At 38.9% G+C, this 72089-nt stretch overlaps 2 protein-coding genes across 2 annotated transcripts in view; one reads left to right on the forward strand and one right to left on the reverse strand.

Annotated features, from left to right (window-relative positions):
• Positions 1-2270: 2270 nt before the first annotated feature.
• On the forward strand, positions 2271-33410 carry dsg2l (desmoglein 2 like). Its single transcript, XM_081374118.1, has 14 exons — positions 2271-2357; positions 4441-4563; positions 6918-7073; positions 8091-8232; positions 19643-19803; positions 20150-20284; positions 20669-20854; positions 21119-21384; positions 21491-21633; positions 22370-22591; positions 24938-25159; positions 26043-26170; positions 27729-28028; positions 29324-33410. Exons 1-14 carry the CDS (start codon positions 2307-2309, stop codon positions 30206-30208), a joined length of 3120 nt encoding a protein of 1039 aa, XP_081230244.1. The 5' UTR covers positions 2271-2306; the 3' UTR covers positions 30209-33410.
• A 16004-nt stretch (positions 33411-49414) lies between these two features.
• LOC308695647 (GTPase IMAP family member 8-like) overlaps positions 49415-72089 on the reverse strand; it is a 29901-nt gene continuing 7226 nt past the window's right edge. The window contains exons 3-5 of the mRNA XM_081373829.1: positions 53128-53885; positions 52490-52493; positions 49415-52038 (exon numbers count right to left, since the gene is read on the reverse strand). Coding sequence (XP_081229955.1) covers positions 51185-52038; positions 52490-52493; positions 53128-53885 — 1616 coding nt within the window. The 3' untranslated portion in view covers positions 49415-51184. The remainder of the gene's footprint in view (positions 52039-52489; positions 52494-53127; positions 53886-72089) is intronic.

Genomic DNA, 72089 nt, shown 5'->3' on the forward strand with positions numbered 1-72089 from the left:
AATGCTAACCTTGAGACAGATAGTACCAAAGATCAGATCAGAGGACTGGTTTGTCACGATAGATCTCAAGGATGCATACTTCCACGTATCCATCCTTCCGTAACACAGGGATTTCCTCAGGTTCGTTTTCAGGGGCAAAGCTTAGCCTACACCCTGCCCTCCCCACACCCTAGTTCTGTTGAATGCCATTTATTCGCATTGAAGCAGTGACTCCTGTCCTCCCACATACTTGCAAATCCTTCATTTCCAATCATTTTGGCCAAAAAGAGCACGTAATGAGTCCATTAACTTCCTTTTGTGTGTGCTAAAATGTAAAAGAAACAATAAAGTGCTATTTCTTGCCGTTTTTGTATTATGGAGTGGTTAACACTTGTGTTAATTTATAGTTGACAACAGAACATATTGTGAATTTATTCAACATGTTAATGGGTTATTCTGATATAATCATACACTGAGAAAACTTTCATTTTAATTCTGTGGGTATTAAATTGTCATTTTTAATTTGCAGCGTAGCTACTTAAAAATACTAAGAATACAAACTAGAAATCAGGGGCCAGTTGCATAAACTCAGCCATTATGTTAAGACAGTGTTTTAAGTTCTAGTATGATGACCCACTAGCAGGTGTAGTCAAGGGGCGATTAGTCTTACTTTTCAGGCCAATGTACGTTTTTAGGTAACTGACTTAAAAAAGTTATTTACAGTCTGCTTGAAAGAAAAAAATTGGATGACTAACTTGTAAGACTAGTCAGTCTTGTAAGACAGAGGTCTTCAACCCTGCTCCTGGAGGCCCACTGCCCTGCAAAGTTTATATTCAACCTGCTCCCGCTTCTGATTTCCAAGCAGTTATCCTGAAGACCTTGATTAGCTGGTTGAGCCTGGTCCAGGTGTTTGATTAGGGTTGGAGCGAAACTCTACAGGACAGTGGGCCTGCAGGACCTCCAGCAGACCTTTAAAGACCTATGGTCTAGTAGTGCATAAGGTTATGCAACCGCTATTAGGACATTAGGAAGTTTACGCACCTTAAGTGGGAAGAAAATAATGTTTAAGGGCGCGTATGTAGGGGAGAGCGGGGCACAAAGTGACGCTTTTGACTTTCTCGGTTTGTGTAAATCTACTTATGGTTCAGAGTATTTATTTTTTCCCACATTAATTTCACACATGCCTAGTACAATTATGTGGTTTTGTTTTATTAATACAGTATATACTTTTTTCTTGATATACCCCGAAAGAATGAAAGTGAAATGTGACAACATGCCCCATAGGTGGGGTACATTGTAACATGTGTGGAGCACATTGTAACATAATATGGCAGCTAAAATGTTATCTGATCTAATAAAAAATATATATACAAGACAAACTAAAATATTTTCTAAATAAAATACAATTATTAACTTTTTCATATAAAATAATAGAATTTTTTAATAATTAAATAAAAACTCTTTTTTGAGTTTTGACTACGAACACATGAAAACACAGCCATACAACATAGTTCAAAACAAATAAATAATTAGTAATTTCTGAACATTGACTCTCAGTCTTTATTCACCTTTTTCTCATGTTTTTTTTCAATAAAATTAATAAAAGTATAGAATATAACAGCATATTTCTAATCGGGGCACATTGTAACGCAGTGTTACAACATGCCCCTCCTGCACAACTGGGATTTAAACCCGGCTAGTGTCTTCTGCTAGTTAGCGAAGCATTAAAGAACTATCTCAACTGTTAAATAACATCTTGGAGATTGAAATAATATCAGATTTGTCTAATTTTAAATAAACACAAAAAAATGAGATGAAAAATTAACTTAAGCAAGAAATTTACTTTTGCTATAGTTTAATAAATGTCTATGGATATCTTCCAAAAAAAAAAATTAATTTTGGTGCAATTTTTTCTCTATATAGTGTTGATATGACAACTAGTAAATACACCAAGTTTCGTCATGCTAGCATAACCCGTTTTATTAGAACTGTCTGTTTCCAAGGAATAAGAAATTCTGAACACACGATTTACTGTAAACTTATCAGGGCACCGACATGAACCTCCGTAGAGTTATTACACAGCATTCTCACATTAATGAAGATTATCTGAGTGTCCAGTGAGAAGATTGTTTTAAATTGTTTTGTAAGCCTTTATATTGGGTGTGACGATGGACTGACTGACTGTCTCCCTCTCGCGCATACCCCGCATTCTCCAGCGCGCGCCCGAAGCCCCGCCCCCGCCCTGCCCCGCCCCCGCTGACCGTTAGTTAGTCCCTGACCGTGTGTGTCAGAGTTCCGCGAGTAACGGCAGGAGAAGCGGCCGGAGAATGGCGAAGCTCTGCGGGATCTCAATCTTCTTGGTGCTGCTGAGTCTGGCGGTGAGCAAAAAGATTAAAAAGTTGTTTCCAATGTTCATGCTGACACGAATATAGTCTTAATACTGTTGTGTGTATCCTTAAAGTTTCGTTTGTTTCATTTGTATTGTTTTCTAAACACTCTATCAACACTCTTTCATCAAGAATCTGTGCTAATAAGAAAATTGTTTTATATGTGATTTAAGAGCGTAACGTTACATTGTTGTTTTCTGTTTAACTTGTGTGTGTGTGTGTGTGTGTGTGGGTGGGTGTTTGTTCTTTCTGCTGGTCATTCTTACACAGATGTGTGATAAGAGAGGGGATATGAGAGTGTTATTAATCAACTTTAGGAAAGAAATATACAGAAGAACTGTAGGCTATAGACTTTGTCACACTCATACTCTGTTTATATGGAGACAGACATTATTGGTAGGTTAAACTATTGTATTACCAGATTTCCAGAGGAAGAGAGCATAGGCCTAATCTTACTGACTCAGGGTGGGAATTACAGAGTTGTTTGAAGAAGTCAAAACAAAAGGTTGGTAGTCTTAAAATTTGGCTATTATTATTTTTTCTTATGGCGAATCTTCAACTTTGGCACTTCATGTAGCAACCAGGTAACTTAGTGCTGGGCGGTATGACCAAAAAATGATACCGGTTTCACATGACGGTTTTTATTTTTCAAGCATGACTGGGTGTAAAAAATATTTGTTAGTTTGACTCAAAAAAGTAAGTTACCCGGTTGCCTTAAAATTGAGTTAATTGAAACTAAAATGTGTGGATTTTGTTGTTTCAACTATTATTTTGTTATTTGAATCAAAGATTATTTTTTAACTTAACGTTGTTTTGTTGTATAACTTAAGATTAAATATTGTATCAACTTATTCAAGCAATCAAAGGGATTAAGTTCATTTACAAATTTAAGTTCACTCAATTTAATTTAATATATGAACAAACAATTTTAAGTTCACTCAAATGAATCTTAACGACATATAGCCTAGTTTGTTGTAACAATTAGGCCTAACTAAAAAAGTTTACATGGTTGCCTTAAAATTATGAGTCAAATCAACTTAACATGACAAAAGCTTTTTTGTTAAAACAAATTATTCTGGAATAACACAAATAAACCATAACTTTTAACATTTATTATAACATTCACAAAAATATGAATTTATCGAATTGTCTGACAAGTATATCTTAGTATAAATGAGTATGATAGAATTAACTGCTGCTTGAATAAAAACATTAATACACATTAAAGCAACAGGATACAAGCTGTTGCTATAAATGTCAAGCATGTGTGAGAATAAACAAATGTCAGTGTGATGACTTTAACATCAGCTTGAATTAAGTGCAATAGAATTAAAAACAAAAAGCCATTTAATGAACATGACACATGAAAATCATTTGCTCAAAACAATATTTTGTCTGTTCAATAAAACAAAACAAGTATGGAGTACTACTGGGGTCCTAAGCTGGGACTCATCACTTCAGCACTTCACCACAGTGCAATTTATCTTTGCTTCTTTTGCATTCCAGTCGTCCCATAGTTGTGAATTTGTTTCCATCATCCCAAACGATGTAGCCTCAACGTAGCTGTCATGATCCCTGTCTGGTGTTCCCCTTGACTTGTGTGGACTTTTATGTTATTTCCTGTTCGGTGCCAAGTTTTGCAGTCCTTTGCAGTTTTTCTTGTTTATTAGTCCTTGTTTGTTCCCAGGGTTGTTTGCCAATCTCCCCTTGAGTGTATTTATACCCAAGTGTTTCTCATGTTGGATGTGTCTGGTGTTGTCCTTTGCTGGATGTGTTTGGTGATGCTCATTCGGTTCCCTGATGTTTATTTTGTTATTAAACTATTTCTGCATTTGGATCCAACTCTTCTTTTGTTTTTTTGAGTTCACCTAGCGTTAACAGTAGCTTGAGCAGAATATTTTTTATTGCGCATCATGTCCAGCTGTAATTCTGTCAAATTATGAAAAAAAAAGGTGTAAACTTATTATTTAATTGCATATATTTTGTATTCTTAAATCTGTTGTACTCCTAAAAGCTTATCCAGTGTAGTTTATCACATTATTTGGGACACTGATGTGCTTTTGTGTTTGTGTAGATACTGAACACTTCAGCTTCCGGAGGACAACAGAAGAAAATCAGACAGAAGAGAGAATGGATAATCCCACCCCATAAACTGAGGGAAAATAAGGATTATACGGGTCAGAAATACATAGCCAAAGTAAGATCTTCATTGTTTTTGTTTTCTGCAGTGTTTTTTTGGGGGGGAAAACCCTAGTGAAAAATAAATATACTTAAATGTATCTGAAATACATTTATTTTATGATAAGTATACTACAGATACATTATGTACTTAATATAAATACCCTGCAATTGTACTATTGGTATACTTAAAGTCTGCTAAATTGAAACTAGTAATTTTGTGCTTAATGTACTTTAGTTATCTGTAAATTGTACTGAGGTCCAACTAAAGATATAAGTGTATTTGATTGTGCTAAAATGGAGCTATTGATCGTATACTTTAGGCACACTTTAAATATCTTGCATTTAAATTATACAGTGAGCATACTTTCCCTACTAGTAGTGATATTAAACACTTATAAAGTTTTTTCCAAATTGCTTACATACAATTTCTGAAACTATGGCTCTATTTATCTAAACTATTTCTTGAAACTAAACACACACACACACACAACATGCAAACCATCAGACATCTCTTGCAAAAGCAAACACTTCATTCAAAACTATTTTAACTCATTCAAAAATGGTGTTTTTGCATAGTAACTCTACACACAAACATCAAATGATTAGCCACATAAACACAACAAACACAGATGTGAAAAATGTAAAACACTTCTATCGTGTGTCTTTTGCTTGTTCAGTGTGCAGTGAGTGTACAGGAGTGTGTCACACGCACATGTATGTGCCTAAAATACACCGTATATATACAGTATGTGTGCACAACAGAAACATTTTACACTTATGGAACTGAGCTCAATCAATACTGAACTGACTTGAGCTGAATATTGACATATGTGCTGATGTTCATGTGCATTTTATCTCATAAATACATTCTTTCCGACATGACTTGAAAACACTGTAACTGCCGAAGCTAAACCTTGACCTCCATTGGTTGAACCAGAAGTTGACACGTCAGACTGTTGTATGCTTATAGACCATAAAGCCAATGCATCACACTCACCAACAATTGCTTTTGCTTTACTTTAGCTAGAGTGCACACTATTGGGGATCTGTGTTGCAGATTTGACACATTTGTCAGAAGGAAACCTTTATAGTCGTTGCAGCAAAAGACTCATCATGTACTTCAAATCTGAGAATAATTTCTTTAGATGATGGCGCTATGTATTGTTTTTTCTTTATGTAAGACTTTCTTTTTGTGCAAACCAAAGAAACTGTGAGGAATGAACTGAAATAGTTTATTTCTGCTGACTGGTGCTGTAAGGACAGATTTTCCAAACACAACTTTTACCCACAGCGCAAATGTAACAATGAGCAATTTGCAAATAAAATGATTTAATTTGTTAAATATTTAAGCATAAAATATTTAAATAATATTTAACCTTTTCAAAAATGTATCCACACTTTGAATATCAGGTAGGCTATTGCTTAATTCAATTCAGATTTATTTCTATAGCACGTTTCACAATTTTGCATGGTTGCAAAGCAGCTTTACATAGGCTACATATAGAAAGTAGATACAGAAGTAAAGATATGTAATTATGACAAATAAAGAAAAAACAACATAGCCTATAGTCAGTTTGAAATAGTGAAAAAAAAATCATGTATGCCTACCTGATCAGAGGTTTGTTACTTTAGTGTATTCCTAATACACTCCAATGCACCTACTGTAGTGCATCTTTTCTCATTAAAGGAACTTTAATGTCAAATAAAATGTCAAATACTCTCTGTGGTCATTAAAAAAATCCCAAAAAAGAGTAGGGGTATAACCCCAGCATCCTGGCCAAATTTGCCCCTTGGCCTCTGTCCATCATGGCCCCCTAATCATCCCCATATACACTGAATGGCAGTAAGCTGGTGTGTGGTGGGCGTTCTGGCGCAATAAAAGTGTGTTATCAGTATAATAGTAATGTATGTTAAACACTCTTACAGTGTAATTGAATTGCAATTGTAATGTCACCAAAAAACATTTGAAGTTTATGCTGAGTGAATTCTACTTTTCAAAACTAAAAAACAAGGGTATATTTAAAGTGTACTTGAGTATACTTGGAATAGTTCCACTTTAGCACAAACAAGTATATTAAATACAGCTTTAATTGAACTTCAGCACTGCTTTTGTACAACTAAAATGCATTTAATACAAAATTAGTTTTTCCAGTTAGGCAGACTTTAAGTATACCAATGTATAGCATGCCACAAATACATTTAGATATACTAATTAGTACATGCAAATAAATTGTGCTTAAGTATACTATCTTTTCACTAGGGAACACTTCAGGTTTTTTTTTTTTTTTTATTAAATAGAGCACTTTTCACACTTTTCCAAATGCTTCTTTTTTAAACCCATATTAAAGAATGACATTTATTTGATTTCAGATCCGTTCAGACGAGGAGACCAGGACAAGTATCCGGTATTCACTGAGTGGATCAGGGGCGGACCAGCCCCCCGTCCACCTGTTCGTTGTTAACGAGGAGAATGGCTTGGTCAGGATCACTGGAGTGTTGGACAGAGAGAAAACTCCCATTTATTACGTGAGCAGCCCTTTCATCTTTCATGCACGCCTATAAACGTTTATTGTATGGGTGTCTGTCCTTCGCTGAGTAATCTATGAAAGTGTACTGATGACTCAGTATGAAAGATAACAGCTCGCAGCAACATTTCACAGGAGAGCTTCATTGTCATGAAGTGGCGAATGTCATGCATTCTGCCTGAATGACAAGATTACTAAATGAGGTGCGGCTCATACTTAGCCTTAGCACATGTTAAAGAGAGGTAAAGTAAAGTCTGTGCGAGAGAAATAATGATACGTTAATAAGTTCAAATTTAAGTTGAAATGAAACAAGAATAAATGTGGGGCTTGATTTTGTCCATGGGGAATTGATTGAACGGTTGTGGTTTGCTGTTGGTGGATCTCATTTGGGTGACAGGTTGCCTGCAAGAGGGAGGGAAAGATATTCTTATTAAATATTACGTGGTATAAAAAAAACCTAGTATACTTTGGACTCAAGCCGTGAGTTAAATATGTTGATTTAGGCAGCTTACATGAACATGATCATCACTAGGCGACAAATGAGTTGCTTATCAAAGTGAAGCTAGCTAATGTGAAGGGATAGAGAGAGTTTGTGCTTGTGGATCAGAGTTCACACACTTCAACCGAGCAGATAAACAGCATTTACTGAGAGGAGTTCTGATTGGGGAGCTTTTATGATATTCTGATACTTTTAGCACACCCTGGTTTATCCTCTCTATCAGGACTGCCTATCATATTTTAGTTCATTTGACGGGGTGTTTCATGTCATTTGTGTTGCATTGTTCTCATTGAATGCCGTTTTGGAAAACATATTTGTTATGGGAGGATGATGTGTAAGAGTAAGGGTGGGGAAATATGAATGCCTGCCAATAAATACGAATTTATACTGAAAAATGACTGGCTGATGATAAACATTAAGTTGCCAAATGGTTAGTGAGAATATATCCAATTTCACTGCTTAACTTTCATGTCACCAAAAACCAGTTTGAACATGTTGAAATGATTTCCTGTATTCCAGCTTCGAGGGATGGCAAAGTTTCTGGATGGGAGTAAAGCTGAGAAGGATATTGAGTTAAGAATCGTGGTGGAGGATGAGAACGATTGTACTCCTGTGTTCAACTTGACTTCAACTGAATCTGTTCCTGAGCTGAGCGCCATAGGTACTGGGATAATTCATGAAACTCATGAAATTGCTTCGATCATTTGAAGTGTTCAAATTGTTTGTACAGCTGACTAAATGAAGGGTTGCATTATGAATTAGATTCATGATTTGTCAGGCTAGTGGTCTAAGTTTCATTTAAAGGTGACGTGGGTTTAAAAAAAACAACCTAAATGTGCATGCAACATTACCATAACTCATAAACATGGCAGAAAAAGTGACGGGTAACAGAACATTCTCATTTTCCACTAGATATTTTCCTCTAGTCTACATCTCATCAGCAATTTCGCTTTTGGCCCACTCTGCAGCAGCCGACCACTAATGAGCGAATGTACAGTGACTCAAACTGTGCTTTCGCGCTATGGCTGGCGCTGAGCCAAAGTCAGATGTGCTCAGCGCTTGTCATATATCACAACTATTCAGTGTTTTTAACCACATAATGTTTATTTTAGGTTTCAGACATTTAAATACAAATAATTTGCAGCAAAACAATACCTTTATAGTTTGTAAAATACACAATGGTGTCTATGGAAGCAGCAATAACAATCCATTCAAATATATTTGCCGACGTGTTTTATTCATATCAGATACACTGTGTTAGTAACTATAAAGTTTACTCTATTCTTCTCCCAGTTCACCGGCCACTTACTTTCATGTATTTCGGGAGAAACTGATGAATTCACGTGCTGTAATAAATCCAACAGTGATGCCGGCTCAACAACGTAAATGTCTGTCAGCCATCGCAATGGACTGTAAGACGCTTTGGATAAAAGTATGTAAATAGGGTCTATCGGCCCAACCCTATTTACATACTTTTATCCAAAGTGTCTTACAGTTAAGCAATATAACAAGCGTTTAATCTTAAAAAGGCAATACATACGCAAGTGCCAGTAATACAAAGTTTCAGTCATCGTTCAAGATATTATAAGCTAGAACAAGGAATAATGAGAGCATAGAGATTATTTTTTTTAACAGGATGCAGTTAAGTGCCGTGAGTCCTTTCAAGCTACAACTGGAGGAGAATTTGCACCACTCCTAATGATTGATGTGGATGTTGAAGCTATGACAAATACCTTCAACACAGTCATGAGAGAAACTGCCAAAGACATCATTGGCCCCTATCGCTCAAAGAACAAACCTTGGCTTACAGATGAGATTCTTGAAATGTGTGATACCCGGAGAAATCTCAAAACTAGGCACACAACTGTGGCAGCAGAATACCATGAAATCAATAAAAAGATCAGAAAAAGCATGAAAAAGGTGAAATAAGATTGGACAGGACAGCAGTGCTTAGAAATAGAGAATAGTTTGAAGAAAAGCATTCCAAACTGTGAAAGACCTAACTAAACAAAACAAAAAACAATCAAAAATCAGTACCATACCAGGTAAAGACAGGAAATGCCTCACTGAGGAAAGCAACCAAGCAAGTGGGATTTCTGTACACAGAAGCGCGAGCCGAGCATGAATCCCAATGCGATGCTTCATGAGATAGGATGCAAGTGGCTAAACTAAACAGCTGTTTTGGAAGGGGAGATTTACAGGTAAAGGTAAAGAGTCAAGTCAAGTCATCTTCATTTATATAGTGCTTTTAGCGATTGTTTCAAAGCAGCTTTACAGTGATAATAGGAAAGAGACCGAGAGAAGAAGAAAGAGAGAAGGACATGGAGATGAGAGAGGAGAGCAGGTAGCCCATTGCATACTGTGCCCAGAATGAGAATAACTTTATTACAATGGATTTCTATTTAACACAGATATACTACAGATATATATATGTTCTTTGCCAATGACAGTGGAAACTATAAGCTCAATTTAACAACACAAGCACACACACACACACACACACACATATATATATAATATTGCCATTATTATTGTATAAATATATATATATATTTGCAGTGTTTCCCCTAGAAATTTTTCCAGCAGCGGTGCTGTTACGTTTCCAAGCCGGTCGCGGGGGTCCGGGGGTGCAAGATTTTTTTTTTTTTAATGACTTCTGGCAAGTTTTGTGGATAGAAATGGACATTTTGAGACATACAAATTTGACATACCATCAACAGAAGGCATGATTATTGCAGCACGTACCTTGAACTGGTCACAAACAGGATTAGGACAGGATTATTCATGTTTTTCTTTTGTGTTAATTTTCAGCTGTAAGGTAGAAATTGATAGTGGAAAAATGAAACTCTTTCCTCCCTCACCTGCACTACTGATCTTTTTTTCTGTAACACACTTTAGCACTTAGATACATCATCATGTAACCAGTACTTTAATTTATGTTGACGTGCAAAGAGTTCATCAGGGGCAGGGGCTCAAGTGTAATGCTGTGATTAATCGCATTTCCCCCAAACTTGTAATCATCAATATTTAAATGTAGAATCACTAATTAAATTAAACACACAAAAAAGGGAAAAAAGAGAAAAATGTCCACACAAATTGGACAGAAAATAGCCCTATATTAAAATATAAAACATCAATATATTATTCTTCATTCAGTTCTATGCAACATACTCAGATTTAACAGATTTATTTTTTGACTAATTATCAAAATAAAGTATAGTCATACAAAGCTCTTATTACCAGAGCATGTGACCAGAGCAGGTAATTTTACCATTGTTGCCCAGCATGGCTATACCAGCTCAGCAAACAGAAGTCTACTACTGAGAAATGTAACGTTATTTGAGCGGACTTTGCTTTTCCAGTGCATGATCGGCGTTTGGGCCGTTAAGGAGCAGAACGCGCAGCGCAAACACGGAGCGGAACATTGAGCAGAGAGCGCAATGCGCCGCACACACTCACACACACACAGAACGGAGAGCGCGGCGCAAACACCGAGCGGAAAAGACCCGCACCTGAAGTTACGAAACAAGCTGCGCGAGAATGAAACCTGATCGCCGAACACGGAGGGGCGGGACGGCATATTTTCCATAGACAGTAAAAAAAATGGACACAGTGACCCCATAGACTTCAACGGAGAAAAGCTCGTACCGCGAACTCCTTTCCGCAAGCGCTATTGCTCGCTCTCCCGTGGCGTCTGTCGTTGTGTCTGTCGTTGCGTCGCTTCTATTATGAGTGCGCTTTCCGTGCGCCCACATTTGAAATATTTGCATGTGAACGACTCCTTATGACAACGTGTGTAAGTGAATGTCGTGATATTACTGATGATGTGAAGATTTTGCAGCGGCGCTGAAAATCCAGCCGCGGCGCTGCGCCGCTGCTTAATACATTGTAGGGGAAACACTGATTTGTATACCTCGAATGTGTTTGAATATTTCCCTGGGACTTTTCACAGTTTGCATTACTTCACTTGTCTGTGTTTGTGTAACTTGCATCATTAAGCCAGTAGGTGGCGACAAGTGACTGTCTTTATGAGGGAGCAATTGAACCAGTAACAGATTAGTCCAAAAACATTGATTAATTTTGGAAAGAAAAAGTAGCTGAAACTGATCTTTGATGCTCATACTAATTGCTTATATATGCCCCTAGACACAGAAGGATTGCATTGGCGTTTGATTGAAATGCAAATAATCTTTGAATCATTTATTATTTAAGGCCATTCCCGTTTTGAATATGTGATTGTGTATAGTCAACAATAAGTAGAAACATTCTGCATTTTCATTTTGTAGTGTGGATCATCGAATGCAACATTTAAACCGATTCTCATGTTTAAGGATCTGTTATATGTTTGACAAAATAATTTATGCTACTGCCACGGACATGTTTCTTGGAGGGAGAAACAATAAATTACAAGGCTGTATAGAAGAGTGCACTATTGCAGACTTATACACTGAGGTTTTAATTACATTATTTTAATATAGTCAGTTGAGAACTAAAGTGGGCCGGACTAAGGCATGAAACTCCAGGGCTGAAAACGAGTCCCACTCTGGCCGTGAATAGTGACAAGCAGATAAGTCAGAGGATAAGAACTGGAAACTGTGAGTACCATACCATACCTGTATGGAGAGACAAAAATATCTCTCTAAAAACAAAAATCTGACTTCTACGTGCACATGTTCTCTCAATATTCATATATGCCTGTGAGTCCTGGACCCTCACAGTAGAGTTGCAACAAAGTATCCAGGCACTTGAAATGAGATGCTATAGAACCATCCTTGCCATCTCTTACAAGGACCATATCACAAACAAAACGGTGAGAAACATTATTAGGCGCGAAGCTGGCCAGTATGAAGATCTCCTCACTGTAGTTATAAAGAAAAAGCTGGAGTGGTATTAGGGCTGGGCGATATGGCTGAAAACTGTATCACGATATAAGTGTTTCATATCGGTCGATATCGATAATTATTGAATTTTTTTATAACATATTTAAAATAAGGACCAGTCCAGGAGACAAATATATTACATTTAAAGATTTTTTTATTTTAAACTTAACCTACCTTTGATTATAATCCCATCAGTTATAAAGGCAGAAATGTCAACACGACCATGGAAAACTCAAAAGTCTAAAATCACAATGAACACTTAACAATTATCTCTTAACATTAAGGTGCAAAATTAAAGAATACGTAAGAAATGATTTATAAAGGGGTGGGCGATATGGCAAAAATATAATATTACGATTTCTTTCTATAAATTCTATAAATCTATTTCTTTCTATTTTCTATAAATTATACATTGATACTTATTAAAGCTATTAATAAAGTTATTAGTCAAGAGCAGTGAGTGATTTTCTCTTTACATTTTGTTGTTTTATTAACATTAAAGGGATAGTTCTCCTAAAAATTCTAATTTTCATAATTTACTCTCTCACGTTGTTTTAAACTCGAATAAGTTTCTTTCTTCTGTTGAAAATAAAAGTTATTTGGAAGAATGACCAACAGTTGATGTACCCCAGTGACTTCCATAGTATATTTTTATGGAAGTCAATGGGGACCAGCTACTGTTTGGATACCCACATTCTTCAAAATATTAATATTAGAAAATATTAGATAATTTTTATTTTTGGGTGAACTATCCCTTTAAGGACAAGCGGCAGCGTGTTTACTATTACTGTCTCTTTAAGAGCTGCGCGCGACGCGTCTATTATACACGCATTTGACAAGCAGATTTTCTCTCAATTTTCTCAAGTTTGCTTTTACTTTAGACATATCCGACTAGTTTATGTAAACCTTGTGTGTATATAACAGTATTAGCAAAATAAGACTCGAAAGATAACTTAGTATTCAGGCGCTGGTAGACAGGCTTTTAGTGCATGTGAGCTTCACATGTATGCGCTGAGAAACGCACACGCTAGAACGCATCAGCACGCGAATAACAGAGAAACTGACGACGGTCTTGCATAATCTGCAGACGACATTGGTCTGACTACGGTCAGACTTTAAGTCAGGCGAGCTGACTTTTTCTGTTTTATCTAGTTACTAGAGAGTGAGTGCCTTTGTTCATGCAATCAAACTTGCTTTGCTGGTTGGTTCCAACGGAAAAAAAAAATAAAATTATCGAACGTTTTATCGAACGCATTTTTTATTGATATTGATTAGGTGTCTATCGCGATACATATCGTTATCGTTTTATCGCCCAGCCCTAAGTGGTATGGACATGTTGTCATGTCAAAAATCTGTCCACAACAATCCTCCAAGGCAGCGTCCCAGGTGGCAGAAGACGAGGCAGACAGAGAAAGAAGTGGGCTGATAACATCAGAGAATGGACTATGAAAAGCTTTGCAGAGACACAGGCACTAGAACATGACCGAGACAAGTAGAGGGACCTGGTCAGATGTTCAACATCGCAGCGACCACACCAGGTCATGGGACTGATGATCATGAGTTAAGTGCTCTCGGAAGAGATGAGTTTCATGAAAAAGATTCCACCAGCAAGGAACAGTGAAAGAAAACATCATAAAGAGTGATTTTGTGCTTGTCTGTGATGGAAACATTAGGTGCTGCTCACTTACCGATCGCAGGCTTCTGGAGGGGATGTAGACTCGTAAGAGAGAGTGAGAGTAGGAGGGTGCAGAGCTCGTGGCCAGTGCCATTGAACGTGGCCCATTCAATGTCTTGAACTTGATGCGGGTCGCAACCGAAAACCACTGCAGAGAGATAAACAGAGGTGTGACGTGGGTCTCTTGGGCTCATTGAAGATAAGATGTGCTGCTGCCTTTTGACTGATTTTCAGAGGTTTGGTTGCATATCTTGGCATATAAGTCCAGCAAGAAGAGCATTACAATAGTCTAGCCTAGAAATGACAGGGGTCTGTACAAGAAGCTGTGTTGCATGCTCTGTTAGGAAGGGCCTGATCTTCCTAATGTTGTGCAATGTTTTTTGCAATATGAACTTCCAAATGTCAAAGATTATGCCAAGATTTCTGGCAGAACTCAATGGGATTATCATTAAGGGCTATTCTATTAGGGGATAGAACAGTTACGAATAGAAAGACATTAATGAAAAGGTATTAGCGTATGCCGTGTGGTTGATGTCCAGTGTTGCTAGCTGAGCAGAAATACATGATCATGTTTGGCTTGGTCCCCTCAAAGGTGCGTTGGATTTTCTCCTTAGTGTAAAGGTTAAGAGGCCCATCTATCACTGTTTTCCATGTTCGTAGAGTTAGTATCTGGAGTATATATATAGGCTATAATCTGTGTTTACACAGCTTTTTTTAAATGGTGGGTGCTGGTGTTTTGCCTGCGTTCGGCCAATTAGCGTACACTAACGTCACTGGGCTGCCAGGCTGGGAAGATACAAAGCTCTGTATTCGCTAGGTTAAGAGATGTCCACCAAGCAGTCTTAGATCCTCAGCTCTTGTCCTCCGCTACATTTCAGAGACTTATGGATCATGTGTTGTCTAGCCTTTCTGATTACGCAGCTGCATACTTGGAAAATATTATTGTGTATAGTTCATCCAGGGAGCAATATCTTCAACATCTGAACGAGGTGCTCCATCGCATTCAGGAGGCGGGTCTCACCATTAACTCTTCCAAGTGTGCCCTAGCTAAAAAGGAAACTGAGTACCTAGGGTATGTAATTGGTAATGGGGTCATTAGACGTCAGCTTAAAAAAATTTAGGCTATCCAAAACTGCCTTCTTCCAAAGACAAAAACTCAGATCCGATCATTCTTAGAATTCCAGATTTTCTGGACAGAGAAAGCAAAGAAAGCTTCCAGGACATGGTGGTGGGAACTCCAAAATAGGGTGTGGCTTCCTCTCATTGGCAGATAGGCACATGATACGTATGCACGATTTTTTCAACAATCCAGTTCAGCGCAAACTCCGCCCCACAGCTGATTCTAAAGTGCAGATTTCCTACACAATGATATACTACAACAAATTCTAACCCTTAAACCTACCCTACACCTAACCCTAACCCTAACCAGTGAAAATGACTGCATGGCAAAATAATTTTTCTGCTACCATATTTCCTTCCCAAGTTATTGCATGTCAAACAAGAGAGATATGCAAAATCATAATAAAAATTATGTTTTTTTTTTGTATTTATCAGCAGTTTCTCGGCAGGAGAATATCCAAATGTAATGTAATTTATATTTTCAAAAAATTTGAAAAGAGTTCTATCAAACGATACCTACCTTTTGACTCTCCTTGTTATAGTTTTGAAGTTATGAGTCTTTACTTTTTTGTGTGTCACTCAGACAAAACAACTCCAAAAATGGCCTCAGGGTTTAAGGGGTTAATAAGATTATGCAATATGAGATCGTCGAGCTGGGCAGATCCGTAACTCCCCAATTTTACCTCAGGACAATGGGACCTTTTTAGTTTCACTCTGTGTCACTACACCCTCCTTCCCTGTGAATCTCAAGCCCTGGAACTCCCCCGTTGCTTAGAAAACAGAGATAAAGTAAAAACTTTCTCATGTGCTGCACTGAGATGGCTTGCGGGAAGTAAACTTCAGTCCCAATGCCACTGGCCATGAGCTCTGTGACAATTGGCTGAAGCCAGAGCCAATGGTGAAAGTCTCTGTGCGTGGAGTCCCCACCTCGTTTTGGAGATCTCCGGTCTGCAGTTATATCTGCGTGCAGACAGCAGACATCCAGTGGCATACATCAGTAGAAAGCTGTATCCAAGGGAGGTACGGTATTCCAACATTGAGAAGGAGTACCTGGCAGTGAAATGGGCCTTAGATACCTTCAGGTACTACCTTTTTGGTAGAGAGTTTACCATTGAAACTGATCATCGACCATTACAGTGCATGGACAGAATGCAGGAGACCAGTGCTAGAATTACCCGCTGGTACCTTTCTATGCAGCCTTATAAGTTTAACATCCAGCATGTGCCCGGAAAAAGTAATACCACTGCTGACTTCCTCTCCCGCTTACCAGGATGAGATCTTAGGTGAGGGTGTGTGTGATGGCCAGGATTTATGCCACACATAATTCTTATACATTCATCTTTGCATTGATCAATAAATAAAAGGACATTACTATATTGGTTTGTTTAAAGATCTTGTTTTTGAGTTAGTGCACAGGCTTACTCAAAGCCAGTTAAAACCAGTTAAAAATCTAAAATTGGCTAAAATGGGATTTTTTTTTTTTTTTTTTTTTTTCATTTTTCAAGTTCATTTTTTAATTAAGATGACTTGAAACGTTTAGTACCTGGTGTGTTGTGGTAATGGACCAGCCTAGTGACGAAGAGATTCAAACAGGAAGTTGATCTGTTTTTATGGGAATTCTAAAGGAAGTGAGAATGGAGTAATTGTACTTTCCTAATCTGAAACTCAGTGGACAGTTGGTTATCATCTTTTATACTTTAAATATTTTCTATTGATCTAAAGGAAATTTCGATCAGATTGGAAGGGGTGGTGCAGATCTGAAATAATCCAATGAGTGTAAAAAATATAATAACAAATATTATATCAATTTGATGAAAAAAAAAATGTAATTTGCTTGCAATTGCCTTATGAACTGGTCAGTGGAGGAGCCTGAATATTTACCAAATATTTTTTATTGATATCTCTTTTTAGATGTCATTGTAACGGATCCACTACTGGAGGATTTAGAATCCATTTTCTGGAGTTTATTGAACAAATCAGCAAGTCCAGGGCAAACAAACCAGACGATAAACAGGAAATCGTAATCGGTGTCCAGACAGAAGTCAAGAAACCCAAATAAGCAGTCCAAAAGCAAACAAACCCAAAAACAATATCCAAAGACAGTAATCCAGAGAAAGGGTCATGTACATGAGACATGATAGTAGTCTGTAAAAAACAGGTTTTGCCTGGCATGTTTAGGATTCAAACTTTTTGCTTCATTGATGAACTCCAAATTCTTGTGATCTTAATGGTTACGCCTTCTTAACTTTGTCCATAACTGGCTATTCCAGAGACTGCCTTGAACTTATTAATATCCATAGCCATTCTGCTTGTTCAAATGACATAGCCAAGAAAAGAAAAGAAAAGAAAAGAAAGAAAAGAAAAGAAAAAAAAACACAGAAGAGACTTGAAATTCACACTTCTCTAACTCTAGTTGATTGTTTGCAAGGTGTGACTGTAGCACTGTTTTCACATGTTGAATGTATTGAGCTCTGGAAGAAAACATGCTTTACATAGCAGTAAAGCATGTCAAGAATGCCATTATTCTGGAGTTAGTGAGATACGGGCTGTTAGTGAGACCAAAGAGTATAATCCCATACTCATACTTGAAAGTCAGCAGGGGTTTATTATTATTCAAGGTAGCCAAGACTTGGTCTTAGTTCAGTGTCTTTCAAATCAGTCAAATCAGTAAATGATTGATCAGCCACAACGTTAAAACCACTGACATTTGAAGTGAATAACATATCGTTATAATGGCACCTATCAATCTATCATATTAGGCAGCAAGTGAACAGTCAGTTCTTGAATTTCATGTGTTGGAAGCTGGAAAAATGGGCATGTGAAAAGATCTCTGACAAGGATGAGTGGGTCAGAACATCTCCAAAACAGCGAGTCTTGTGGGCTGTTCCCAGTATGCAGGAGCTTTTAAAGTTGTGGCTGATCGGTGTATGCTATGCAGGTCACTTTAAAAAGTAAATACTGACCTTTAAATAAACACTAAATCTAATTTAACATCAGATCCTCCTCATAATTAACAGTAATTACCATTTGTTATATAAATATTTACCTGAGCAGATGATAAGAATCGCACATTCGGTACTGCACATATCTATGCATCAATCATCAGAATGCACAATGTGAAACTAAACGATTAACTGAACCCTGAGTTTTTTAAGTCAGGAATCTTCATGCTTTTGACATGTAAGCACAGGCACACAGATAAAGTCTTGCCCACATGTTCATGCTCTGATGGTGCATTAACCCTGGTGCCTATTCCACAAAAGACGTAGCAGGAGCTTCCACTCTACATACACACACCTTATACACAGCTTCCATTCTGCTTACGTGTCCGGTGTGAAACAGAAGATTCTATCCTTACAAAAACATATGATTGGGTTAGAATGACTGACTACTCTGACTTAATACAGTAGTCAACATTTGAAATGAATCAAAAAACTTCATCAAAGTTATCCTAAGACAAGAACGGGTATTGTTCAAAAATGTATGTATAACTTTGATGAAAGGTTTTGATCCACTTCAAAAGTTGACTACTATAGGGGCTTTTGCACCGGATGAACCTTTTCATAGTTCCTAGAAATAATGGCAGAAGTACATGCTTTTTGGCGTATTCGCACCACAGGAACTGGGAACCATTTTAGAATGCTTTTAGGGAAACTTAAAAAACTCCTACTTCAGAGTAGGGTCTAAACCAGCACTATAGGAACTACCAGTGGCGTAAGTGTACGCTGACTGGCCGAACACACGCAAAACACCAGCACTTTGCTTTTACCTTCATGTTGTTTATATATATTTTTTATTATTAAAGTTATGTTTACCATTCACCGGTACCAGCCTCCTTCTTTCCTTATGAATAAAGCTTGTAGTCAGCCCAGGATGTATCCAGGAGACTGCCCAGTGAAGGGCATCAGGCTGTACCCGTTCTTGTGCACCAGCATTGTCATGTCTCTTTCTATTTTCCTTGAATTCATGGAACATTTAGCACTCTCATTCATCTCAAAGCTCAAAGACAGCATGAGAAAACTGCTCATACGCACATAGTTCTGTTTTGGTGCAAATACCCATGTGACTAATCTCTTTGGAGCTGCAGGAAAATAGCCAAGATGGCATTGACTGGCTGATAGCAGCACAATGACTCATACAGTGGTCAGAGGTGTGGCATGCTGGCCTGTGGTATCGTTAACTAAAACTAAAACATTTACCATTCAGATTTTTTGTTTAGTTTAACTTAAAGTATTAAATAAGTAAAAGACAAATAAATCTAACAAACAAACAAAATACATTTCCCACTATATATTCAAAAAAAAAGCTCGTACAGGTTGTTTGAACACTTTTTTCACAAGTTTATTTGTATTTAAGGTGTGCTAAAATGACCCTTGTTTCTTCATGTCATTTTTCAGACATGCCTGTGATGAAAATCACAGCAACTGACGCAGATGAAGCAGGAAATCTGAATTCGAAAATTTCCTACAGCATTGTTCAAGAGAGTCACGCTAACATGTTCTACATTAATCGAGAGACTGGTTGGATACACGTCAGGCAGAACACGCTAGACAGAGAGGTATACAGTCACTAACATGAGTTTAGATTATTGAACCGCTTAGCATACAGACTCATTTAAAACTGATTTTGTAGTTCATTTCAGACTTAGGTGTTAAGTCAAATTTATTCTTGAATAAATGTTAGATTTAAAGATTGAAAATTTCCCATTGACTGACATTCAGAACATTGATTTCCTCTACTTTTCTGGATCGTTTTACCACAGACATTAACTAAAGGTTTTGAAATGAAGTTTTCACAATTCAGTGTTTTTCGAAGTTAAATAAAACTGTTAAATTTATCCGAATTGTATTTCTGATATTTGTCTTCCCCATAAGACTCTGAAGTTTGTGCTTTTCTCATCGCAGAAAAAAGACACTTACACGTTGACCATTGAAGGAACCGATTTGGATGGAGCTCCAAACGGAAATAAAGGGAGGGGGACAGCCATCATCAAAATTCTTGACGTCAATGACAACATTCCTACTTTAGAGAAAAACTTTGTAAGATGTCTTTTTTTTGGAGTATCACTACATCTAAGGTCCAGCTAGAGCCACTGCAACACATACAAAATGACTTAAAATGACGTCTTTAGTTCATGAGGACAGATTTATGCAGACGTGAGCTTGTAAAATGCATGTATTATATTTTATATTACATATTACACTTCACAAGCATTGAAAGGACAGGGCATTTAATTGATATGAAATGTTTTTTAATTTAAAAGTATAGTTCACCCTAAAATTAAAATCAAGTCTTCATTTACTCACCCTGCTGTTGTATCCCGCTCTTTCTTTTGACACAATGGGACACAAGGTCACAAGGTCAGGATTTTCATTTATTTATATATATTAATATATGTGTATATCATTTTGTTTGGTTTGTAGTATGAGTGCAGGGTGGAGGAAAACACTAAAAATGTGGAAGTGGCGAGAATTCAAGTGATTGATGCTGATCTGATCTATTCTGAGAACTGGCTGGCTGTGTTCACAATCGTGTCTGGAAACGAGGCCAGTTATTTCTCCATAACCACAGACAACAAGACCAATGAAGGCATCCTGATTCTCACTAAGGTAAACTGACCAAACTGTCCTTTTTTTCTGTTCTGCCTTTACAAACAGGGCTTTGTTTTCCCTTGTCCACGAGCTGTGTTCAAAAACGGGGGGAAATAATGGCCATGTATTGTTCAATTTCTGATTACTTTTGATGTAAAAATCTTACCAGCATTATAAGTGGACCTCATGGCACAGGAATAAATGTGAAGCAGTTCGATAGGAAGTGTCCTACATTCTTGCATCCCCCATTTCCTGCTTTTCACCCTTTGTTTCGTTTTGAAGGAACTGGACTATGAAGAGCTGAAGGAAATCAGTCTGCAGGTGTCTGTCTCTAACAAGGCACAGTATCACTCGTCAGTAGTTATAACAGAGAGAAAGACGTACACCATCCAAGTCAGTGTGGTCAACCAGCCCGAGGGCCCTCGCTTCAAGCCTGCAGTCAAAGTCATCACCGTATCTGAAGAAAGCACCACTAGTATTTTAACTAAGGTCATAACCAACTACGCAGCAATCGACAGCGACACACTATTAGTTGCTACTAACGTGAGGTGAGACTGCAAACATTTTGTGAAAGTTAACATGCCTTTACAACATACTCAAGAATGTGGTTTTGTTCAGATGTTGTAATAAAGGTTCTCATTTCATTCATTTTAGGTATGCAAAAGGCCAAGACATTGACAACTGGCTAATTATAGATGAGAGGACGGCTGATATAAGACTCAATAAAATTCCAGATTATGAGTCCAAGTTTCTAGTCAATGGCACATATTATGCCCACATAATCTGCATCACCGATGGTAAGTCAGTCTGTGGACATTTCATGATACGGATGTAAGACAGTTAGCATTGGCAAGCATACAAAAAGAAGAAGCAATAAACATTAGGGGTTGTAACGATACCCTCATGTCACGATTTGATACATATCACGATACAGAGCACCCAATACGATATAATTTCGATACTCCAAGACATGATAAAAGGTTAACACTTTTTTTTCTGTTGATTAAAATGCTAAATTTGGTATTACACATTGTGGGTGTAAATTAATAGGTTTGGACTTGGTGCTGGAAACCTTATGAACAGGACAATAGAGACACCAGAATAAAAATATTCATGATTCTGAAGCTGAAAACACAGAATTATTGTAGTCGAATATGCTTGCACTCTGTCACTGACGAGATATATTTAAAATAATTTAGGCCACTTTTTACTGGTAACGTAAGACATTTGGCATTATCAGAACCCACAAATTATTATACATTATTATACACCCCATATTATACATATTATACGCCCCATTACATTATTATACATTATATTCAACATTATATATAGTAGTTTAATGTAGTACTGACACTAAAAAAAAATTTCTTGGGGTGAACTATCCACGATAAATATTGTCACTATCCACGATACATATTGTTGCATTTGTATTACGATATATTGTGACACGATATATTATGTCTATTATTGTGTTGCAAACATTTAAATTGCATTTAAAGTCATGGGAGGAATATATCACTTCTGTTACAGAACTCCCAGCTAAAACTGCTACAGGTACCATTGCCATTCAAGTAAAGGACTTTAATGACCACTGTCCTGTGCTGATCCATCAGTCTCAAAGACTGTGCTATGAAGAGCACGTGGTTTATGTCACGGCGAAGGACGAAGATCAGTTCCCCAATGGAGCCCCCTTTGGTTTCACAGTGGACACCAAAAGAACAAAGGAGTCATGGCGTGTCGAACATCTCAACGGTAATGAAAAACTAGGACTGAAACTTATTGTCTTATGTGTACATTTTAAGATTTTAAAATACTTTATTAACCATACTTTCCAAGATTACTCCAGCTGCTGTAATCATAATCGTGTTTCAACAATAATAAGATAGTATAACAACATAATAAGTGATTATAACAATAATAAGATATGCTGTGATGTGAAAGCAATTGATTGATTGACTGATTGATGAGAAAACAGGCTGTAATTTAATTCTTCATTCATAAACGTCCATATTTATCATCCGTTCTCACTTAATAAGCAGTGTCATAGATGCGCATAGATTCTAAAAATAAACATAAAAACTATATGCACTCGTTTGAGTCAGATACATTTTTTATTGGATAAGAAAACATGCGCATAAACTATAATGGCAACTCGTTTACAGAATAAAGTCTTTGATGCGCATCAAAATGCGTCCCTTTGGGACGGCATAACTGGACTAACCAGCGGACGATCTTTTAGCACAGCATCTGAAATAATGTTTTGGTCGTTCTGAAATGCCTCTGAAAGCAAGATTATTGCATTTCGTCTGTGCTCTGAGACACAAGTAATTATATATGAAAATTTTTATATCCAGTCAGTGGCTTCTCCTACTTTTTTTTAGTTATATTTAGCACCTGTTTATCAGGAAATTAAGATTTTGTTCTTTTTGACTGGCATTTCAAATGTTCTGTGTTATATTACAATTTCGCGCATAAGTTTAATTCCCAACTTTGGATGGCAATGTCATCACTTGTTTCTGACCTATCACAATGTATTTAGCTGTTCTAATTTATTATGCTGGAAATATTCAAACATGACCATTTATCAAAAAATAACTTTTGTCATTAGCGAGCCTGTAATCACCCTCCCTTCACTCTATTCCAGTCACAACGTTACATTCCTGGGTGCTTTTTCATTTTCGTAACCAAAAAAAATACAATCCTTTCTTTGTCTCTTATGGGGCTAACAAAATGTCAACAATTTGAACATTTTAAAATGAATTTAGAGTTGTATTCCAAGTTGAATGACTCCTAAACTGCATTACCTAATGACAGCATAATGAAATGCTTGAGAAAAACATGCTTCACCTCTTTAAGAGCTTACTGTACTTACAGTGTGCGGGAAGGGACGTGTTCAGTTTGTTTAGTTTTGTTGCGGCCAATGCCACATTATTATGAATATAAATATTTGCCATATTATGTGCCATATTTATATATTTATATTAACAACGTCAAAGCAATGAGGTATTATTTATCATCATGAATCACCCACTAGCGAAAGACTGAGAAATGCTGACTTGAAATCAGCATGAGGGGCAATAGGGTTGCCTCATATTTCTTTTACAGCAATTTAAACCCCCTTCATGGGAATAATGCTGTAGATGCAGATGCATGACAGACATGTTATGTAAGCATTGCATTTAGATTTTCCATTAAAATGGAAACCATCAATACGTAACTGATTGTAATTAAAACCAAGAAACTGAGAAACACAGGGAACAGAACAGAACATGCGGATTAAACATCCATGTATAAACTAGACCTGACAATGAACACTTGAAACACAAGAACTAATAGACTAAGACACACCTGGAAACAAGGACTAATGAGGAGAAACATGAACAGAACAGACTACAAACTGAAAGTCCACACAACAAAAGAAAAGCACAATGAACATGTTACACTAGTGAATAAATAACTGGATGCAGTCTAGTGCATTTCTAGGACATTTCTTTACAAGCACAAGAATGCACTGTTCAGAAAAAGTCTGATTTTGGACAGTATGACACTATGTTGCTGTCTGGGATCCTGGAGAAGCTCTGGTAATTATCACATTACCCCACATCCTATCAGAATAGGGCTTAAGAGTATGTTTACATGACAACGATGTACTAAAAACAGACGATAACGTTGTCTAAATGATCCCCGTTCACACAGATCTGTGAAAATGACCAAAAAGGCTGTATTATGCATGCCAGGCCAGTAGTTGGCAATGTTAAGAAACACCCCACGAACACGTAATACACATGTGTGCAGCGTGAACATGTAGTATGTATGCGCATGACGTCACTTTGAAACCCGTTTTCAAAAGCTTGTGTTTTCAGGCCCCCAAAATGCCATTGCCGTGTAAATGAACGGCCAAAACTCATAAAAAAAATCTGTTTTCAGTTGAAAACGGTGTCGCTTAAACATACCCTAAGACTGTTAGTAAATGAAGTCATGCAGTTAGTTACCTAAAAATGTTTGAAACTAATTTTAGTACTGAATTTTTGACTCAAAACAGGTCATTAATCATGTATGAATCTTTTTATGTCTTCTTGTTTACCATCATATTTTCAGACACTACAGCGATATTCAGGTCTCAAACAACACTCTGGCCCGGTGCGTACGATGTGTTTGTGGATGTGAGGGACCAGCAGGGGAAGATCTGTGCTGCTCAGAGGCTTATCATAGACGTCTGCGCATGTGACGCATCCAAAGTTTGCCTGCCACAAAAAACGGTCTCTAGATTTGGAATATCTGGTGTCTTTCTAATGTTGCTGGGACTGCTGCTCCTTCTGTGTGAGTAGCAACATTTAACCTCTCTCTTGCTGTAGGGACGCGCTGTTTGTCAACACAGAAATGCTTGCATCATGATTTAAAAGTAAAATGTGGGTTTTCCTAGAAATAATATTTTTACTGCTTTCACACAGACAGTTTAGTATGGAAGCTTGTTTCTGCCACAGAATAAAAAATAAAGGTAATTGCGACTTTTTATCTCGCAATTCAGACTTTTTATCTTAGAATTGCGTGATATAAATTCGCAATTGCGAGTTATAAAGTCAGAATTGCATGATATATACTCACAATTCGCAAGTTTATTTCTCACAATTGTGAGTTTATATCTCGAAATTCTGAGATTGTCGCAATTGTGGGATAAGCTCGCAATTATCTCTTAAAATGTTTTATTCTGTGGCGGAAACAAGCTTCCATAGTTTAGTCTGAAACAGAGCAGGGTTTGCTTGAACATTTGTTAATGTGAAAGCTGTCAGGTGTGCACCGCAGGACAGAACCCCAGACTACCTGTAGAAAGCGGTCAGAGTTCGGTTGCACATGAACTGTGGCGCGGTTCACGGTTGAAAGCAACTCGAACTAGTTGCAAAGTTACTTATAATTAGTAGAATGTCTAAAGTGGGCCATTGAAATAAAGTGTTACCTATTTTTTGGAGCCCTACATCACTGTCAAACTAAAGGCTACCCTATTCAAGTAATAAGCACTTAAAATAACAAAATACTAATTACATCTGGTCCTCCATGTACACATCCTGGATTTTGAAATCTAAGTATACCTGTACGTACAATACATATTAGTAAAATGTAAGTGTTACATAAGAATCCTGAGAGGTTGTGGATATGTTTAAAGATGACTACAGCTGAATGAACACTGAGCTGTCTGTGATTGCAGTGGTTCCTCTTCTGCTGCTGTTCTGTGTTTGTGGCGGCGCCGCAGCTGCAGCAAATTTCAAGACCATCCCATTTGATGCTAAAGAGCAGCTTATCCCATATAACACTGAAGGACGGGGAGAGGACAAGGTAAGTGACACTACAGTACAAGGCAGAGTTTTACGCTTACACATGCCCTAACCAGTCGTGGCGCAGTTGAGGCATTTCTGTCATGTTAATGAGAGTTTTTGTCCCAGCCAGCCGTGATGATGACATGTGACGACAGTAGTTCTCCTCATGTACAGTCAAACCAAACTTTATTCAGACACCTTCAACATTTCTCACATTATCACAGTTTATTCGCTATAGTTTAGAAAATGGTTATCAAACATGACAAGAACTCAGAGTTATCAAATCAGTTGATATTTCACTGGTTTTGTCCGTCCTTCTGTTAGACTGTCTCACAAATGAATTATGTTGAATATCTGTCAGCTGTTAAATTTAACTACACAATTAGATAATACCAGTTTAGCTCAAACAATTACCAAGCAATGCTTCATTTTGTTCAGTCTGTGGTGTAAAAACACTTAAGAAAACGTCTCGGGTTACGACTGTAAGTGTCCGTTCTCGGAGCATAAGCCCTGCCCGCGTGAGGTGCGCCGCTTCCCGCTCGCGCTGTTCTGTAGTTTACTAAAAGTGTATTAATTCTGAACGTGCGGCGTCTCGCGTGTCCATCTATAGGCTATTGCACCAAATGCGACACTACACTCCCTTGTGAAGTCGATTGGATGAACGGTTCTCGAAATAATCAAAATGCAATCGGGCATTTGACAGACGCTTTTATCATTTGGCTACATTGCATTTCAAGGTATACATTTACAATCTCATCAGTTCTTGCTTTGAACCCATGAACACACACACACACACACACACACACACACACACACGGAATGACCTTCGTCTTGTTTAATAATAATACAAACGATGATGATAATAATATCATCATTGATTTTTTTATTATTATTACTGTCAATATTAATAATAATAGTTGATTTTTTGTTTTGTTCAAAGGTTGTTTTCATATCTTAAGTTTGTATTTTTATATATTATATTTATCAGTACTGTTCATGTTTTGTTACGCGTTTCTGGATTTTTTTTAAATATATATATATTGGCCGATATATCGGAATATCGGATTTTTAAATCACCAAATATTTGTATCGGTATCGGCCTTAAAAATCCTTTATCGGTCGGGCTCTAGACTTGACTTGCATGTGTAAAGAGGCTCAAGAAGCATAATGTTCCTCCACAGATGATCTGTTGATGTGGAGATTTTGTTCCATTTTTGTGGCTTTATGTAAGGGATATTGCACATTTAAGGAAGGAAAAAAAACTAAAGATGTCCTAGATTAAATTTAGAGCAAACGTCTGGTTGTATGTTTTAGTTTCGGACGGTCTAAAGTTTTGATGTTTTTAGTAGAAAGAAAAAAGTGGAGTTTTCTTTTTGTCTTTCATCTGAATCATGCACATCGCTTACATCTGCAAGGGTCAAAGTATCATTCCTATCAAGTTAAAGTGATTTGGTTATATAATTTACTCGCCAAAGATGATTTTCATACTTAGCAGGTGTTAATTTAAGCTTACATGTGAATATTGTATCAGGCACTGTTAACAGAGGCATATAAATATGTTGTGCTCTGCCCTACAGGAAATGGCTTTCTTACAGATGACAAAAGGTCATGATGACATCATCACTTTGTGCCATTTAAAAGGGGCTCATACGGGGAATATGGGAAAAGATGGAAAATATGGTGGAGGGAGAGCTGAAGGATCACACTGGTCCTCTTTCCACCAATATGACCAGCACGATAAGGCATATCATCATCACCACAAGAGTCAGACTGATGGGGACTACATGCATACAAAAAGGAAAGACATATATAGCAGATTTGACACCTATGATGGGCTTGCACTGTCTGGCGCTTTCTTAGGCAACTACTATTCTCAAGTGAGTATGAGTTTTATACCGCTTAAGAAGTCAATGCCGCATTGAGTTTAAAGGGGTCATGACATAAAAGATCAAGGAAAGTGTGATTTCTCAAGAGGTCTTTGTACCAATAAAATATCTATGAATATGTGCTTCAAGTTTTCCAGACAGGTCTATCTAATAGTAGTTTTCAGGTAAGAAATACTACAGAAATTCAAAAAGTCCTCTTGTGGACATCCATGCATTTCTCTTTTGCTGTTCCACATACATGCTGTGGTCTCTTGCACAGTTTCAGCTCCATTATGATTTTGTGTTGAATCACAATTTAGATTCTAATCGATTCCGATAAGGTAAAAAAACATCAACTAAGATAAAGATATCATTCACATTTAGTCTTATAGCAAAACATGTAATTGTAGCTGAATATCATGAACAAATCAACAGGCTAAAGAACACTTACACAAGGAGTGTTTGCCTGGGTTTAAAAACACCATAGATAAACAACTAGCCTAACTAATATAAATTTCAAGCATTATTAAAGTCATGTAAACACTCAGTAATTAAAAAAGGACATATAAAAAATTAGCAATTGCAACAAATAGATTCAACTTAAAAAATATATGATTGAAATAAACAGTGTTTTAAGATTTTCAGGTATTCAGGTACAGAAACTGTAATCAAATGTAAAATAACACTGCACTTTATAAATACAATATACATTACAATATAGTTACAGAATGTATTCAGTGGATTTTCCAGTTGTCTTTTGTTGTTTGATTAGTGTTATTATAGAGACGGCAACAGGAATATTAGTCTGCTGTCCCTTTAAGAGCTGCCCAATATAGTTACTCATGCCTGCAGCACTGAAGACAGCTCGCGAGTCGTCTCGCGCTTGAATGGTTTAAAGTCATATTGAAAAGCACACAAATGAATCGATAAGAGGAATCGAAATTTTAATTTTATAACAAGTATCCGATTCCTGACCTCGATTCCCAACCCTATTCACAGACATTGATTGTTGTGACATGCTGGTGCTGTGCATGAAACATATATAGCAGATCTATACAGGTGGAGCTGGGGAAGTAGGAGGGTTTCTGAAAGCGTAGTACACTGCTAACAGCAACACTACCAGTGTGTGAATGTTGAGCTGCAACTCATTGGCCGCTGATGCAACAGCAACCAATCAGCTGTGCCATGAAGATAATGATGCGATCGCTACCAAATTGAGTTGAGGACTCATCAGCCTGTGCCATCAAGAGTTTCATGACAGAACTTGGTGTATATGTAAATGCAACATTATTTCTGTGTTTTTACAGAAATCAGACTATGTGGATGAGAAGCATGAAACGGGAGACTGTGTGAAGGTCTATGACTACGAGGGTCAGGAGTCTTACATGGGCTCATTTGAGGACATCTGCAGTCTCTTGCATGAAGACGATGACCTTGCTTTTCTTGATAACCTTGACATAAGGTTCAGAACCCTGGCTGAGATCTGTAGTGGTTCTACAATAGAGACTGAAATGAGCACGACCACCCATGTGACCTCCAAACCGGTCCTGTCTGCCACACACAAAGATGGCAAGGTACACGGGACGGCTGGTCTGCTACACTCTCAGGAGAAAGCCAGCTCTTCCGCCACTATTCACGCTGGAGGAGCACATCAGACAAGCAGCATGTCCTCTACAGGAGTGTATGTCCATGAGAAGGTGATGGCTCCTAACCCAACTCTGTTAGTCCAGCAGCCTGCGCTGTACTACTCCTCTGCCAGCCCCATTTATGTGGTTGAACCCCATCCTACTGTGTTGATGACGTCCGGCCCAGTCCTAGGCATTCAGGAGAATATGCTACTAGAGGAGCAGAGGAGATCTGATGTCGGCTTGCGTGGAAATGCCAATCGTGAAATGCAGCACTACCAGAGCGTAGTCCTTGTTGAGAAGCAGCCGGTTCCTAAAGCGTCTGTTCGGGGTCAAGGGAGTGTCTCTGGAGGGCTTGTCTCTGGAGGGAGTGTCTCTGGAGGGAGTGTCTCTGGAGGGAGTGCCTCTGGAGGGAGTGCCTCTGGAGGGCTTCAGATTGTTAACACTGAAGTAACGCAGTCCACAGAGTCTCATGAGGTTAGACGGGCCAGAACAGTGATGTCAGGAGGGGCCAGAGAGAGGGAAGTTATTGGTTCGTTGGATATGAGGTTTCCTCAGAGTCTGTAAGCAGTCTCACGATCTATAATATATCGGATTTATATTTCCATCCCACATCTGTAAGTTCATCTCCACTCGCTGCTGATTTATAATGATTGATGGAGTGATTAGCCTTTATTTAACCAGGCAAGTCATTTAAGAACAAGTTCTTATTTTCAACAACAGCCTGGTAGGAGAGTTCAAATCTCCTGAAAGACAATACTAACATATTACAATACACACACACACACACACACACACACACACACATATTCAACACAAAACTATTTACACTCCCTAATAGTTTTTTTGAATGCAGAGATTGAAATAAGTGACTCTAATGTCAATGACTTTTGTAGCACATTCCAATCATTGTGGAGCAGTTGAACAGTTTTCTTTCTAGGGAAACCCTTACGAAAAAGAAGGATACTTCAAGGTCATTTTAATGAAGTATGCTTAAGTAATGTTCAAGCATATTTTTAAGTATACTTTATGGAGTAAGTATACTTAAATCAATGTGTACTTGTAGTAAACTTGTAAGTGTACTATGTCAATACTGCTTGGGACTAAATTGGCCCACTTTTAGTATATAAAAGTATACGTTTAAGTGTACTATAAGTGTTAGAGTAGTAAACTACTAAGTTTACTATTTTAATACAAGTAGTACATTTTTTAGTTTATGAAAGTACACACTGAAGTGTACTCTCAGTAAACTACTAGTTTAGTAGTTTATACTGCAAGTCTACATGTAAGTTTTCTTTAAGTGACCATAACATTATACTTATAGTTTACTATTTATATATTATTTTTGCACCTGCAGTAGGCCTATACTACTATGATCAAATGTAGATATTTTTTTATACTTGAAAAATACCTTTAACTGTACTTTAATTTTAAACCCTTTTATTAGCTTCATGCATCAAAACTTGAATGTCAATAAGTTTCATAAAGAAAGCCAACATTTTAAACAAAAAAGTTATAGAAAATCACATTTTTGTCAAAGACTACACCTTGATCAGAGTCAGAAACGTGATCAAAACACAGATGGAGGAAATCGAGTCCAACACCCCCAAAGCTTCACAGTCACTTTCTCTTCATGGGTTTGACATTTCATCTGGAAACATTAAGCAGTTTTGATTTACAAGCTGTTTAATGTTTGATGATCAAGTTATTTTACATTTGAGTGAGCAATCTTCTTCAAAAACACTTGTGTCAGCTTCTTAATCTTCATGTTTTGACCCGTAGATTCTGTACTAGAAGATGTGTCATAGCGCCCCCTACCGTATAACAGTGAAAACATGGATAGCTGGAAAATTCAGACAATGGTGGGGAAAGAGTGGAATTAAAGTAAATTCCTATGTGCACTACCAGTGGACTAGCCTACCCAAAAATTCAGATACGCAGAATTAGAGACATATCTGTTTTATATCAATATTTTCAAACAAAGTTTTAAGTAAGTTTCATAAGACTGTATGGAAAAACTATGGAAAAAAAAGTATATTTAATAGGCTACTCGATCAAAAGAGTTATCAAGATATAATTAAGTATTCAAAGTATAATTGGCTTGTAGTTGTGTTTACTATTTTGATCGAGTATCCAAATATACTTGGACTTTTCTCTCAGTATAAGTCAAGTACACTTAAGTGTAATTTTAAGTATATTTCTGAGACGTACATAAAATATATTTTTGAGAAGTATGTAAAATGTACTGAAAGTATACTTTCTTATTTTTAGTTTAAAAGAAGTATACTAATAGAGCACTTGAATAAACTTCTTTTTCGTAAGGGGAATCAACCTAAGATGAGTGGGTTGAATATGTACTAACATGTGGTTGCAGCAACTCTTCCAGGTATTTGGGTAATAGACCTAAGAGGACTTTATAAATAAAAATACACCCGTGTATTTCCCGTCTAATATGCACTGACGTCCAGTTTAAAAGGTATCCAGTTCACAGTGATGCGTTCTGTAAGGTGCATTAGTGATCAGTCTAATAGCTGCGTGATATAACACATCTAATTGTTCTGAAGTCGTGCATTCCTATATACTGCATCACCATCAAATAACGCTAAAATACTGGTTTCAACAAGATATTTCTTGGCTGATGTAGATGGTGTGATGGTATCTCTCTCCTTTGGCTACATGTAGCTTCCCTTTTCATGGAAATTGTGCAAGCTTATTTTGTCCGTTAGACTGAGAGATCTGAAAAAATCCACAAATGTACCCGCCCAGTGGTTGAAAGTGGAAAAAGAGACGGATTAAAACACCAGGTTTAAACGGGAATGTGTCTCTCGTCCACTTGTGATCCGATCCACCAGAACGCATCTCAACAGCAGGTGTAAACTGGCCTTGCTCTCTCCCACTGTGGTGAAATGATTTCCAGCCTTCAGCAGACCTTCTGAGACCATTACACAACTCTTCTATGAGCATCATAACCAGAAATAAACGCTGCTTTTTATCAGTAAAACAAACTAAGTAACAACTATTTGTTGCATTTATATTTCTTCACTAACTTTGTGCATTTCTGGTGGTGTACACGCTTTATATCGCAGCACTGCTAATATACAGTTTTTTATTCTATTTTTAGTATTTTTTTTCCAAGTTTGTTGCTTGTGTTTTTGTTTATTTGTAAGTTCCTTTGGATAAGAGCATCTGTTTTAGGAATAAATGTAAATACTTGTCTGCCAGCACCTAAACACTGTAATGATCATCCGCTGATAAACTCCTTTCACAGATTACACTGGAATGTTTGAGAGGATTTTGTTTGTAATTCTAATTATTCTGATTTTTATACAGATCAAAATCCAGATTGTGCTTCTTTTTGTTTGTTTGTTTTTTACTAATCTAGAAACAAAATCTAGGATAATCACCATTGTATATGAGATGTATTTTATTTTATTTTGTGGGATTAGATTTAGTTGGCTTTATCCTTTCCACAAGCTGTGCAGAATTAGCATCTGATGTCTGTCAGTGTCTTAATGAACGACAGCTGATGAGCGATAGTCCACTACTGTATACTTCAGTTCACATGGAACTACATTTGTTTAAACACCTTTATCAATGGCATGCGTAAATGGGGAATTAAAGTTTTTTTTTTTTTTTTTCAGAATGGGAATAAACAGAAAATAAGTAAATATTTAACTATAAATGACTGTAAAGTGATAGACACTGTAAAATTAGTTTTTTTCCACCCAAGCATTAATGTAGTAAATTTCTTTTCAGTATGTAATGCTGTAGGTATAAAAAAAAAAAAAAAAAAAAAACTTCCATTGCAAGGTGTATCTTATTAAGCAGCAAACAGCCGGCTTCTGTCTTTTCAAGGAGCAGAAAAGGGAATGATTAAAATCAGTATGATCTTATTTGTATGCTTTTATGAGAATGAAAAAGTATTTTGCTTACTGTGGATGCGTGTGTTTGTAAGAGTTTTCATTGAAAATCATTTTAAAGGAACATTTTCAGTTTATTGTATTAGTTAAGAATGGTGGTTAGATTGTTATTGTCATTAAGATCTGACAGTACAATGTGTTAAAACATTTTCTTTTTTTTATATATATAAATTAATAAAGAACGAACATGCAAGTCATGAACGTGTCCCGTTATTTTGTCTTAATTTAAAACACCTCAAGTAAAGTAAATTTTACTTCTATATCACTTTTCACAATACACATGTGTTTGAAAGCAGCTTTACAGAAATGCGTTATTATAAAGCCATGAGCTGTGAGGTATGAATGAATTAGATGTACGCTTGACTAAAAAGTGCAAGAGTGTGTCTGACTCCTGGACATTGCTATTCAGAAGCCAAATAGGAAAAGGATCAACCTTCTTTTGTGGGTTTTGAAATTTTGTTGCATTATTGCACAATATAAAGTACACATAAGCAATGATGGGCTAGAGTCCATTTAAAGCTTTGCGTGTAATTATTGGAATTTGAAACATTTATACTGTGCCTGACAGGCCAGCATGATGATAAAACTGGGCGGATATGATATTGTTCTCGTAAGCTGTCTAGCCACTGAATATTGAACCAGCTGAAGTTTATTTACTGAGCCTGCAGGACTTCCACCCACTAGTGTCCTGCAATAATATAGTCTTGAGGTTATGAACACATGGATACGTTTTTTAGCATCAGCATACTGATGTATTTTAGCATTAGATATACTGTTTAACAACCTTTATAAAGGTTTTGATGTATCAGTGTGTTACTCCCGTCAGTGTCTGCAATAGGTTTCATCTGACGCATCTGACTTTCAACTACTTTAAGCATTGTGTGTCGGGTCTTGGAATGCCTGAACTGCAAAAAACTCTTGCGTAATCTGACCTGGCCACGAACCGTTGGTGTGACAATGAGGCAAGGGTTCTTGACAGAAACAGAAGTGCACGTGTGTTTGCGAGGAGTGCTGATTTAATCAGTGTTGTGAGGAAAATGGGAAAACTGATTTCTGGAGGTATCAGTTTATCCCTTAAAACTCATCTTTGATCACCAAAATGACACATTTAAGCGTTTTTTCCTTGAAAAATAATTTCTTCATGCCTTAAAATATCTTGAATGTAACTCGACACCCTTGCCTCATTTAGTATACGCGGTTCTATGAATATGCAAATGAGCCCCGCCTCCACTCGAGTGACGATCACACGTCGATCTGATTGGTTAGGTAGTTTGTGACGTCAGAAACACCAGCGATTTTTGAGACTGTCTTTGGTTCACTGCAGTTTTAAGGAGGAAATACTCAGCAATGGTGTCGACTTCTGAATTTACACATGGTTTGTCTTAAAGCACATTAAAAACACCACAGACATATAAACAACATAAACGGCCAGCGGGAAAGGCAGAACAAGTGAAACTTTTTATTTCTCTGTGCTATGATCAACAAAATGTGGAAGAGATTAAACAAAATAATCATTTACTAGAGAATATTTACAAAGGTAAATATCTATGTACACACACAGGCAATAATTAAGGGAACTGGAAGAGGAAAAAGAAATTGATCAAAGCAAAGAACAAAACAAAAACTTAACCTGTCTAATAAAAAAGCAATGGTAGAAAGAAAAATATTCAAGGCCCAAGACGTCTTATCTACCCTACACTAAAATACATACAATATGTCCCTAACCTGGTGTTTTTATACAGAAACAAAAACTAAGTGTCTACCATGTGTCCTGTGACATGATGAGTAGGGAAGAGTGAGAGAAAGAAAAAGAAAACAAAAATATCACTAATCAATAAAACATACCATAATCAATTTCCTGATTAAGTCCTTTAGGAAATGATGCATCTAAAATGAATATCCAAACCGTTTCCCTGGACCTGCGGGTCATATCCACATCCATATCCGATCCGATGAGTCAACTTCAGTCCAGAAATAAAAGAGTTCACCGACTGAATGTGGACAACATGTGTCACAGGGTGAGACATCATTGCTATCATTGTGTTCGATGCCCCACACTGTAAAAAAAAAAAGTTGGGTCAACTTAAAAAAATAAGGCAACTTATCGCAAGCTCTTTTTTGAGTAAACTCCACAAACAGGGACTGAAGTCCACGCAACTAAAAAGATTACGTTAAAATCATAAGTTGCTTCAACATAAATAGGCATGTTTAGCCAATGAATAACAGAACAAAGTATTTTTATTTGGCTGAACACAAATGGGCCTATTATCTTATAGGCCTATATTGATTTATTATATATTATTTTATATTTTAATTAAATAAGAGACAGACCATAACACAAGTCAGATAACTTTTTTTATTTAAACAGTTAGTGTCTGATGCACAACAATGACATTATCATAGCAAGTCTTGAATTTGTTAACTCAATGCATGGTACTTAATAATGCATGTTACAGAACATTATCCTGAAGGTTCAGTTCACCCAAAAATGAAAAGTCAGTCATCACTGATTTACCCTTAAATTGAAATTGAAATTAAAATGAAGATATTCTGAAGAATGCTGGTAACTAAACAGTTGACAGTAGCCTTAAAATACTGCAGCAGTCAATGGCTACTATCAAATGTTTGGTAGTAACATTCTTCACAATATCATCTTTTGTGTTCAGCAGAAGAAATAAACTCATTCATGTTTCGAACAACATGAGGGTGAGTAAATGATGACAGAATTTTCATCTTTGGATGAACTATCCCTTTAAAGCTAAGGTTGAAACCAATTAATACTTAACATTAATCAATACATTGACAGAGCAGTATTTTTTTTTTATTTTTTTTTAGTCATTAACTAAAAGAACCAGTGTCCAGTGGAGGAATGTTACACAAATTTTCCCATGACATTTGCAAAATGGCTTTGTCTTGCAGAGAAGGTACCTCCAAGCTCCATGAAAATCTTCTGAATTACTTTGAAAGTATACTTCAGTTCTTTTGGATAATCCATATTCAGTGCATTCACGAGTCCGAACAAGCGTACACTGCTGGTAGATCTGTAATGTCCTCAAGAACAATGGCCTCTTCCAGTATTAGTTGGTCAGAGTTGGTAGTGATGTAACAGCGGCATCTTCGGCCACAGTAAGGATTCCGATCTCTACATCTTTGGTGCCGTGGTCTAAAGGATCAGTATCCTGGGAGAATAATTCATGAGATAGGAGTATTAATTGAAGTGTAAATTTAAAAATAATAACAACAACATTATTATTATTTATGTTGTTGTGTAAATAACCCGAATACATGTAAAACATAAATAGATTAAAAAATGATCAAGAAATGAAAATGAAAATGGTAATTTACCAGACGAATCCTGGGTAAACTTGTAGAGTTTTCATGCTGGAAAAGTGGCAATCCCTCAAGATCTGTTGTTTTCTGACGTGTGGTAATGTCACTCACCTAAAAAGAAAGGAAAAAATATATATATATATATATTTTTTTTTATCTGCAGATGCACTATGACCTTAACTCTTAATAATTTAACATAGGGATCTCTACTGCTTTGGGAGTTAAATGTATACAGCACACCCAAAAATGATAATTCTGTCATCTTTTACTCTTCCTCATGTAATTCCAAATCCATGACTTGGTCCATAACAAAGATTTTTTTAAAGAATGTACAGATTGCTCTTTTACATACAGTGGAATCAAAAAAGATGTAAAATCATAAAATTTGTCAATAAAATATGCAGTTTCCCAATTGATAACTGCCTGAAAAACAGACTGATGTCATAATTAAGTTTATGATATTGATAACTGATATTATAAAGTTATTTACTTACTATTTTCCTCTCGATATATGTTCATTCAAAGTAGATTCTCATGGTCGACGTTACAGATACACAAAAACTCCATGGAGATCTGTAAAAAATGAGTCAGTTGGAATCACCACAAAGTTTTACTACTATAAGTATTCCCAAAATGTTCTAAAGAAATAATAATTAATAATAATCTTTAGAAATAATAATTAAAATAATAATTAATATTGACAGTATTAAATGGTTTACCTCATCCTTTAGAAAAAGTGCAGGTGGCAGGCCATCTCTCTCTGAACTCCTCAACTAGTGTAAATACATAATGAGCAAACATCTCATTTGATATGACAAAACATACAGTTGATTATAAAAATGATAAATACCAGACATGTTCAAGTCCCTAAAGGCCAAGTCAAGTCTTAGTTTGCACCTTTTTTTAATATTTCTTTTAGCTAACCTAGTAATTGTAATTAACAGTGTTTTTAACTTTCAAAACGGATTTCTACTTCAAAAATGTCTAACATAGCACATCAATTATTACTTAAATCATTAATGAATTAGTTTAAAATAAAAAAAAATATTCACAATAAAAAAAAATATATATATATTTTTAAAATACATAACATTATGCCATTTGGAATGCAGGGAGAGTCACCACGAGAGAGAAAAAAAAACTAAACGTGCTGTGTATTTTGAGCTATTTGAGCTGCCGTAGTTTGCTGTAGTTCTAGGCAGTGATGGGGTAATGTAGTCTTCCAGAGAGCGCCGGCGGTAACAACCCCCTTGTATAAACAAGCGATACAGTAAACAACACAAAGAGCAATATTCCCGTCAGTGTGTCGTTAATACATACCTGTGACTCTTTGGAAACGCTGGATTGAATAGGCAGGATAACCAGCATTGGCCTCTTCCAGTATTAGTTGGTCAGAGTTGGTAGTGATGTAACAGCGGCCTGTAACAGTGATGGTGAATTACATCAGGCCATCAGTTTGGGAAGAGCACAAAACATCATATATGACAAATAACATACAGTCAATCATAAAAATGATTAATACATACCAGTGATTCTGCAGAAACGCTGAACTGAAGGCAGTACTTCGCTTCCGACCGTCTATGCTTCTCACCAGCTGCAGACAGAGACCTAACCGCCGAGTCTCAAACTGCGCATGCGTTCAGGGTTCAAACTGCGCACGCGCTAACAAAAAACGTGGACTTCAATGAAAACTAAAACGTTTTAGTTTGAACAACAAAACATTGTACGTTTTCATCATTTAAGTAACGAATTTGTTGAATCAACTTAGTATGATGCATGAACACTTCCAATAAAAATATCTCAGTTCATTTTACTGTTTTATGTTTATTTGGAGAACTTTCAGTAAGTTGGCTTTTTTACAGTGCACTAGATTAGACTGGGTAAAGCCAGCCAAAAGATTGAGCCAGACTACCACTAGATGGCAAAAACAAAAATGCAGAAGGCTTGTGCAAGTGAAAGATTGAGCTTGGTCTGGTGATAGCCAGAATACCACTAGATGGCAGTTTAATGTAAAGTGTCAGTAAGAGCTGTTTTAACAGGGGCTTATTCATGTATATATTGATACATGATATATATTGCATATTACAGTTACATTAAAATTATGAAAAATAGATAAATTGAATATTTCAATATACCATTCTTCAGATCAATTATCCTGATATCTTTTACTGGAAATTAATGTAATTATCGAACAGTTGTTTGTCCAGCAAAGACCGTAAGATTAACTTATCAACTTCTCATAAAAAGTATCACTTCTTATAATTCCCGGAAGATCAGTTTTCTGGCCATGAAAACCATTCTCCTGTCCTTATAAATTTAGGTTACTAAAAATATATATATACAGGGCTGGAAATGGGGGGGGGGGGGGATATATATATATATATATATATATATATATTTTTTTTTTTTTTGTGGACATTGTAACGATTACTTATCTACAATATAATAGCTACATAAACATAGCACAATATATGATAATAAAAACTTAGAGGGATATTGATATTTATCAATGGCATTCTGTAAAATTGGCTGCGCTATGCCGTCTTTTGTTATTGGGCAATGCCTGCAGACTGCAGCCAATGGAAATGCTTCTCTATCAGTGCGCATCTTTCTTACTACTCACAGAACTTCAAAACAAATCACTTGAGGTAAATAAATAATCTTGGATGATGAACTGTAATATTGCTAGAGGGAACGAGTATTGCGTAAGTTGTTTACGCTACGGGTAAAGTCATCTTTTTTTCGAGATCTGAAGCCAAAAAATTATCCTTAATTTTGTATTTATTGTCAACGCAGTGCGGCAGCCAGCAGACCATAGCAGGCTGTATAAGCGTGCTCATTGGTTGTCCTGCGGCAACTGCAGCAGCCTACCGGTGAGCCCTGCGTGACGCCGTGCCCTCCACGCATCACAGCCCGCCAGAATGGGTGTGGCTTAGCGTATATAAGGAAGGGCTCAACAGGCTGAACTCTGGTTTTCATTGACTGAAGCGAATAAGCTCGTGGCGCGAGCACGGCAGGTTGCACAATACTCGTTCCCTCTTCTAGAGAGAACCGAGGTTACGTTAGGTAACCGAGTACGTTCTCTTACAAGAGGTTCTCTCGTATTGTGTGAGTTGCTTATGCTACGGGAACCCCTTGTCAACGGCGTGCGCGCCGAGCATCCACTGCATGAGTCCCAGGGAAAGCCTGGGGAACACAAAAACATGTGGGAAACAGGCGGCCAGCAACACGGGCCAGCACATGTAATAAGCACTTCATAGGAATACAGAGTGGCTCCGCCGGTCTATGTAAAAATGTGTGGAGAACAGGCGGCCAGCAACGCAGGCCGGCACAAGTACATAAGCACATCATAGGGAAATACAGAGCGGCTCCCCCGGTCTATGTATAGAGAATATCACCCCTTTGTGCAGCTCAACCAGAAGAGCTAGCAGTCACGTGAGAGTAGCCTGCATATGACCAACTGGACAGAACATACACATCACCTAGACTGATAAAAGTTTAGCCTGCAAGGCGGGAACTTCCAGGTTATAAAACCTAACGAATGTAGAGGGGGAGGCCCAGCCTGCCGCCATACAAATGTTGTGAATAGAAATCCCGCTGGACCAGGCCCATGACGAAGTCATGCCTCTCGTGGAATGGGCCCTGACGGCCATAGGGCACTGCAGGTGTTTGGACGCATAAGCTGCTGCGATAACGTCCACTATCCATCTGGACAGGCTATGTTTCGAGGCGGCGAGACCCTTGGTACGCCCACCAAACGAAACAAAGAGCTGCTCAGAACGCCTGAAGGCGGCAGAGCGCGTGATGTAAACTCTCAGTGCCCTGACGGGGCATAGGAGGTTATCACTGCCCTCGCTATCGGATGCTGGCAGAGCCGATAGGGAGATGATCTGCGCTCTAAAGGGAGTGCCAATCGCCTTGGGGACGTAACCATGTCTCGGTTTGAGGATAACTTTAGAGACATTTGGTCCAAACTCGAGACATGCGGGGCTAACAGATCCCCCACACGTTTGACTGATGACAGAGCTATCAGAAAAACGGTATTGAGCGAGAGGTACTTTAGGTCCACGGATTCTAACGGTTCAAAGGGATACACTTTCAGGGCCTCTAGGACCAAAGAAAGATCCCAAATCGAAACCAAGGGGGGCCGCGGGGGATTCATCCTCCTGGCTCCTAAGGAAGCGGATAATGAGCTTGTTCCTTCCTATTGCACGGCTGCGCGTCGACTACGTGAACGCTGCAATAGCCGCAACATACACTTTGAGCGTGGAAGGGGACCTGCCCTTGTCCAACAGCTCTTGAAGGAAGGAAAGCACCCACGAAACCCATACGTGCGTGGTTCCAGGCTCTTTTTAGCGACTCTTTTTAGAGTCTTCTCGTAGAAGGAGCTCTAGACTGTGTGATCGTGTTCACGACCCCTTCTGGCAAGGCAATTGACCGTTCGCAAAACCCCGCCCTCGAACGGTCCTCGTCCAATCCTAGCTCAGCAACTGTAACTAAGGAGAAGGACCTCCGTCAAACATTGCGATTTCAGCACATGGTGAAACGATGCGCCTATGGCACTTGCAAGTCTGACACTAGGTACCCAAAAAGTTTAGAGGGAAGGTTCGTTTTTTTCGCCTTTCCAAAACCCAAGACCCAAGCGGAAAGATGCCGACAATGGATTAAGCAGTGTGGGAGACCTCACTCACAGCTAAATGCCTCGAAGATTAATAAGCATACGTTGGCGTATATAATATATAAGCGTCAGTCACGCCCGTTTCACATATACTCCGTAGTCCGTTTAAAGTGCGTTTACAGGTTTTTTTTGTTTTTTTTTCGCACCTATGTTAACAGGTAAAAATGCACGCGGATGCTGCAATCGTTTCCGCACCGAGTCTATTTTTGCTGTGCTGCACGCGCTGAATTAAAGTGACAGCGCATGGTTCTTGGTCAAAACGAACACAGATTGACATGAAAATATAATAATCTCACCATAAATGCATTTAATAAAATAAAATGTAGTAAACTCACCATAGCCTAAATGTATTTTTGGACTTGCAGACTTGGAGGAGTTCCGTTTGCACACAAGCACACGCACACACTCACACGACTTGATTAAATACATTTATATTGTTAATAAATAACAATAAATTGTTGTTGTACCAGCAATATCTTCAAGTTTTGTTTTTCACTGTATTAATCTCAAATGTCATGATTTGCCACTGCATGAGAGTAACAGTTAGCCTATTGGCACCTTTTTTCCCCCACTTCAAGCACTGGCCTCGATTGTTGTAATATTCCCGTCTTTGCTTATTTTAACATTTTGAACATATCCCTCCACTGCATATTGCAGCCCTTTCTGTCGTGCCCTGGAGGATATGTCTGCTGCATTACTCCAAAACAATCACTTATACCGGTATGGAGCTCAACCCAGCCATGTGTCTGTTTCTCAATTGTTTGACGGGCGTAGTAACAATAACTAGGGGGCGTGGCTTTTGCGAACGGTCAATTATCCACGCATGCAGAGACCAGCGCTCTGGATGAGGATGCCAAATCGATCCACCGGCTTGAGAGAGAATATCTTTCCTCAACGGGATCGGCCATGGGGCTACGTGCGACAGCCTCACCAGCTCTGGGAACCAGGTTTGGTTCTCCCATCGCGGGGCTATGAGGAGCACTGAGTGGCGCGTTTCCCCGATCCTCTTGATTACCTGTGGTAACAGCGAGATTGGAGTGAAAGCGTACAGCGAGCAGCTGGGCCAGGTTTGGGCCAGCGCGTCCTCGCTCTTCGAGAGGATCCTCAGGCAATTAGCATTGTCTTTTGACGCACAAAGGTCGACTTCCGCTTTGCCGAAAAGGCGCCACAGTGACTGGACTGTCTGAGGGTGCAGGGACCATTTTCCCGGGTTGTTGTCCCTGGACAGTCTGTCTGGGCCGACATTCCTGTGGCCCGGTACACGCACGGCTCTCAGCGAGCGCAACGAGTGATGAACCCACACGAGAAGGCGTTCTGTCAGTTTGCAGAGATTCCTGGATCTGACACCGCCCTGGTGGTTCACGTAGGACACCACGAACATGTTGTCCGTGCGGACTAGAACATGGTGGCCCCGTATGTGTGGGAGGAAACGCTTTAGCGCGTTCTCGACCGCTATCATCTCCAGACAGTTTATATTTCTCCTGGTATTTCAGGTCTCCAGGCATTCCTCCTGGTCTGACCACAGGTCAAAGACCGGTCTGCCCTCAAAGAGAGCGCCCCAACCTAAGTTGGAGGCGTCCGTCGAGATGACCTTTCGGTACAAGACAGCTCCCATCGTCACTCCTCGCTGGTACCAGCCGATCGCTAACCAGGGCCCCAGGGTTGAAGCGCAGCTCTGGGTCACTCTGATTTGTATGCCGCCGGAAGCCCAAGTTCGGTGAGGCACTCGAACGTTCAGCCAGCGTTGCAGCGGACGCATAAGCCCAGTTGAAGCACTGCTGCAACAGCCCAGCATTCTCTGAAATGTTCTCAGAGGAGTGATGCTGCCCTTCTGGAAAGACGTGGCCAGGTTTCGAAGACGGCGCGCGCACTGTGTCGACAAGCGGGCCGTCATAGCCATAGAGTCCAGCTCTATTCCCAGAAAAGAGACTGACTGACTGGGCAGTAATGAGCTCTTGGTCCAGTTGACCAAATAGTTCAAAAACCGCATAGCCCGATTTCTCAGGGGAGCGAGAGCCGCGTCCATGCACTTCGTAAATGTATGGGGTGATAAAGACAGGCCAAACGGAAGGACGGTGTATTGATATACCTGACCGTCGAAGGCGAATCTCAAGAATGGCCTGTGACGGGGTATTATCTGAACCTGAAAGTACGCGTCTTTCAGATCGAGAGAAATAAACCAGTCCCTCTGGCGAATTTGCGCGAGTATCTGTCTGGTTGTGAGCATTTTGAGCGGTCTTCTCATGAGAGCTTTGTTCAGATATCTCAGATCTACGATAGCCCTGTTTTACTGTGCTCAGCACCCATTCTGACACACCTGGAATAGCTTCCCATGCTTCTGCATGTACAGCTAAGGGCAGAATGGCCTCCGGGTTTCGATCGCCCGCACTTCGTGGGGTCAAGAACCAGAATCAGATGCATGGGCACGGAGTGCGCGCTCTCTGTGCTTGAATACGGCGGCTCGCTGACAGCGATGGCTGGTAGTTTTACACATGATGTCCCGGTTGCTTTGGACGGGGAGCATTTTGTGGGAAAACTGGGACACGCAAGCAGCGCCAGGGGATAAAGTGTTTGTCAGTAAGTGTGAGCGCTTGTGAGTGGGCACAGGACTTACATTCATAACGTGACCGGCTGTGTAATGGAGCGGGCAGTGAGTAGGTGTGGGCACAGGTTCATGGGCACATTTCCTACATTTAACACTCGAGCGGCATTTGCCAGCTTTATGAGAGTGGGCTCTGTGAGAGACACGGGGGTTATCGTGCTTGTGTGTAGGGGTGAACACTGGGACGTGGGCTACACTTTCTTTACATTTTCTACACTTAAAACACCAACAGCGTGAGACGGATACCCAGGCATTACACTCTTTTTGAGATTTCTCTGGGTCGTCGTGAAAACGGCGGTTGCGTGCAGGCGAGCGGGTAGTATTACCGGCTCGTTGGCTGCCAAATACACTTCTGCAGTAGCCTTTCTTAAGGGGACTGACAAAGCAGATGTGTTGTGTTTATCAGTAAGCGTGGGGAGCTCACGGGCGGACACAAGACTTACAACATAGCCGGTTTGTGTCGGCTTTATAGGCTTTGTCCCCTGGGATAAAAGTGTAGCAGAACGGGCAGTGAGTAGGTGTGGGCACTGTTTTGTGAGCACATTTCCTACATTCAACACTCGAGCGGCATATGCCAGCTCTAGAGTGGGCTCTGCATGAGTGAATGACACAGGGGGAACCGTGCTTGTGTGTAGGGGTGAACACTGGGAAGCGGGCACATTTTCTACAATCAAGACACCATTGGCGTGAGCCGGATAACCAGAATTGTACTCTTATCTACAATCAAGACACCATCGGCGTGAGCCGGATAACCAGAATTGTACTCTTATGAGATTTCTCTGGGACTTTCTGTATGTTAGAAAGCTGGCCGCGAGCTCGGAGAAGCAAACAGCATAATTTTTATCTGCCGTCAGAGCCAGGATTCGAACACGGGTCTCTGGCGCGAAAGCCAGATTTCGCCACAGAGCCACAGGGGGAAAAAACACATAAGCTTTCAGTTAGCGCGAGCCTATAAGAGAACGTCATCATGTTCTGTGTGGGCGTTTGTTTGCAGGCGTGCATGTATTATAACAGGCTTGTTTACTGCAATATTGATATTTCCAGTCGCCTGAACTTGAGAGGGGACTGAGAAATGTGTGAGAAATGGAGGTTGGTCCGGCCTCGGCGGGACTAAAGCCGCTTTCAGGGACGCGGAACACCAGCACCCGCCATTTTTAAAACAGCTAGAATGTAAACACACAGATTATAGCCTATATATTTACTCCATAAACTAACTATACAAACATGGAAAAAGGTGATAGATGGGTCTCTAAACCTTTATGCTGAAGAGAAAATCCAACGCAACTTTGAGGGGACCAAGCCAAACATGATTATGTTTATCTGCCCTGCTAGCAACACTGGACATCAACCACACGGCATAGGCTAATAACCTTTTTTTCATATACTGTCTACTTTCTATAACAGTTCTATCTAATAACATATTAAACAGTACTGTTAGACAGATCGCTAACTAATAAACACAGAGAATGCGAGCATTGTTTGCTCTGGCGTTCTCAGCGCCGCCAAAATAAAGGTCCGTCGCGCCGTCAAAATAAAAGTCACTTTGCTTGCGTCACTCCCTTAGTCCGCCTACCAGTTCCTATGGCCACTTGGCCAGTGCGAACGCAAACAGCAAAACCGAGTTTGGGGGAGAATAGTTCTTAGAACTGTTTAGAAGTGGACAGTTCCTAGAACCAAGTTCCTGTAACTACTTGGTCGGAAAGCGGCTTAACACTCTCTTTCCTCCTTTCGCCGGTGAGTGACGCGCGAGGGCGGGGTAGCTTTCTTGTAATGTAAAGAAAGCTAGCCCCGTGACCGTCCACTCCTGACAACCCTTGTGAACGACACAGCCAGAGAGTACCATTGGGTTAAGAGGGAAAGAGACATAAGAGCAATGACATATTAAATGTTTGAATGTGTGTTTGTATGTTATGCATGTTTGTATTATGATTATTGCATGTCAGAAATAAGTTCTTGATTATTTAGATGCCAACGTTTTGCTGTGTAATTGAGTGTTGTGTGTCACGGGGAAAGGTTCCACCCCGTGACAATGGTTCGTCCCACTAGTGTATGGCGGGAAACCTGTGTATTTAATCCATTGTCTGAGCATGTGGGAGAGATTGCCTATTGTATATACTGTGCAAACGTTTGAACCTGTCTGAGGTGAGACAAATGTATATTTTGTGGATGTGCCACTAGGCATTGTTCAGTGCCAGTTTTGCTGCTCACAGCATTTTTCTTTTGTTTTTTTAGCACCAGTATCTGTTGCATTAAGTTATTATTATTTTTTTTTTTGTACTTTGTGGACTGCACATTGAGAAATGCTGCTTCTTAAATAAACCACCACTGGCATTTTGAAAACCACTCCTTTGTACTGAACCTCCCTAAGATTCTCTCAAGCCTCTCGACAACACGCGACATGACAGCAGCACAAGCAAAGGGAGAGAAAGCGGCAAGAGGGGCGAGTAGCCAGAGAGCCTCATCATGTTTTGCGTCGCCATTTGTTTGCAGGTGTGCATGTAATATAACAGGCTCGTTTACTGCAATAATGATATTTCCAGCGACGCGTGCGAACAGGCCGCGAGGGCGGGGTAGCTTTCTTGTAACGTAAAGAAAGCTAGCCCCGTGACCGTCCGCTTCTGACATCCCTTGTGAACGGCGCAGTTTGCGCGGCTCGAACTGAGAGAGAGAGAGCGGGAAGAGAGGCGAGTAGCCAGTCATGTTCTGCATCATCATGTTTGCAGGCGTGCATGTATTATAACAGGCTCGTTTACTGCAATATTGATATTTCCAGTCGCCTGAACTTAAGAGGGGACTGAGAAATGTGTGAGAAATGGAGGTTGGTCTGGCCTCGGCGGGACTAAAACACTCTCTTTTCTCCTTCGCCGGTGAGTGATGCGTGCGAACGGGGCGTGAGGGCGGGGTAGCTTTCTTGTAACGTACAGAAAGCTAGCCCCGTGACCGTCCGCTTCTGACATCCCTTGTGAACGGTGCAATTTGCGCGGCTCAAACAGAGAGAGAGAGAGCGGAAAGAGTGCGTGGCATTTGAAATAATGTCTCGTTGGAAATTTATCTTTTAGAAGAAGAGAGAGTGTGTGTCGCAGCTGCGAACACACACAGCAGAAAAGGATATGACGCCAGATAGCGTAGTAGGCACGGACGGCTGAAGGTGGCGAAGAATCGTCCGGCTTCCTCAGGCGCTGTCCTAAGCTTGCACTGTCGCTTGCTTCGACGCCGGCGGCTTCTCTCAAAGATCCAGCAATGCGGAGAGCTTCGCTGAAGAAATTAAAATCAGAGTTCAGCCTGTTGAGCCCTTCCTTATATACGCTAAGCCACACCCATTCTGGCGGGCTGAGACGCGTGGAGGGCGCAAAGCGCCCTCATTGGGCGTGACGTCACGCGGGGCTCACTGGTAGGCTGCTGCAGTTGCCGCAGGACAGCCAATGAGCACGCTTATACAGCCTGCCATGGTCTGCTGGCTTCCGCACTGCGTTGACAATAAATACAAAATTAAGGATAATTTTTTGGCTTCAGATCTCGAAAAAAGATGACTTTATCCGTAGCGTAAGCAACTTACGCAATACGAGAGAACCTCTCGTAAGAGAACTTTACTTTAACAGATGTCATAACAGAAACTTTTGTATGGGTAAGCTGTATTAACGTAGCTGAAATGATCCGGTCTAAAATAATTAAAAAATGTCCATCTTAAAATTAACCGGTTGTTTTGTTTGAAAAGAGCTTTTCGGATTTCACGAATTGAGTGAAAAAAAAAAAAACAGTAACAGATCCAGAAACGCACACTGTAGGCTAATCCAGAAATACATGCGTGAGATGCACAAAACACACACAAATAGCGACACATGCTGGTCAAAACTGTAAATGTAATACAGGCCAATCATGTAATGATGATACCTTTTACAAACCAACTGCAAATGTGTTTAACAGTTACAAAGTGAAATCTATTAAATACAATCTACTGGTAATGTTGTATTAGTTTGGTTATTTAAGAAATTCATAATAAATAATAACAAAGCAAGATACCCTGTTGAATTATATGAGATGTGTGGTTTATAAAAACTGCAAAGGTTTAAATTAAAAATAAATTAAAATGATTATGATCGATGTGAAAGGGGAGGAGAATGTATACGTGCGTCACGTTTAGTCGTTAAAACTCTTCCGCATAGGATACGCCTGTGTATCCTCGCTCATGACTCCTCAGGAAGCCTCACTCCTCGATCTTCGACTCCTCGCGGTGCAATTAGATGTCCTTCAGGATGGCTGAGCTCAATTGGTTTTCGATCATAGGATGGAGGATGGAGGAGACGAGGAGGGATATTGAGAAGCACCCCAGGTTTCTCAGTCACTCTTTGCTAAGTCTTGAGTGTGTAATGTCTGCCATTCTCAGCCATTGTGTGCTGTTTTCCCATGTCTTGAATCATTCTGCCTCTTGCTCTGGATTACTCTTTGCTTGTGTTTCCTGGACTCTCTTATTGTTTGGACTGTCTTGCTGGTATTTGACCTTAGCCAGTGTTGGGATTTTCGATTGTGGATTACTCTCTAAATAAATTACTGCATGTAGATCCTCAGCCTTTGTGTCTCTGTGCAGTTTCATTACAATAAGTAATGTTTTACCTAAATGTCAACTAACTCTCATTAGAGTATTAGTAGAATGTCTGCTTAATATCTGCTAACACTTAATGTGATGGTCCACCAACAGACATTTCACTGTCTATAAGTAACTTTGCAACTACATGTCAACTTATTCTACAAACATTAACCCTACCAGTCTACTAATAGTCTAATGAGAGTTAGTTGACATGTAGGTGCAATTTAACTTGTAGCCAACAGCATTTCTGAAGTGGGCCATCAAAATAAAATTAATTATTTTATGTCCCCCAGGACACAATTAGTTTTATGGCAAGACATACAGACAGACAACCATATAGAAAACAATACAACCCCCAACTGACCCTGAATAAATTGCTGACCCTACTAACCACCTCTATTACCTAAATTTAAAAGGGAAATTTTTGTGGAAATAAATGAGTATCTAAATCTATTGATCTTGACTCGAGGAAACTTAAACCACAAGCTGGAGGGTAAAATCTCAAACTCAGAGTAAGAGGGGTGGTCTTTGCCACTTATAGTTGCAAGAGTGCTCTGTCACACCAGTTTACAAAGTCATCAACAGAAGGACTGTGATCATTTGTAACTGAAATTATCACAGAATTTATGACAAAATTGATTTGAAATAATTTAGGTTGCAAACACAATACTTTAATGCAATCTCATAAAACACTAATCTATCTATAAAATATGACTGCACATAAGTTAATTAAACATGTGAAAAAAAGAATATTTCAGTACAGTAAAAGTTATGTGAAACAGATAATGAGTGCAAAATGAAGTCCAAAATATATATATTTTTCAAACAAATCCAAAAATCAGATAATGTTTTAGCACTCAGATATCATACAGATGGGGGATGTTGAGAGTTTTTAGAAGACAAAATGAAAAAGATCAAAATTGTTGTGTAAGTTACTTATTCAAGGCATGAACCAACTCTATGCATGCAGTAAAGTCTAACAATTATGCTATATTAAAATTGTAAGTGAATACAAATATAACCCTAAAACAGGCAACGAGAATGTATTTTTCATCCAGTACTGTTGTCAATATCATACTGTAGTTGAGGCTGTTTGGAGTATGTGGGTCACATGAATTGGTTAAAATTTTTGTTCATTTTGTCAGTTTGACCTAAAGCCAACATGTCCGCCCATAGTGCTGGGCATTCTGACTTTGTATAAAGTAGGCATATATCAATAAAAAATATAATACAATACTAATATTAATTGTGAACATTGTCTTAAGATGTTGAAATAGAAAATTAAGTCATATATTGATCATGATTATTTACTGCATTTTGAAAAGTATGTATCCCCTGAGATATATTGCCAGATTAGGGTATAAAAAAATAATTATCCACAGTATTTACAATGAATGGTGTCTAAAGGTAAAATGGGCCCCATGTACTGGTCATGGCATTATTGTGCACTCTGGGGTGACGGGTGATTTCTTCAGTAGAAATCTCGTTCCAGGGCCTTTAGAGAAGATCCTTATAGTCCCTCCCGGTCTTAGGGGCCCCTTGTACACAGTCCCCCTTCTCAATCTATGTATTTTCAGTTAAAAACTGTGCAAATGGTAACATTCAATTCTGATATTGAATATAATATAATATTCAAATAAAACTGATATTATTACATTTAGTTGACTATCTTTGCATTTTTAACAAGATATTTTCTTGCAAAAAGTTTCACACAGCTCATTTTGTGGTAAAACAGGGGTGTCCAATACTTCTCCTGGAGGGCTACCGTCCTGCAGAGTTTAGCTTTAACCCTGATCAAACACAACTGAGAAGTCTAACTAAAATCTTAAGAGTTACTTAGAAAATTATAAGTTGTATCATAAATCAAATTATATGATTGAATAAGGGTTCAGCTAATGGATAATAATGTATATGGCCCTAATTTTAGGACACTAAGACGTCATACAAACAGCATATTTACATTTACAATTTATTTATTTATGTTTTTTTTTTTTTTTTAATCAAATAAATCACAGAAACATTGATGACTTGGGCCTTTTTTTAATACCCTAATAGGGCAATGTAGCCTGGGAGATACAACTCATACAATCCAAACTATATCAAATATTTCCAAAATTCCTTTGGACATGTTGTACTTAAGTCCAGATGATATTAAAAGACAACATCAAATTATAAGATTGAACATTAAAATATTTTTTGATGATCATTTTTCACTCTTGCCTGTTTTAGGATTAAACATGGCAATTGAAAAAAATATATATGTTTTTAAATTTTTATTAATTTCAATAGTTGTGATGTGTATCCTCAAAGGCATACCACATTTTTCAAATCTCTCTGTCTCTCTTTTTCCTTATACAACCTTCTAAGTCATAGGGCTGGAGCCTATTCCAGTTTTCTAGTCCACATTTTGAACATACATGGTCTAATTTCAATTGTATTTGTCCTTATTTTCAGGTGATGATCCAGGTTTGAAATACTTATATATCGCTGCTCCAACTCCAAAAGCTCCAGCTGCTGCAGCTGCACCTGCACCCCCCACTGCTGTAACGAAAATTGCTGTACCTTTAGCAGCACCAAATCCTGCAGCTGCCACTCCACCTGCTCCTGCTCCTAATACTCCTCCTGTTACAACTCCTGCAGCATTTGCAATGAACAATTTCTTTTGAGTTTCCTCATATTTCTTTTTAGTGTAAAGGTTATTGTTATTCCCCTGTATCATTATCCTTATCTTTCTCACAAGCTCAGTGACCTGGGAGCGATCATTAGTTCTGTTTTTAAAAACTTGATATCTTCCATGACACTGCTCAACTAATCCCTGCAGCTTTGCCGAATCATTTATATATTCTTCAATTGTCATGCCATTGTACTCTAATTCATCTCCATTTGTAAACAACACTATGGTGTTTTTTGAAGCCTCTTCTCCAAAGTTATCCTTGATCCACTGCACAGTATTCCTTTCCTCCTCTGTAAATTTAGTGCACAGATTGATCACCAGCAGAATTGCATGAAAACCATCACCAGAATGATTGAACAACTCTGCTATTTTATGTTTAAGCTGTCCTTTGTTCATTGATGTGTCATAGAGTCCCGGCGTGTCAATCACAGTGATTTTCTGGTCATCCACTATCCCATCATGTGCATCACATTTCTTAGTGACAGACTCTGAAGAATATTTCACCACAAAAGGGTTTCTGCCCAGGATGGTGTTTCCTGTTGCGCTCTTCCCGGCTCCAGTTTTACCCAGCAGAACAATCCGGAGATTATCTATTCTTTTGATATGCTCTAAAAAAAGACAAAATACATAAAAAAATAATATAAAAAATTCTTATGCAAGATATTTGTTATATTAAATAATATTGAATTAACTCAGAAACATTTTTAAAAATCTTAACACTTAGATTATCCAAGGATAATATATGATCAGAAAGCAACCTCAAAAGTGCATTAAATACAGTATGTAATGCCTTATTCTTTAAGACAAATAAATAAATACATTTAGGCAGTAATTACTTAACAATAAGTTATGTTATACTGATTTTGTTTCATATACAGTATATATTGTGTTGCCTTTATCTCATAGGAAAGTCCAACCCAGGACTTAAACATGGGTCCCCATCAGCCTCAGCTCTTGTCTCAAACTTGTACACAGGCCATTGTGCCATTACTTTGATTTGGTAAATCTTTTAACAGCCTTTCACATAATGGCAGAACAAACACACAGATCAGTACTCACCCATCTGTGCAGTAGTTTTAAGGCGTCAGGTAAATCTGTGACACAAAATTGTAATTTTATAGAAGTTACACACATTAACAAATTCTACAAATGAAACACTTCTACAGTATAACAGCACAGCCTTCTACATAACTATTAGGAGCCTCAATATTATGTGTGTGTGTGTGTGTGTGTGTGTGTGTGTGTGTGTGTGTGTCAAATCCTGCCTTTTGAATCATTTTTGTTGGGTATTAAAATAGATTCAATAGATCACATTACATTTATTTAATATAGGAAAAAGAAGAAAAAAAAACATCAGCTGGTCAAATTGGATTAATTTATACATTTTATTATTGTTTATTTTAATGTATAATGTTAATGTATAATGTATAATTGTTACAACAAGGCCATTCCAGCTTACATTGCCATGTTATCACATTTACGAATAAGTAGCTCTTTACGTTGACTCTTCATGTTATGATTTATTATATGAATGGTTAAAAAAATCCCAAAATGTGGGTAATCATGCATTTCTTTTCTTTTTTCATGCAGATCAGAACCTGTGATCATACTGATGAATAATTTCCCCTCAGACATGGTCTTGCATGTTTTGCTGCTATTGATATTACAAATAGTCCTCCTATTGATATTAAAACTACTTTTGCAAATGATCCCATCATTGTTCTTTCACCAACTCCATCTTCTTTTCCTTTCTCTTCTTCCTTCTCTTGGTTCCTTTTCTCTTCTTCCTGTTTCTTTTTCTCTTCCTCTTGTCTTTTTCTCTCCTCTTCTTTTCTGATCTCACTCTGAGCCTTCTGATACATTTCCGCAGTGTAGTATTCATTCATTCTTTCATTTTTATTCATCATGTCCTTTATTTTCTCCAGCAGCTCAGTGACCTGAGTTCGATCATTCTTCTCTGCATTATTAAAGGCATGATATGCCACCTTCCATTCATCTATAGCTAGGAGTTCATTTATCTTGATGCTTTCTTGCAGAAATTCGTCAAGTGATTTTTCCAATTTATCAACTCCAGTGAACAGCGGGATGGTGAATCTCATAACATCTTCTCCAAAGTTTTTCTGAATCCATTTCACTGTGTTCTCCTCTTCCTCTGTAAATCTGCCGAGTTTGATGACCAGCAGAATCACATGAGGACCAGGATCAGACATCTGCAGATTTCTCTCAATCTCAACCTTCAGATCTTCTTCACTTGTGATGGATGTGTGAAACAGTCCAGGTGTGTCAATCACTGTGATGTTTCTACCGTCCACTTTTCCCTCATGTTTCTCACACTGTTGAGTTGTAGATTCAGGAGAGAAACCCACTTTAAACACATTTCTGCCCAGGATGGTGTTTCCTGTTGAACTCTTTCCTGATCCACTTTTACCCAGCAGGACAATCCTCATATCAGACACTGTGAAACAAAGACTAAAATAAACTTACTTTGTATTAAGTAGTATAAAACACAATTGTTATAAGTGTTGGCTGTATATCAGTGTTTCAGTACAGAACAGAGATGTAGTCAAGACCAAACCAAGACCAAGACCATGGGCCTCATTCATAGAAGGTTGAGTAGAAACCATCACATTTGACCTAAGGAAATTTCCTCAGATGTGCTTACATGTGATTCAGAGAACTAACACAGCAAAATCCCTGGTGTTAAATTAACAATGGTGTTTATATGGGTACCACCAGCAGTGTTAAAGGGGACTTATTATACCCCTTTTCACAAGATGTAATATAAGTCGCTGGTGTCCCCAGAATGTGTCTGTGAAGTTTCAGCTCAAAATACCCAACAGATAATTTTTATAGCATGTCAAACTTGCCCCTATTTGGAGCCTTTACAGCTCAATTTTTTGGATACCCAACCATACATTATTTCATCTGACTCCAAAAATGAAAAAGGTTTAATTGATTTTTGTTAATCATTAAATTTAGGTGAATGTTTGATTATTCTATTTAACTCTTTACATTTTACACTCGTTCACCCAACATTTTGAGTCTCACACCAGCCAGATATATAATCACAAACTCGTCAGTCTTGGTCATTAGACAAAGGCGATTGACTAATATCCTAGATAGCTGTACTCTACTTGCTCAGTCTAGAATATATAATTTAGTCCCCATAGATCTGAACACACTTAATTAAGGTAAGACTATATCTAACCAGAGGTCATGACCATTACCATAGAATCAGGCTGACCAACCTAAATTCCTCTAATGGTAACTTTGTATAATCATGCTATGGTTTTCCACGTACACTTAGTTGAAATAATAGTATACAATAATCAGAGGTTGAGGCTCACCCTATTTAGATTGGTCTAACAACACTCTGTTGTTCTAAACGGAAAACCCATTATTAGCCTCTAGAGCAGGGGTTTTCAAACTGTGGGTCGCAGATTGGGAAGAGGTGGGTCGCGCAGTCACTATTGGCTGCTGCTAAATTTATGTTTCATGAATGACACACACACAAACATTTTGCACGATGTACCAACGCTAAATAGAAATCGCTATGAGATCGCATTACACAGGAGAGAATTCAAATGTCACGAAAGGCGTTGCGTTTGCCTAAGTATATCGTAAAACCGTTGCCACTCATGGTCTCTACGATCAGCTTAGCTCCCGATGCTTTTGGGAAACGCAACAGAGACCTGAATCAGCCTTTCGTGACATTTGAATTATCCGGTGTAATGCGATCTCATGCAGAATGCAGAGCAGTGATTGGAGTAAACGAGTTTCTTCTTGTTAATAATGCGCACAGAACCGCTTAATGAACCACGCTGCTCTGAGACGCTGAAATTAACACAACATGTCGCAAGCACGCGCTTCATGAAACAAATCACACTGATTTCTCTATCGTCTGTTCAACACAGCACTGTTGTCTTTCAGATATATGGTCGTCGTAAGAGTGCGTTGTTTGCGTTACCTTGCATGCATTTAGCTACAACGCAAAAAATATAGCCTATATATAATGCGTCTGCGCATGCGTCGCGACTGAGTGCGTTGTTGTGTTTGGAGCTCCGTCGAATTAATTCAGAAACCTCGTTTTTCTTCTTTACACTCTTTTACAAACGAACTTTTTCATTTTTATAGCGTGTGAACATATCTGGAATACTATTCTCCTTAAAAAACAATCGGATTGCTCGGATATCGCTACATATATCCAACCTTTCGAACTTCCGCTACTAGCCTTAGCCCGCTAGCATTACACGCGTGGTCGCGCCTATCGATCGACTTATTTACACCCGTATCACTGAAAGCTATAATTCGCCATTATAGCACATCTGCTATAATGGCGAATATATCGGATGTGTGTCTAACGTTACCTTTGAGTGCAGGTGAGGACACCTTCGAGCTGCATTCTGTGCAGTTAGAGCTGGAATCCGTGGAGAAGCAGATCCGCGACCTACTAGAGAGACAGGCCGAGCTACGAGATCGACGATTCGCGCTTGAAACATCACGCGCCGATGTTCACAAGTCAGTGGTTAGTAATCTTTTGACTCCGACCTCGTCTACTCCGTGTGTTTCTCTGCCCAGAATGCGATCATCCCTGGTTTCATTCACTCCGGCACCGACACAACAACATGGACCCTGGGTGATTCCACAGCGGAAGACGCGGGCCAGGACCAGAGCTAGGACCTCTCCGCCCCTCTCGGCCTTCGAGATCTCCACCCGGAACCGCTTCTCCCCTCTACGCGAGACGGAACGTGACGCTGTGATCATCGGCAGTTCCATCGTCCGGCATGTCCATGCTTCCATAGGTAAAGGTAAGGTGCGCACTCACTGCTTTCCTGGTGCTCGTGTTCTCGATGTCGCTGCACAGGTTCCCGGGATTCTGAACGGTGACGAGCGCGTCGGAGCTGTCGTGCTGCACGCGGGAACGAACGACATCAGGTTGCGGCAGACGGAGGTTTTGAAGAAGGACTACAGGACCCTGATCGAGACGGTACGCAGCACATCGCCTGAAACAACAATCATCGTGTCTGGACCGCTTCCCACTTACCGACTAGGACACGAAAGGTTCAGTAGATTATTTGCTCTAAATGAATGGTTAATGTCATGGTGTAATGAACAGAGACTGCTCTTTGTAAATAATTGGAATCTGTTCTGGGAGCGACCTAGGCTCTTCTGTGCTGATGGCCTTCACCCCAGCAGAATCGGAGCGGCTCTTCTGTCGGACAACATCTCCAAGACGCTACACACCATATGACTAGTAAGTCAAAGTCCGAATCACAGTCTTTGCTGTCCAAACTTAATTGATATAAGTACCAATGTAAAACATTATATTGAAACTGTGTCTATTCCTCGTTTAGTGAGATCAAATAATAAATCTACTGCAGGATCTAGGAAAAATCTAATTGTGATTAAACCAAAAAATCTCAATATTAGTGAACAAAAACAATTTATAAAGCTAGGTCTTTTAAACATCAGATCGCTTACACCTAAGGCGGTTATTGTAAATGAAATGGTCACAGATAATAGTTTCGATGTACTTTGCCTTACTGAAACCTGGCTTAAACCAAATGATTATTTCGGCCTAAATGAGTCTACACCTCCTGGATACTCCTATAAGCATGAGCCCCGTCTGATTGGTCGTGGCGGTGGTGTTGCTATAATCTATAAAGATATTCTTACTGTTACTCAGAAAACAGGTCACAGGTTTAATTCGTTTGAAGTACTTGTGCTAAATGTTACTCTCTTAGATGTAAGAAAGAAATCCCTATTATCTTTAGCCTTGGCTACCGTATATAGACCGCCTGGGCCTTATGCTGATTTCCTAAAAGAGTTTGCAGACTTTCTCTCAGATCTTTTGGTCAATGTCGATAAAGCATTAATTGTTGGAGATTTTAACATACACGTAGATAATTCAAATGATGCGTTAGGGACTGCGTTTACAGATTTATTAAACTCCTTTGGGGTCAAGCAAAACGTAACTGGTCCCACTCATCGTCTTAATCATACGCTAGATTTAATTATATCACATGGAACCAATCCAACCGATATAGATATTATACCGCAAAGTGATGAAGTCACTGACCATTACATGGTCACTTGCATATTACGTACCGCTGAAATTTGTCATGTTGCGCCACGTTATCAACCAGGCAGAACAATCCTTCCAACAACTATAGATAGATTCTCAAATAGCTTACCTGGGGCCCGTTCTTCGTACGTTGCTTATTACATCCGAGATCAAATGACACATCCAGGATGATATCATCGTGCGAATCATGATATGGCTAACTCGGTTCTTCGAACACACTTTCCGGATATGATTAGTATCGCTGGATTGAGTTATCTGAGATAATTGCGCGTTCATGCGAAGTTTAAAAGGGGATATGTATCGATAGTAGAAACATTGATCAGCAACGCTGCTATTGGCTGTTCAGCGTGGCCAAAGAGCGCGCTCAGTTTTTCTCCTCCGCAGAGCAAGAACTAATAGTCGAAGTTTATTCAGAATTTTAATGTTTAATCAAAATGCCAGGGAACACCTCAAAGTCTGCAAAAGCCAGGAGAGAGGGCTGGCAAAAAGTAGCAGACAATTTAAATCCGTTAGAAGTGGCCATGTTAGATGATTTTATCACTTATTAGCCTATATTTTTGTATTTTAATAATTGCATTATTACTTTGTGCATTGTAATGTCAGTCACCATGCTAGAACATGGGAACAAATAAAAGTGAAGTACAAAAATATTCTACATAATGGTAATTTTTAGTTAAATTATAGTCTCTTTTATAAAAGGTACTGTTAAATAAATGGTTGTCTGTTTATAAAAGCAACCAAGGAAAAGGCTGAGAAAAAAAGAAAAGAAAAGATCTTAGTAGCCTACACTGTAAAATATTTTCTGCTGCATTAAATTAAGGCCATATAGTCATTTCAACTGTTAAATCTTGAGTAATGATGAATTGCTTTGACTTGTGAAAGTGAAAACTGATAAACTTATGTTAATGTAAAAATATTTTGCCATGAGTTATTGATCACATTTTTCCCGAGTGTAGTTCATTGTAATGACATTGTGTTTTCCTCTTTTGTGCACTTTTACATAACACACCAACACTTGTATCTGTTCCCAAGAAAGTGGTGGCTGAAATATGTGCAGTAAGTGGACATTTTCTAACTCTCCAAAGGAAAGAAAGTATAAGACTTATAATGTCCATTTGTTTCCATTGCACTGGACAGTGAATAAACCCTCTCAGATAACTGTCATATGGAGGAACTAGCCTACCTGCAAGTGCATAAATAACTTTACTTAATTTATACTTGTATGCTTTATGGCTGCAATATAAGTTGCAGGATTCCACATCTACAGAAAGGCCTACAGAAGAGTCTGCACAGACAGAGGAGACATAGGCCTACAGGTGGGCAGTGTATAGCCAACTTTTCCTTTTTATATGTTGCATGAGGCATGTGTCTAATATCTCTTGTTGCAGGCACTTGACCACTGGCTTTTCTTTACAAAGAACAATTGAAATAAAACTCAAGGAGCTAAGCATATTTGTCTTTTATTAAACATTTAATGAAAAGTGGGTTTTTTTTGGCAATGTTGTGTAATATGGCACATGCAGCAATGTCACAGGCCCTGTCAGGTGTGCAACCCTCAGACTTTTCAGACACTGAAATCTTCCCTTTAGTTAGCCAAAGTTCATTTCATTGTGTGCCCTTGTCCTGGCTAGAGCTGCATTGTAACTGGTTTGGGTCAGGGAATGGGGTCATAAAACACCTGTCTGCAGGAACATGTCATAATCACCTATGCAAAAATGCAGTTCTGTTAGGATCAATAAGTGTATGTAATACAGTGAGCTTGATATTTAATTGTGGAACTTTCCTTACCACTTTCAAATAATGTGCATAAATGTGAATCTCTGAAAATGCTTAAGTCATGCACAGATCCTGGCCATTTTGCTTTCACATTTGTGATATGGAAGATTTTAGTCAACTGCCTTTTTTTATTTGATATAATATTACTAATCTGGAATATTAAGAATCACAATAGTGGGCTGCACATTTACATTGTGAATCCCCTTTCTGTTCACATAATCCCCTTCATTGAGGCCTTGATGGCAGTCTATGGTAGCCTATAGTCTATGGTACCAATCACGTTAGTGAAGCCTGAGTGACATATCTGTAATCGGCATGGTCATGATAATCTTCATAATAAATTATGATAGCCTAAAAAAAAAAAAAAAAAAAAAAAAACTGCTTTACAACATTGGGTCTTAAAAATGAAAAATTTCACCCAAAAATGAAAATTCTGTCATCATTTACTCTCCCTCAAGTTGTTCCAAACCTGTATGATTTCCTTTCTTCTGCTGAACACAAAAGAAGATATTTTAAAGAAGGTTGTTAATTAAACAGTTGCTGGTCCCCATTGACATCCATAGTATTTTTTTTCCTACTATGGAAGTCAATGGGGTCCATCAGTCGTTTGGTTACCGACTTTCTTCAAAATATCTTCTTTTGTGTTCAGCAGAAGAAAGGAAATCATACAGGTTTGGAACAACTTGAGGGAGAGTAAATGATGACAGAATTTTCATTTTTGGGTGAACTGTCCCTTTAAGTGGCTTGGAAATGCCACAAAAAAAAACTAAAACTGTTTTTTAAACATAAAAGCGACAAAAAACGACAATCTCACGAATCACGAGAAAAAATATATATTTCAGAAAGTGCACTATCGCGCTGCGCTGGACTTCCCGTATCAGCTCCGCTTATGAAGCCGGGATCTAATCCTGTTAACATGAAATAAGCCTGCTCCCGAGCAGGTTTAAGTTTGCGCACATGTTGCTATGACAGCAAGTCCAGGATGAGCGTCGAAGAACCAAACAATCCAAGATCATGCCAAATCGCCAACAATCAAATCCAGCTAACTGAGTTAGCGACGTACGAAGAACGGACCCCTGATCTATCTCAGCTGCTCAGTGAACCCAAACAAACAGATGAACTAGAGGAAATGACTAGCACTATGAGCACCATTTTCTCTAGTACATTAGACATCGTTGCACCAATTAGATTAAAAAAGGTTAGAGAGAAAAGTAAAGCACCATGGTACAACAGTGCTACGCATGTTCTAAAGAGAGAAACTCGTAATTTAGAGCGTAAATGGAAACAAACTCATTTAGAGGTCTTTAGAATCGCATGGAAAGACAGTATGTCACGTTATAAAAAGGCCCTAAAAGCGGCCAGGGCTGAGCATCTCCGTAAACTAATAGAAAATAACCAAAATAATCCTAGGTTTTTATTTTACACCGTCGCTAGACTAACAAATAAACAGACGTTACCGGAGCAAAATATTCCGTTACAGTTTAGTAGTAATGATTTTAGGAATTTCTTCACTGAGAAAATAGAAAGCATCAGAACCACAATTGTAAATGTACAATCTTTAATGGTGTCTTATGATTCAGCCTCAATTATCACCCCGCAAGAACAATTACAGCGCTTTGCAACTATAGGAAAGGAAGAGCTAAATAAACTTATCTTTGCATCTAAACCAACAACGTGTTTATTAGATCCAGTACCAACTAAACTACTGAAACAAGTGTTACCTGTAGTGGAAGAGCCTCTTCTCAATATTATTAACTCGTCTTTTTCCTTAGGTCATGTTCCAAGAATATTCAAGTTGGCAGTTATAAAACCTCTCATTAAGAAACCACAATTAGATCATAATAATCTAGCAAATTACAGACCCATTTCAAACCTTCCATTTATGTCTAAAATTCTAGAAAAAGTGGTGTCCGCTCAACTGTGCTCTTTCTTGCAAGAAAATGATATCTATGAAAAGTTTCAGTCAGGATTCAGACCGCATCATAGCACAGAAACTGCGCTCGTTAAAATTACAAATGATTTACTCTTAGCTTCTGACCAAGGCTTTATCTCAATACTAGTTTTACTCGATCTTAGTGCTGCGTTCGACACTATAGATCACAAAATACTCTTAGACCGACTACAAAACTACACTGGTGTTCAGGGACAGGCATTAAACTGGTTTAGATCGTACTTATCAGACCGTTACCATTTTGTCTGCGTAAATGGGGAAAAATCGATCATAACTTCAGTAAACTACGGTGTACCGCAAGGATCTGTGTTAGGCCCTCTGCTATTCTCAATATATATGCTGCCACTTGGTAATATTATAAGAAAACATGGAATTAATTTCCACTGTTATGCTGATGACACTCAATTATATATTTCATCACGGCCAGATGAAAACAATAAATTATCTAAATTAACAGAGTGTGTTAAAGATATAAAATACTGGATGGCATGTAATTTTCTGCTATTAAATTCAGATAAAACGGAGGTATTACTAATTAGTCCAAAAAACTGCCCACAAAACCTCTTACAATACAACTTTAATTTAGAAGGGTGTCCTGTTACTTTATCCTCTACAGTAAAAGACCTGGGTGTTATATTAGACCGCAACTTGTCTTTTGAAAATCATATTTCATATGTTACAAGAACAGCCTTTTTCCACCTTAGAAACATTGCTAAGCTACGTAACATGCTATCTGTTTCTGATGCAGAAAAGTTAGTTCATGCGTTCATGACCTCGAGACTAGATTACTGTAATGCTTTATTAGCAGGTTGTCCTGCATCCTCAATAAACAAGCTACAGTTAGTCCAAAATGCCGCCGCTAGAGTTCTAACTAGATCAAGAAAATACGATCATATAACACCAATTCTGTCGTCTCTACATTGGTTACCTATAAAGTTCCGTATCAATTACAAAGTATTGCTACTGACTTATAAAGCCCTAAATGGTTTAGCTCCCGTGTATTTAACGGATCTTCTATCGCCCTATAATCCATCGCGCTCTTTAAGATCACTAAATTCGAGGCTTCTGGTCATTCCTAGGATATCTAAGTCCACTAAAGGAGGGAGGGCGTTTTCACATTTAGCTCCTAAACTCTGGAATGGCCTTCCTGATATTGTTCGAGGCTCAGACTCGCTGTCCCAGTTTAAAACTAGATTAAAGACACATCTCTTTAGCCAAGCATTCACATAATACTTACCTTTTATACTACAGTTGAATCAGATTGAATGCATTAATATTACGAACAGCAGCTACGCTAATTATTTCCCATATGCTTTTCTGTTGTTATCGTCCCGAGGTAAATACAGATCGTCAGCTCCAGTTTGTATCCAGCCTCTCATGGAAACTACAGATTCTCCAACACCCGTGCAGAGACGACTGGGCGCCTGTGAAGAGACGACTCGACACTGGCGATATGTTTATGCCCTAAATCAATACGTGATTAACTAATTGTATTTCTCTATGTACATTTCTGAAATGCACTTTCTGTAAAGCTGCTTTGAAACAATATGTATTGTGAAAAGCGCTATACAAATAAATTTGAATTGAATTGAATTGAATATAAAAAGTATTTCACATGTAGGACACACACGAGCACGAAAGCGTTTTCTGCGCTGAACAACGCAATGAGTTTAACAACACTCGCAGCATAAATATTAGTATTGAAATTCTAGGTCCTGGGCCTACTGTCAAATAAAATTATTAGTCTATTATATTTTTTTTATATTCTGATTTTTGTCATATCAAACCTTTGGTTATGATTAAGCTTACTTAATTTTTTTTCTTTTCTTTAAATTTGTTCTGCCATGTCTGGTAAATCAGTTGAGGCAGCAGACAAACTACCTACTACTCAGTATTCTTCACATTATTTCAACAGCCATTAGGCTGTTAGGCTCTCAATTTTTGATAATGTGCCAAAAGTTTGTATTGCAATTAAACTTGTCATTCATACTATAACAAGAAAAAAAAAAAAACAGCTCCAAAGAGAACTAACACCTCCCACCTCACATTCATGCTTTAAAATTATTTTATATTTTGGTGGGTCTTGAGATAGATTATTCTTGTCTAGGTGGGTCCTGGAATGGAAAAGTTTGGGAACCCCTGCTCTAGAGTCTAAGAATACATGACTAGTGCCTCTCTGGTCCACCTAAGCATTTTAGTTTGTTACTAACCAGAGCGTTTCAGAGTAACTCAGAATAAATTCAAACGTAACAATTTATTATTAGTCAGTAAAAATAGGTTGCCAATTACATAATAAATACAAAGAAAATTAATACAATAACATTGAATGATACACAATGGTGATACTCAGCATTATCGGCGGATTTTTTCAGCCTTTTTCAGCATTTCTTAAAATACCCAGACCAAGACAAAACATCCCAAAATGTGGAGCATGAACTTCAGATAGGAATTTGCATTGACTAAGGTCATAGACCTAGGGAGTTCGCACCTTATCAAGGAACAGGAGGTGGTTTGCATGAAGGACCCTGGGAAAAAAGGCACATTGAACACAGTAAACAAAGCATCTCTATACTCTTAAAGGGATACTCCACCGTTTTTTCATATTAAACTATATTATTCCCTTAACAAAGACGAGTTGATACATACCTCTCTCGTCTCAGTGCGTGCACTTAATCGCTCTGGCGCGCAGCGACACTTTGATAGCACTTAGCTTAGCCCAGTTCATTCATTAGGGACCAAACAGAGATGAAGTTAGAAGCGACCAAACACCTCCACGTTTTCCCTATTTAAATACAGTTACACGACCAAGTATGGTAACACAAAAAAAAATGTGGCGCTTTTCTAAGCGGGTAAAAAGGATAACTATAATGTATAGTCGAAGTGCTCCCAACTTCAAGTGTTATTTTCCGCCATACATTATAGTTATCCTTTTTACCCGCTTAGAAAAGCGCCACGTTTTATTTTGTGTCACCATACTTGTGTAACTGTATTTAAATAGGGAAAACGTGGAGGTGTTTGGTCGCTTCTCTGTCGATCTCTGTTTGGTCCCTAATGAATGAACTGGGCTAAGCTAAGTGCTATAAAAGTGTCGCCGCGCGCCAGAGCGATTGAGTGCACGCACTGAGACGAGAGAGGTATGCATCAACTCGTCTTAGTTAAGGGAATAACATAGTTTAATATAAAAAAAACGGTGGAGTATCCCTTTAACCCATATAAAACGCTTAACGTACAGTAGCTTAATGGATTACTATAGTAATATAAAAGACCAAACTCGCACCCTATTGGGGATGTAGGCTATATTATATAGGCTACATAGACTCACTCACACACACACACACACACACACACACACACACACACTCAACTTTATACTATATAGGCTACATGGACTCAGAATATGAACGTAACGCACAAAGTTTCACGCTAAGCGTTTCCCAGTGGAATGAAGTTAGCTTGACATTGGAAGTTCATCGGAGACCGTCTCTAAAGTTACAAACGACATTGAGGTACACGTTTCTAACTTTAATAGCATTTGAAGAGAATGACTTACAGTCATAAAACCAACTGTAAAGAGTTAATGTAGGTGTCATGCATAATGCATACCTTTTAGATTTTTGATATATAATAAAATAAACTGTCAAATCATGTGTAAATATTGCTATTTTTTCACTACCGCATGAGTCTCTTATTTACTTTAATATCAAAAATCTAAAAGGTATGCACTATGCCTGACACCTACATGAACACTTTACAGTTGGTTTTATGGATGCAAGTCATTCTCTTCAAATGCTTTTGAAGTTAGAAACGTGCATCTCAACATCGTATGTAACTTTAGAGGCGGTCTCTGACGAACTTCCAACGTCAAGCCAACTTTATGGCAGTATATCACTGGGAAATGCTTAGCGTGAAACTTTGTGGGTAACATTAATATTCTGAGTCCAGTTGCTTGCCTGTAGTCTATAGCCTACATCCCCAATAAGGTGCGAGTTTGGTCTTTTATGTCACTGAATTAGTCTATTAAGCTACGTTAAGCATTTTAAGTCCCGATGGCAGGGGAATTCTGGAGTATGAGGGAAATTGAGGGAAACACTAGTACTGGATAGCACAGCACCACAATATAAAGTTAAGGAAGTTAACCTCTTAAAGGGTTAGTTCACCCAAAAATGTCAATTCTGTCAGTAATTACTCACCCTCATGTTGTTCCAACCGCGTAAGACCTTCGTTCATCTTCGGAACATAAATTAAGATATTTTTGATTAAATCTGAGAGTTGTCTCACTCCTCCATAGGCTTTCAGAGGGACCGAAACTTGCTGGCCCAGAAAAGTTATTAAAGAGATCGTTAATATAGTCCAAGTGACTACAGTGGCTCAATCTTAAGTTTATCAAGCGACGAGAATACTTTTTGTGCGCAAAAACAAACAAAAATAACGACTTTATTCCACTATTCATTTCCTTCTCTCTGGGCCTCTAGTTGGTTCACGTAGTGTTTTTGCGTAGCGCGTCTGTGTTACACGTCACCACGTAGGCTCACAATTGGCCGAAGCGGGTCATGTGTGTGATGCGTGATGACGTGCAACACAGACGCGCAGCGCAAAAACACTACGAGGCCCAGAGAGAAGGAAATGAATAGTGGAATAAAGTCGTTATTTTTGTTTGTTTTTGCGCACAAAAAGTATTATCGTCGCTTGATATACTTAGGATTAAGCCACTGTAGTCACTTGGACTATATTAACAATCTCTTTAATAACTTTTCTGGGCCAGCAAGTTTCGGTCACCTAGCAGCCTATGGAGAGGTGATCCAGCTCTCAGATTTCATCAAAAATATCTTAATTTGTGTTCCGAAGATGAACGACTAGGTCAATAATTCCCCTTAAATAGCAATGCAAATTAACTATTAATTGTCATTTAAGTGAAATTACTTCGAGTCAGTGACTCTAAACCAGATTTGGGGACATGAGCGCAGGGGCCATGTATAACGGGCATGTAGTCAGTTAGGTTGGGCGTGTCAGACTTCATTGGCGTCTTTTCGCCTAGAGTTTCAGCGAGGATAATTCAAGGGCTTCCTCGCTGGTCCAAACTCGCCTGCCACTACCTCCGATGGGGCTGAAGCTGGGTACGCTTCTCCACAGTAGAACTCTGGCCTGCTCAATCATGCCACATCAGGGCCTCATGATAGCAAACGCCATAAGAGAGTGGAAACCCCATCCCCCTAGGTGTCAGTAGGGAGGATTCTCGGGGCTGCACTGGGTCATCCGTGCTGCTTTGTGTATTCCCCTATCTTTTCGCTACTCACTGGGAATAGTGGTTGTATCGGAACGGACTGACGCCAGGGTTCACGCTAAGGGCGTTCCCCGGTGAGCTTTCTTGCACGTCAGCGTGCTATGTCAGAATGGAACAGTCTTCAGTTGCCCCGTTCCAGCCCAACTAGACTTATTCCTCGAGAGCCTTCTGACTTCCTCTGAGTCACTCAGAGATGGGCATCGATGGCACCCGATCTGAGCCCTAAACGGCAGCTTGGTTGTGGTGGTTCAGTATGTACCTCTGAAAGAGCTATGGATACTAATACTTCTGCTTGAGCCCCCTCCATACTGGAGGCCTGCTGGTGATCTGAAGTAGAACCGGTTCGTTGGCGTTCTTAGAAATAAGAACCCCTGAGATGTTCGGTCATTTTGTTACTTCCCTCCTGCACTAGAATTGTGGGATGCGGCTTCCGCTCCACCTTTCTGGGTGACGTTGTTCTCATGGGCACGTCATGGTGCGGCTTCTGAGGGGGGTACAATTTGATCGTCTGCTTCCTGAGCAATGTAAGGGGTCATCCTTCTTGCATATCTCTTACCTTCTCAGAGACTTCTCCAGTGCCATGCACTCGGCACGGTCCCCTGAGTAGTCAGGTAGCGAGTTAAAAACCTGTTTTAAGTAACAGTTCTCCTATTGTGTTTCTCCTCAGAAGGTGGGAACTTGCATCATTTCAGTTGACGAAGTGTGCCTGGATTCGGGCCAGGGCTACTCCTGCAGGGGACCCTGGCCTGGATATATGCCAAGGCTCCTATCTCTCCTGTGATGGGAATAGGTAGTGAGTCTGCAAGCGCTCCCTCGGAGGAGGAAGACCCAGGCCTGACTTTTCTCTGCTTCTCTTGCTTTGCGGTGGTAGAACAGAACGCAAAATCTCGGTACCGGACTAAATACTTGTCTGTTTGGGGACCAGCAGAAAGGAGGGCGGTTCCCTGTGTGATGGTTGGCCCACGTGGGAATGTGTGGCCATCATCTTGGTGGAAGTCCAAGGTGCACCGTGTCCACTTGGGTTAAGAGTCCCTCCATCTTATTATCATTACTATCAAGTATTTATACCATTGTCATTATTCAAGTTGCTGATGTAGTAGTAGTAGCAGTTAATGTAGTAGTAGAAATTGTAGTAGTAGTTGTGGTTGTAGTTGTAGCAGTTATTGTAGAAGTAGAGATTGTAATAGTAGTTGTGGTTGTTGAAGTAGTAGTTGTAGTAGTAGATGTTATAGTATTTTTAGTAGTCACTCCTTACCACTGATTGATTTCTTTATATTTGTTTTATTTATATCTGTTATTTGTTTTCATATACTGACTTATACATGTTTATGTATGTATGTTTATTTGCATATATATATCTTCCAATTTTTTTTATTTTTTTTATCTATCTCTTGTTCTTCAAAGTATGTACTGTGACACGTCCACCCAGTTACATTTACATGCACACATGCACACACCCACACACACAAACGCACGCATCTGTCAGTTCCTGACTGTATTGGTTTTGTTTTGCTTGTTTGTTTGTTTGTTTGTTTATTTGTTTTCCCTGTTTGTGATCCCAATTTATGTACATCTTGCATATTCTAATAAAAAATAAAAATAAAATAAAAAAAGAGTCCCTCCATCTGGAGCGTGTGCTCTTTCCTAAGCGTCGACATGGGTGCCTCGCTGAACAGGTATTGTGTTAGGGGTTGGGCGACATTACACTAATGTGTACTGAACTCATGGCGTAGTAGGCTCCTTCATTGAAGTCAGCCTCACTTAGCCTGAGTTTTGTGTCGGCTTGCTACGCCATTCCCCTCCTATGGACTGGATAAGTGCGTAAATTTACTCTGGTGAGTTCTACGGAACCCTATTGAGTTCCTCCGAGCCCCCTGTCGGTGGTAGACGTGGCGGAGCGTCTGATACTAGTTCTATCACTTGTATGCTTGTGAAACTTGTGTTAGGTGGGGCCCATACGTTGCGATCCCTACGGTGATCCCGTATGTGTATTTCTTTACGGAATGCTTCCTACGGTAAGCTCGTATCTTCCTTTGGCAGAGTCACCTCTGCCTTCATTGACTGGTTGTGTCTCCCCCCCTTCTGGGCTGGAGCCACCTCAATGACATCCCATATGTTGTACTACCCGCTTAGGCGCCTGGTCCATATGTGTTTTCCACATGTTACTCTCATGTAGATGTGGCTTCGCAGCGTAAACCTCTCCTTCAAGGTACGCTTTCCCAGTGGTCCTGCGGAACAGCAGTGACTTCCTGACCTAAGCTCAACCGTCCGCCATGCGGAGGCTCTTGCATCTTGTGTTTAGGCACTGGAAGGTGGCAGTAAGAGTGGCGTGTTAGAGGATCCCATACAGTCGGTACAATCGACTAAGTCGAACATTACCCAACTGAAAGGGAACGTCTCGGTTTCTAATGTAACCCTCGTTCCCTGAAGGAGGGAACGGAGACTTAGTCCCCTTGCCACTTCTACTGGACCACCGCTGACTGGGGCACGAATCTGCTCCTCAGCGAAAAACAACTGGTAGGTGCATCCACTTCCGTGTTTATACCCGCAGGGTAAGGCTGGGCGTTGATTATGCACCTGCCAAAGCTTGTTGGCTTGATTTTAAGAGTAATCAGAGTGATCAGGCTCACTAGGCGTTATCCCATACAGTCGGTACGATAGACTAAGTCTTCGTTCCCTCCTTCAGGGAACGAGGGTTACATTGGTAACCGAGACGTTTTTATGAATTAATGACTTGCTCTAACTCTTGCTCTGGTCTTCGTCAACAGCTGCTTGCACCCCATGCTGGTGAGGTCGACTAATAGATGGAGATTGTTATTGGTACTCTACTGCTATTCCTGCCGTTCCCGGATGTCAAATGTTACATTTTCTGTCGAATTTGAACCACTGAATTTGTGGAAGCAAATTTGTAAAGTGAAATATGGATGGACCGAAATTTGCCTGTCAAATATTATAGGTTGTATTTTTTAAATATTTTGGAAGTGAAATCTGAAAGGTGAATATGGATTATTTAATTTTTAATAATGAAAATGTGTGTGAAATGTTTTGAATTGAAATATTCACAGCTTAAATATACAACCATGTTGAATTTCAGCAACAAAAATTGCAAGCCCTAAAAATACAATGCATTAAAATGCAAGCACGGTTAATGCAATGCATATTTTTCCAAGCTTTCAAGGGAAGGAAGTGGACAGGAGGGAGAAGAAGCTTTGCCACAACTTCATTTTGTGGGGTGTGACAAATGGCAGAATGTGTTTGTGTTGTTTATATCTCAGGAGATCAAAGTATCTGAGGTTCTGTTTGTCTTACAGTGTACCGTCATGTTAATCTTTTGTGCAAATCCAGCATTGAACTGACCCTCGTTTGTGAAGCAGTCCGGTGTTTGGACGAATAATTGTCATAAATAAGATATAATCACAGTGTGTGTGTGTGTGTGTGCGCATATATTAGCAAGTATATAAAGATTTCTTCACATTTCTTAATTGACCTTTCGCAGGGAGTTTGATTGACAGGCGATCTGACCAATCATAATCCGCCAACCGCAGAATCTGCCATTTTTGGCCGACAAAGCAGTCAGGAGAGTTAGTAGATTAACGCTGGAGGATTTGAACTTGAATAACGGCGTGTACTGCCGTCTTTCCACGGTTAAAACAACATTCCTTCTGATGTTCATTCATGTTTATATAATGCTATAAATAAACTACAAGGAAGAGATGATCGGTTCACAAGCAGCTTTAACTGAGGTGACCTACCAATACTAGGAGGGTAATAATTTGGCGGGGGTCAGAATTCGGCATAACAATGGTCATCCCGATCGCAGATGGCTGTTTTTGAGCCATCGGGTGTTTTTGATCTACACTGTACATGACGTGAGAACAGTTAGCTATATGTAACGGAAAATAAATTGATTATGAGTGCATCTAAAAGAAAGGAATATGGGGACTGTAACCGCACTGGCATTAGTAGTGCATTTAACATTAAGGTTTAAAAGAATACAGAACCACATTCACATAGAAGAACAATCATGAAAAGGGGAAATTACATTCAGGTTTACATATTTCTTCAGTGGTTATACATATAAAATATCTAGGATGAACACGTTAATTCTGCTCTTCTGCCAGAATCTCAGTGAGATTCCTGGCTGGCTAACATTCCGTTAGGACCATAAAATTTTATGGTCTGGTGGGAGGTAGGGTACAAGACAAATATAGTGTATCATTCTTAAAATACCCACTTAGAATTCAAAACTACACACTAGAGAATCAAACTAATCAACATGCGTGCTTTAATATGTCACCTACAAATTCTGAATCACTTGTATTCGGAATTAAATGCAAAGGGATGTTTGTTTGTGTGTGTGTGTGGAGACCTTATGGCCACCTGCGTCTCTGGTTTAGAGAGAGAGAGATGTTAGCAGATAGGGATCTCTTTGAAGCCATCTTCTCAAATTCTGAGATGTTCTCTGTTAAGCATCACTTGGTAACAAACGTGTCAAAAGAGATCAATTCAGTCCAGACTCATGGCGCTATGCTCTAATTTACAATTACGAGTTTAAGGGTTAAAAGCTTCCTTAAAATTTATAATGACAAGTAATCATGAGTCCTGTCCATACGCTACAGGGACACTTACAGGTGATTAGGGTAAACTATAAATGAGGTTGGCCATTTTCTTCTCAGTTTTATGCAAGCTGTTGAGGAGAATGGTAGGTGGAAAATCTCTCTCCGGTCAGACAGAAATTAAATGTTGTCAGAGATGATTTTGTTTATCTTTAAGGTCAAAATAATTATTTGAAGTGTTTTATTTCATATTTGAGTAATAAGAGACATAGAATTGATGGATAATTAACTTTATACCGAAAACTCATTGTCGAGCACATTAAGAGTGCATGGTATTCATTGTGTTTCTATATCTGTATTTTCTTGTTGTTTATTTTTACACTTATATTTATTTTTGACAGTTATGTGACCGGATGAGCTGTAATTCACGTCTGTTTGGTGTCATTTCATACGTCCTCAGGTATGATGCAATGTTTGTATGATATTACGTTTTCTGTGTTCAGAAGAAAGACTGAGCTCTTAATTATTGAAACAAATGGTTTATTGTTTGTTAAACTGGTGAAAAGAGTTTTATGCAAGCTGTTGAGGAGAATGTTATGTGACCGGATGAGCTGTAATTCACGTCTGTTTGGTGTCATTTCATGTCCTCAGTAAGCACACGATGATTGAGCTCAGCATACGTCTTCGTGTGGTCCTTTCTGGAAGGGGCGAAAGCAAGAACTAGAGGGGGTTACATAATCTAGGGTTGTTTGTTAGCATGGACTCACTAACTTTAATTCTAACTTAATGAGAGTATGACAACCAGAAAATGAACTTTTTCGTCTTCATTGGGATTGGGGTTGAATCCTTAGGGAACGTCTCGGTTACGTATGGTAACCCTCGTTCCCTGAGTCCAGGGAACGGAGACGCCTCGTCGGGGGAGTTCCCCTGACGAATTGGGATCATGCTAGGGAGACCAACTGCCTTCGAGTGAATTAAAACGAGCCAATGAACTCAGGGAACGAGGGTTA

This window comes from Scardinius erythrophthalmus, assembly GCF_964197995.2.
Source record: "Scardinius erythrophthalmus genome assembly, chromosome: 9".
Classification (NCBI taxonomy): Eukaryota; Metazoa; Chordata; class Actinopteri; order Cypriniformes; family Leuciscidae; genus Scardinius; species Scardinius erythrophthalmus.

Excerpts from the sequence above, each read along its gene's own strand:
- dsg2l (XM_081374118.1), top strand. The coding sequence starts at position 2,307 with ATGGCGAAGCTCTGCGGGATCTCAATCTTCTTGGTGCTGCTGAGTCTG. Across the intron at positions 7,074-8,090 it reads AGAAAACTCCCATTTATTAC|CTTCGAGGGATGGCAAAGTT; the intron begins GTGAGCAGCCCT and ends CCTGTATTCCAG. Across the intron at positions 19,804-20,149 it reads AGAACACGCTAGACAGAGAG|AAAAAAGACACTTACACGTT; the intron begins GTATACAGTCAC and ends TTCTCATCGCAG.